This window comes from Nerophis ophidion, linkage group LG14 (assembly GCF_033978795.1).
Source record: "Nerophis ophidion isolate RoL-2023_Sa linkage group LG14, RoL_Noph_v1.0, whole genome shotgun sequence".
Taxonomy (NCBI): domain Eukaryota; kingdom Metazoa; phylum Chordata; class Actinopteri; order Syngnathiformes; family Syngnathidae; genus Nerophis; species Nerophis ophidion.
Window position 1 is genome coordinate 3,238,821 of NC_084624.1, and position 61,416 is coordinate 3,300,236.

A 61,416-nucleotide genomic window follows, 5' to 3' on the forward strand; every position below is an offset into this window, starting at 1 on the left:
CTAACCCATCCATCTGGAGCCAATCTCAGCTGTGTTTCGGGTGGAAGGCAGCGTACCCCCTGGACAAGTTGCCACCACTTCACGGAGCCAACACAGACAGACAACATTCACACTCACATCCACACACTAGGGACAATTTAGTGTTGCCAATCCACCTATCCCCAGGTGCATGTATTTGGAAGCCGGAGTACCCAGACGGGAACTCATGCAGTCACAGGGAGAACATGCAAACTCCGCACAAAAAGATCCCGAAACCGGGATTGAACTCAGGATCTTCGTATTGTGAGGCAGGCGCACCAACCCCTCTTCCATCCTGCTGCCCATATTTTTACTCCAAGTAAGTGAAATTAGATCATCTCCCACGGCACACTACTGCGGTTGAAAAAACACTTCAAGTTATGCAACCGAAATGCTCGACATCATCATCCCGGGGAGGAAGCATGGAGGTGATTTACTGAGTGGTGGGTGCAGCGTTCCCAATCAGGCCTCATTGGCAGCCAAATGCACATGTAATTCAATTCCACCTTGAGTCATTAAACATGTTAGACAATCATACACACAACTCCTCACACACGTACACAACATCTGATGCATCATCCTCTAGCGTTTTAGCTTTTTAGGCAACCATCAGTGCTCTGCATTAAGCAGTAATGTGATTTTAACTGGGAACCAAGTTTAGTAAGTCAAAGTTTCCTGTTGAGCCAACAGAACGGGAGCCACTAATGGACCTTGCCAATAAAAGGCAGCTACGATTGTTCGATTGATTGATTGATTGAAAATTTGTGTAAGTAGATGGTACAGTACATATTCCGTACAATTGACCACTAAATGGTTGTCAGAGTTAGTTTGTGACGAACCCCAAGATGCAGAGAAGGAGGGAGGAATTTTGCAGGAAAACATGATTTAATTTAGACACTAAGACAAAAACAAACAAAAAGCGCACACGTAGGCGGATAACAAACAAAAAGAGCTAGCATGGGAACTAGAAAATAAATGGAGCTTAACATGGAAGCTAACAAAAAGGCCTAGCGTGGAAGCTAGCAGGTCTCGAGCTGCAAACAGAGGTCGTACATGAAATATTAAAACAAACTTGGAAGCAGGGAACAAAAGGCAGTAAGCTAAAAACCGCAATCGAATAAAGCTTACAGCAACGCTGCATTGACAAAACACGATAGGTAGCAACGACAAGAGCGACATCGACATAATAATCCAGCACTCGCCTGGAGGACAAAACAGGTTCAAATAGGAAGCGGGCTGATTGACACCAGGTGTGGCCAGGTGCCAATCAGTCGCAGCTGAGGGAAAACAGCACACGGGGGAAAAAACAGGAAACAGACACAATAAGAGCGCTGACAGGAACTAAAAACAGGAACTACTAAACACACAGAGGAAAAACTAAAACACAAACACAATTGTCAGTGGCAAGCCTGACAATGGTAACACCCGAATAAGTTTTTCAACTTGTTTAAGTCGGGGTTCACGTTAAATAATTCTGCTCGAGTATGAAAAATAAATATATTTTACCATAAAAGTATGTTAAAACGCCCAAAAGGTGACTTTTCCCAATTGAAGGGCCGTACAATGTTGTGGTAATGCCCCTTTTGGCCACTTGATGGCGCACGCGGTGATCAAGCGTGCTCACGTCACGTGATTGAGACACTTCCTTGTTATTTCCATGGCGTCCTTTGCGTTACTGCTGCGGTGTTGTTGTTTTTGTGTCTTTTTGCTTCTCTTCTCGCACAGAAGCGCTTCTCAGCTCCTGAATGCACCTTGTTACAAACCCATAAAAGACGACAGGCCGGATTTTGTCAGGTAAGTTGATTAATGGGACACAAACTCTTGATTTGGACCTTTTTTTTGTACCGTGCTATGTATCTGGGATCAGTTTATATTGTTGCTAATCTTCAGTGAGGGACTTCTTACTACACATTTTTCGCGTTTTTCTAAAGCTAAATTGTTGAATAGAACGAACCTTATTGTTTTTATTATGAGGGACAAGCGGTAGGAAATGGATGGAAGTCAAGTAATGGCTTCATTTTTAATGTGAGATACAGTCTGGTGTGCCGTGGGAGATTGTCTAATTTCACCTATTTGGGTTAAAAAATATTTTTTGCAAACCAGTAATTATAGTCTGCAAATGATGTGTTGTTGTTGAGTGTCGGTGCTGTCTAGAGCTCAGCAGAGTAACCGTGTAATACTCTTACATATCAGTAGGTGGCAGCCGGTGCTAATTGCTCTGTAGAGGTCGGAAACAGCGGGAGGCAGTGTGCAGGTAAAATTGTTTCTAATGCTTAAACCAAAAATAAATAAAAGGTGAGTGCCCCTAAGAAAAGGCATTGAAGCTTAGGGAAGGCTATGAAGAACGAAACTAAAACTGAACTGGCTACAAAGTAAACTAAAACAGAATGCTGGACGACAGCAAAGACTTACTGTGGAGCAAAGATGGCGTCCACAATGTACATCCCAACATGACATGACAATCAACAATATCCCCACAAAGAAGGATTAAAAACAACTGAAATATTCTTGATTGCTCAAACAAAGTACATGCGGGAAATATCGCTCAAAGGAAGGGTTCAACCTTTTGATTTGGACCTTTTTATGTCTCCTTTAAACTTGTCCGAGCACAGTAGAGTACCGTGCTATGTATCTGGGATCAGCTTATACTGTTGCTAATCTTCAGTGAGGGAGTTCTGACTACACATTTTTCTAAAGCTAAATTGTTGAATAGAACAAACCTTATTGTTTTTCTGAGGGACAAGCGGTAGGAAATGGATAGAAGTCAAGTAATGGCTTCATTTTTAATGTGAGATACAGTCTGGTGTGCCGTGGGAGATTGTCTAATTTCACCTATTTGGGTTAAAAAATATTTTTTGCAAACCAGTAATTATAGTCTGCAAATGATGTGTTGTTGTTGAGTGTCGGTGCTGTCTAGAGCTCGGCAGAGTAACCGTGTAGTACTCTTACATGTCAGTAGGTGGCAACCGGTGCTAATTGCGCTGTAGATGTTGGAAACAACGGGAGGCAGTGGGCAGGTAAAATTGTTTCTAATGCTTAAACCAAAAATAAACAAAAGGTGAGTGCCCCTAAGAAAAGGCATTGAAGGTTAGGGAAGGCTATGAAGAATGAAACTAAAACTGAACCGGCTACAAAGTAAACAAAAACAGAATGCTGGACGACAGCAAAGACTTACTATGGAGCAAAGATGGCGTCCACAATGTACATCCCAACATAACATGACAATCAACAATGTCCCCACAAAGAAGGATAAAAACAACAGAAATATTCTTGATTGCTAAAACAAAGTAGATGCGGGAAATATCTCTCAAAGGAAGACATGAAACTGCGACAGAGAAATACCAAAATAAGAGAAAAAGCCACTAAAATAGGAGCGCAAGATAAGAACTTAAACACTACACACAGGAAAACAGCAAAAAACTCCAAATTAAGTCAAGGCGTGATGTGACAGGTGGTGACAGTACACCTACTTTGAGACAAGAGCTATATTGATGCATGCTTGGTTATGCTTTAAAGTCATATCCAAAAATTGCGTCAACTTTTTACTGTCAACTGAGTTTTGTTTTTTTAATGATTTCTGCTGGAGGTGTGCCTCCGCATTTTTTTCCAAAAATGCGCCTTGGCTCAAAAAAGTTTGAAAAACTTTGGTGTAATTCCCCTACTTCCGCCTTTAAAAGTATGGTACCAAACAATAATGTAAAACATTATTGTTTGGTACCATAAAAGTTGATCAGCAAAGGTTCAATTGCTAAAAATCCAAAATGATGAGCTTGTGTTCCGTCAGAGCACAGGTGTATAAAAAAAAGGCCTATTTGAAAATCAAACTGTGGTTTTACTGTAGGACTCACCCTCGGCCCCACGAGTACACAAATGTGTCCGATCTCCCTCAGTCGTGGGACTGGAGGAACATTGACGGGAAGAATTACGTGAGCGCCACCAGGAACCAGCACATCCCCCAGTACTGCGGCTCCTGCTGGGCCATGGGGGCCACCAGCGCCCTGGCTGGTAACCATGGCGACACCAAGGCGATCAATCAAAAGACAACACTAACTTGTCGCTGTCCTGTCCTAGACCGTATCAACATCATTCGCAAGGGAGCGTGGCCCTTGGCGTACCTGTCGGTGCAGAACGTCATCGATTGTGGGGGCGCGGGCTCTTGCTACGGCGGGGACCACATGGGAGTCTACGCCTACGCGCACCACCACGGCGTCCCGGACGAGACCTGCAACAACTACCAAGCCACGAACCAAAGTAAGACATTTACAAACTTTAACAGTACTTAACTTCTTTTTACACTTGCATGACAATTCATAATGGTAAAAATGGTTGCCGTTACGTCTACGATTTGGGGCGGGCGATACCGCACATTTCTGTATCATTCCAAAACCAGGTAAATACTTTGATTTCTCTGTTTTGTGTGAATGTTATTGTTGTTTGATTGTATGTACACACCAACCTGTGTTGGGGACTACAGGTAAATTAGACTTTGGCTGAAACCTGACATATTTACATATTGCATATATGTTCATTGATATGTGCTGGCCCTATTTTGAATAAAGAATTTAATTTCATTTAATTATGCTGATATGGGGCAGCACGGTGCAACAGGGGTTAATGCACGTGCCTCACAATACAAAGGTCAATCCCGGGCTCGGGATCTTTCTGTGGGGAGTTTGCATGTTCTCCCCGCAACTGCGTGGGTTCCGTCCGGGTACTCCAGCTTCCTCCCACCTCCAAAGACATGCACCTGGGGATAGGCCCCTCCCACCTCCAAAGACATGCACCTGGAGATAGGCCCCTCCCACCTCCAAAGACATGCACCTGGGGATAGGCCCCTCCCACCTCCAAAGACATGCACCTGGGGATATGTTGATTGGCAACACTAAATGGGCCCTAGTGTGTGAATGTTGTCTATTTGTGTTGGTCTTCTGATGAGGTGGCGACTTGTCCAGGGTGTACTCCGCCTTCCGCCCAAATGCAGCTCAGATAGGCGCCAGCGACCCCCGCCGCCCCAAAAAGAGACAAGCGTTAGAAATGGATGGATGGGTATGCTGATATGGATATTGATACCGATATTTTACTGACATTTTTTCAAGATTCTTGAAGGATTTTGTTATTGTAATTTCTTGATGGCAATTTTAATTAAAGTACCTTAAGAAACTTATTAACAGTTTAACAACATATACATACCCTGTGATGAGGTGGCGACTTGTCCAGGGTGTACGCGGCCTTCCGCCCGAATGCAGCTGAGAGAGGCTCCAGCACCCCCCGTGACCCCAAAAGGGACAAGCGGTAGGAAATGGATGGATGGAAAATAATACAACAACGTAAGACAATGTAACAATAACTACAAAAAATGCAATCATTCTCTTATTGAAATAATATAACAAATAAATATTACAAGAACAATATGTGTAACCATTAACAAAAAACTGATATTTTGTCAAAATAAATATAAAACAGAACTGAAAAATATATGTCAGCTGTTTTTAACGTATATTTACCCATGAAAGTCCTATTGAGAATATGAATCTCTTTTTCAAGGGAGTCCTGCTCATTTCATACAGCATTGTAGGCGGCACTGGGAGCAAGGTGGGTAAAGGGTCGCCCGAGACACAACGGCCGTGTTTAGGATGGCGGAAGCTAGCATCGAACGTGCGACCTGCAGGTTGCTGGCACGGATGGTAGAGCAGCCGACCCAGCATGTCGATCCCAAATATAATTTTATACTGATACGACTCCTGATATAGATATTGTTATTTGGATTGTTGAGATTTTTTTCAAGCGTCTAGAAACTTTTAATGACTTTTTAATCAAACACCCGCACCGTAACACAACATAAACACACAAGAACTAATACCCAGAACCCTTTGCAGCACTAACTCACGGGACACTATAATATGTTTTGAGGCATGTTTAAAAAAAATCATGCACTTTGTGACTTCAATAATAAATATGGCAGTGCCATGTTGGCATTTTTTCCATAACTTGAGTTAAATTTATTTAGAAAACCTTGTTACATTGTTTAATGCATCCAGCGGGGCATCACAACAAAAATAGGCATAATAATGTGTTAATTCCACCACTGTATAAATCGGTATCGGTTGCTATCGGTATCGGTAATTAAGAGTTGGACAATATCGGAATATTGGATATCAACATAAAAGCCATTATCGGACATCTCTGGTAATAAGTAGGGGTGTAACAGTGTATTTGTATTGAACTGTTTCGGTACGGGGGTGTACCGAACAAGTTTCCAAGCTAAAGTCTTAACAAGCTGCTCTGCTTCTGCCTCTGTCTCAGCACCCAGCATTGTCCCACCCACACAACCATCTGATTGGTTACATATATTGCGGTTACAGCCAATCAGCAGTGCGTATTCAGAGCGCATGTAGTAAATGCTTCAGCGTCGAGCAGATATGTATTTAGCAGGTGAGCATAAGGCAGCGTACTCTCCCCAAATGATAATAAACACATCCCAGTCAACTACTACTAACATCACTATGAGCTCTTTGAACTTCTAGAAACTTAAACTGCAGCTCAGCTCACTCACAGTTCTGGCTTGAGGTGAAGGCTAATTAGCTTTTAGCGTAACGTTAGCTCATTTTGCGGTGTGTGTGTGTGTGTGTGTGTGTGTGTGTGTGTTTTACGGACAGAAAAACTTTGAATGGCAGGGTCCCTGCTATCACATGTTGATAAAAATATATTCCATCCATCCATCCATTTTCTACTGCTTATTCCCTTTTGGGGTTGGGGGGGCGCTGGCGCCTATCTCAGCTACAATTGGGCGGAAGGCGGGGTACACCCTGGACAAGCCGCCAACTCATCACAGGGCCAACACAGATAGGCAGACAACATTCACACACTAGGGACCATTTAGTGTTGCCAATCAACCTATCCCCAGGTGCATGTCTTTGGAGGTGGGAGGGGCCTATCCCCAGGTGCATGTCTTTGGAGGTGGGAGGGGCCTATCCCTAGGTGCATGTCTTTGGAGGTGAGAGGGGCCTATCCCCAGGTGCATGTCTTTGGAGGTGAGAGGGGCCTATCCCCAGGTGCATGTCTTTGGAGGTGGGAGGGGCCTATCCCTAGGTGCATGTCTTTGGAGGTGGGAGGGGCCTATCCCTAGGTGCATGTCTTTGGAGGTGGGAGGAAGCTGAAAGTACCCGGAGGGAACCCACGCATTCACGGGGAGAACATGCAAACTCCACACAGAAAGATCCCGAGCCTGGGATTAAACCCAGGACTGCAGGACCTTCGTATTGTGAGGCAGACGCACTAACCCCTCTACCGCCGTGAAGCCCGATAAAAATATAACATTTACATAATAAAAATCAACTACAGGCTTCCCAAATGCTGTAATAAATTAAGCATGATGAGTTGACTTGAAACTGTTTAATGTTGAACTTTTTATATGTAGAAGAAAAGTTGTCATTTTATTTCATCTAAGCAACAACTTGAGGCAGTTTAATATTGATTAACGTGGGCAGAATTATTATTATAGTGTTCCCAATGTTAAAAGGATAAAGCCATTGTTTACAAACTTGGTAAAAAAATAACCAAAAATGTATATTTAGTTGTTTTCTTACTGTACCGAAAATTAACCAAACCGTGATCTCTAAACCAAGGTACGTACCGAACCGAAATTTTTGTGTACCGTTACACCCCTAGTAATAAGAGTTAAAAATAGCGTCAGACTTTATGTGATGTCTTCTGGGGCCACAATATTACTTTAATTTGTTTTCAAGAACAAAATAAAACTTTTATGTTCAAGATCTGGCTGTAATAAAAGATGCTTTAGTGGCGCACTACATTCAATTACATGAAGGAGAAACCCCGTGTGTGTTACATGACAGACACACTTCAACAGTAGTGTGTTCTGTGTTTTCATTGTTTCCACCAGAATGCAAGCTGTTCAACCAGTGCGGCACTTGCGCCTCTTTTGAGTCGTGCGGCGTGGTCAGGAACTACACCGTGTGGAAAGTCGGGGACTACGGCAAAGTGTCCGGGAGAGACCGCATGAAGGCTGAGATATACTCCAAAGGACCCATCAGGTAAAAGTCACGGAGACACGAGCGGAGCAGCTGCATTAGTTTGTAAATACTGTAGTGTCTAATTGCAGTACTTATAGTTGATATATATATGGACTATATATATATATATTATATAGTTCCATTTGAGGCAGTGGAAACACATATGCTTGCATACTAAACGGAACCACAGTAAACTGCATTGGTGAAACTTGGCTCAAGAAAAATTGGTACTTTTTATTTTCATACTTTTGATTTTTAATTGAATGTTGTTTTTCTGGTTTTTATCCTCAAGGACATTTCAGAGAAATGCTCACGTCACTTGTTCTTGTCATTACCACTAACTGCCAGAAGGGGGAAACATCCATCCATCCATTTCCTACCGCTTGTCCCTCTAGGGCAGGGGTCCCCAAACTTTTTGGCTCGGGGGCCGCATTGGGTTGGCTGGGGGCAGAGCTGTATGTATGTATGTATGTATGTGTATATATATATATATATATATATATATATATATATATACACACATACTAGTGATTTCGGGCTATATAAGTAAACATTGATCTGTCTATCTGTGTTGGCCCTGTGATGAGGTGGCGACTTGTCCAGGGTGTACCCCGCCTTCCGCCCGATTGTAGCTGAGATAGGCGCCAGCGCCCCCCGCGACCCCGAAAGGGAATAAGCGGTAGAAAATGGATGGATGGATGGATGATATGTACACACATTTTCTACCGCTTGTCCCTTTTGGGGTCGCAGGGAGTCACTATATATATATATATATATATATATATATATATATATATATATATATATATATATATATATATATATATATATATATATATATATATATATATACATATATATATCTCCTAATGATTGAGGGAACCCCTCATGAAACAGTTCTGTAGAGATGAAGTAGTCTTGTGATTTTTTCCCACACCTACCTATATATATATATATATATATATATATATATATATATATATATATATATATGTATATATATATTAGGGCTGCGAATCTTTGGGTGTCCCACGATTCAATCCAATATCAATTCTTGGGGTCGCGATTCGATTATAAATCGATTTGTTTCGATTCAACGCGATTCTCGATTCAAAAACGATATTTTTCCGATTCAAAAGGATTCTGTATTCATTCAATACATAGATTTCAGCAGGATCTACCCCAGTCTGCTGACATGCTAGCAGATTAGTAGTTTAAAAATTAACATAAAAAAGCTTTTATAATTGTAAAGGACAATGTTTTATCAACTGATTGCAATAATGTAAATTTGTTTTAACTATTAAACGAACCAATATTATGACTTATTTTATCTTTGTGAAAACATTGGACACAGTGTGTTGTCCAGCTTATGAGATGCCATGCAAGTGTAAGCCACTGTGACACTATTGTTCTTTTTTATTATTTTTATAAATGTCTAATGATAATGTCAATGAGGGATTTTTAATCACTGCTATGCTGAAATGATAACTAATATTGATACTGTTGTTGATAATATTCACTACTTTTGGTTTGTTCTGTGTGGTGTTTGTGTCTCCTCTCAATTGCTGTTTATTTCAGTTCTGAGTGTTGCTGGCTCAGCTTTGCTTTTGGAATTGGATTGCATTGTTATGGTATTGTTGTGTATTGTTTTGTTGGATTGATTTAAAAAAAAAATATATATACTGTATATATTTTTTTTTAAATAGATTTAAAAAAAAAAAAAAATGAGAATCAATTCTGAATCGCACAACGTGAGAATCGCGATTCGTATTCAAATTGATTTTTTCCCACACCCCAAATATATATATATATATTTATTTATTTATCTATTAACATGCACACGCATACACACGTCTTCAAAACGTTAACCACCATGTTGCTACAATAAAAGACAAACGAAGGAAAATATAAAAAGTGGTGCTGTTTTTACAATATATATATATATATATATATATATATATATATATATATATATATATATATATATATATATATATATATATATGTATACATATATATATATATATATATTCCTCGCACACTAATTGAGCACGCACCTGCCGCTGATGATGTCAAGTTATCGATGGGAAAATGCATTTTTTGACAATATGATTTGCCTGAGTGGCTAGAAGAGTAAAATGGATTAGAAAGCACAGATTTCAAAGAAATTCAAATTAGAAATAGAATATAATTATTTAATTTTTTTAACTTGGGACTTCCCGCGGGCCGGATTTTGTACGCTGGCAGGCAGTATTCAGCCCGCAGTTGAAGGTATTGTACTGTATTGCACAGCATATTATCATAATCATGGAACAGGTTGCAACATATTTATATTTTTAGCAGTTGTGTTTAAGAACTGTGTACAGTATTTCTTACTTAGGTTTTATATGTACGCCAGTATAATGTCTGACATTTAATTATTATATCTACTACATTGGGTGGAATGAGTGTTACTGTAACAGTATGGGTGTTATTTCATGTTCAGAAGGGTCTAGTAATGTTTTAAAAAAAAATGTATTTAGAAGGTCATGGACAGGTTTTCTATGCTTTAATTATGAAAATATTCAATTATAAAAAGGAATTTCTATTTTGCGGAAAAGTACTTTCTGCCAATTAATCGCAAAAATCATGGGGCAACTTATTGGGGGCTTTATTTATATTAAAAATACTTAAAACAATATTGTTCAATATAATCCACTCCACACATTTTTTTGTATATTAAAACAAATGAGACAAGATTCTCCAAACACTTTACACGTCAGTTATTCGGAGTGTGTGTAGTTGTGACAGATATGTTCACCTTCTTCAGTTGCGGCCTGATGGCCACCCGGGGACTGGAGGACTACGCAGGGGGCGTCTTCTCAGAGTTTCACCCCCTCTCGCTGCCCAATCACATAATATCAGTGGCCGGCTGGGGCCTGGCGGACGACGGCACAGAGTTTTGGGTGGTCAGGAACTCCTGGGGAGAGTTTTGGGTAGGCTTCACACACAAACACTGCGGTCATCATCAGACTTTTGAATAGTGTCAGGTTTTAAGTAACATTTTAGCATTGTTAAAAGTGTAAATGTGAATAGTGCCATCAAAGATAGAGAGAAACTTCATTTTTTTACTTGTCATTAGCATCACTTGACATTAGAGATGTCCGATAATGGCTTTTTTGCCGATATTCCGATATTGTGCAACTCTTAAATACCCACATTTTTTTCTTACCTAACAGTACTTGCTGTTGTTGCATTTTGGGTCTGCATAAGACCCAGATATTTATAAAACAATCTTGCTTTCCTTCATACTTCCTCCCAACGAGCCATTTGGAATTTGTCCTATTGCTTGGATTTTACTTACGTCACGTCTGGCTCGTGTCTCGTTCATTAAATATGTGTGGTGGTCAAGCTAGATGTGTTCTCAAAGGGTACTTGGCGCTAGAGATGTCATATAATGGCTTTTTTGCCGATATCCGATATTCAGATATTGTCCAACTCTTAATTACCGATTCCGATATCGATATATACAGTCGTGGAATTAACAAAATTATTATGCGTAATTTTGTTATGATGCCCCGCTGGATGCATTAAACAATGTAACAACGTTTTCCAAAATAAATCAACTGCCATATTTATTATTGAAGTCACAAAGTGCATTATTTTTTTTAACATGCCTCAAAACTGCAACTTGGAATTTGGGACATGCTCTCCCGGAGAGAGCAAGTGGAGGCTGAGGTGGGGGGTGTATATGGGAGCGTCCCAGAAGCGTTAGTGCTGCAATGGATTCTGGGTATTTGTTCTGTTGTGTTTATGTTGTGTTACGGTGCGGATGTTCTCCCGAAATGTGTTTGACATTCTTGTTTGGTGTGGGTTCACAGTGTGGCGCATATTTGTAACAGTGTTAAAGTTGTTTATACAGCCACCCTCAGTGTGACCTGTATGGCTGTTGACCAAGTATGCATGGCATTCACTTGTGTGTGTGAAAAGCCGTAGATATTATGCGATTGGGCCGGAACGCAAAGGCGGTGCCTTTAAGGTACACTACCAATATCGTTTGGGAGAACGGTTGATGGGAAGATGACTGGGAGACGCAAATTTTACTTTTTAAAACAGATACCGATAATTTCCAATATCACATTTTAAAGCATTTATCCACAGATAATACCGACAGTCTGATATTATGGGACATCTCTACTTGACACCATTGTGAAGGCATAGATACTTTTAAAAAGATGAAGAAAAGGCACATGCATACAGATTGAGAGTTCAGTCTTCAGTTGATTTTAGTGTACATCTGTGATAGACTCTTGTCTGTGTTTGTTTCCCAGGGAGAACACGGCTGGGCCAGAATAGTCACCAGTGCTTACAAGGAAGGAAAAGGCAACTGGTTCAACCTGGGTATTGAGAAACATTGTGCGTATGGAGATCCCATTGTTGCATAGATTTGTTTTAATAACAGCTCAATATTGTTCTTTTAACAAGCCGCATTATAGAATCATTTTGCCACACCTAGTGTGTGTGTGTGTGTGTGTGAGACAATCAGTGGTACTTTAACTTTAACAACCATGTATAACTGGCTTTTTGCCTGATTTCTTTACTTTACTACAGAAAACCTATTTTCACCGACACAAATCCACTTTTAGCCTCTTTTAAACACCTGTGTGAACGCTCCTCTGTGCATTTGGTCCCCTTTTTTAAAGTCTACCAAACTGTCTTGTAAATACTGTAAGTTAATGTTGTCACTTCACCATGAACCCAACACAAAGCAGCGTTGTTTTGTATTAGTATACATACTAACACACCACATGACAGTTTGAAACAAACACACTAATGTTGCAGTGAGAAAAACTCTTCGGGACTGTAATCACTGGAAAAATGTCAAACAAGTGTGACTAGTTCCAAGGTTTGGAGAGATCCCTTGACCTGCAGCACACAAAAGTAAAGGAATGTTCTTCAACAGCAGCAAAGACATTTAAGCAGTAGAATTCTTAAAGAACGTTATCTCAAGCAGTGGTCAAACATTGATAGGAGTCAAAAAGATTGTGAGCGTACCAAGATGCTCTTCTCATAGGCTTTCAAACCAAGAGCTGGCAGCCACACAACAGCTAAGCACACTATTGCACACAAGCTAGACATACGTGTAATAAGTGTCCCTAATTGAACAATATTGCAGTCTTAAACAGAACTTTTGTCAATAGTATTGAACAATTATAGTCGCACATTACTTACACTTACAAAGTGACTTTGTATGTGTAAGTAATGTGCGACTAGAATTATAAATGGAATGATGCAGACACTTTGAGACTTTGTCAAAGCATCATTCCATTTTCTGTGTCATGAATTATTGGGGCCACTCAATAAAAACCAATTAGCACTCCATTTTAAAGTACCAGTAGAGTGGAAATACAAGTTGACTTCCATCCATCTTCTTACGCTTATCCGAGGTCGGGTCACGGGGGCAGCAGCCTAAGCAGGGAAACCCAGACTTCCCTCTCCCCAGCCACTTGGTCCAGCTCCTCCCGGGGGGATCCCAAGGCATTCCCAGGCCAGCCGGGAGACAGTCTTCCCAACGTGTCCTGGGTCTTCCCCGTGGTCTCCTACTGGTCGGACGTGCCCTAAACACCTGACCAGATGCCCGAACCATATCTTTGAGTTCCTCCCGGATGACAGAGCTTCTCATCCTATCTCTAAGGGAGAGCCCCGCTACCTGGTGGAGGAAACTAATTTCTGACCCTTGTAGTCGAGATTTTGTCCTTTCGGTCATGACCCAAAGCTCATGACCATAGGTGAGGATGGGAACGTAGATTGACCGGTAAATTGAGAGCCTTGCCTTCCGGCTCAGCTCCTTCTTCACCACAATGGATCGATACAGCGTCCGCATTATTGAAGACGCCGCACCTATCCGCCTGTCGATCTCACCATCCACTCTTCCCCCACTCGTGAACAAGACTCCTAGGTACTTGAACTCCTCCACTTGGGGCAGGGTCTCCTGCCCAATCCGGAAATGGCATTTCACCCTTTTCCGGGCGAGAACCATGGACTCGGACTTGGAGGTGCTGATTCTCATTCCGGTCGCTTCACACTCGGCTGCGAACCGATCCAGCGAGAGCTGAAGATCCCGGCCAGATGAAGCCATCAGGACCACATCATCTGCAAAAAGCAGAGACCTAATCCTGCAGCCACCAAAGCAGATCCCCTCAACGCCCTGACTGTGCCTAGAAATTCTGTCCAAGTGGACTTTATATGCTTCATTGTGTTTCATTGTATCCATTAAATCACATCCAAATTGTATTTATGATCCGCAAACACCGTTTAAACATCACAAACTCAGTCAGCCATTTTGAATATTGGTACTGTCAGCAATATTTGGAGATAAGATGTTATCTTATCAGTCATGCTGGAAACACGCAAGAGTTGGAAAGAGACGTGTTTATCATTCACTTATGTAAGACAAGAACACATATGCTTGCCTTTTTTTTCTTATACATTCACGTCGTTAAAAGAAATAGTTAACAATTAAGTCCAAAGAAAGAGGGTCCTCTGCACCAATAACAAGTGCAATTTTCTTGGTAGAAAATCTCATAGCCATAGCACACATAAGTGTGGAAGAGGGAATCAAACATCAAAGAACACAAAGGACATTAAAGTCATTACAAGAGCAGAACTGATGCAAAAACACTTTTACTCACAGCCTCAAAAGTAAAACAAAAATAAAAAAAAAACTGAGTTTTTGATTGATTGCTTGAGACTTTTATTAGTAGATTGCACAGTACAGTACATATTCCGTACAATTGACCACTAAATGGTAACACCCCAATAAGTTTTTCAGCTTGTTTAAGTCGGGGTCCACGTTAATCAATTCATGTTGAGTTATCAAATGTTGTTAAAGCTCAGTTATAACTCATGTGATTAAATTCTGTGTTTTATGTTGCAAGATTGCACCAAGTAACATTCATAGTTTGTGAAGCCGTTCTCAAACAATGGCAATAAAAACTAATTGCGATTCCGAGGCTGGGCGGTTGAGGGTTCAAACCCCGGCCGAGTCATACCAAAGACTCCAAAAAATGGGACCCATTGTCTCCCCGCTTGGCACTCGGCTTTAAGGGCGGCCACTCTAACCACACAGTAGGAATGTAGACCGAGGGCTTCTCCTTCTGGCTCAGTGTGAAACGTGGAATAGTAAACTTCCACTGAAAGAGGTATTTGAATCTATAGCAACATATCATTTCAGCAAATGTAGCAATCATAGCAAAATGCAACATCAATCAATGTTTACTTAATTAGTCCTAAATCACCAGTGTCTCAAAGGGCTGCACAAACCACGACGACATCCTCGACTCAGATCCCACATCAGAGCGAGAAAAAAACTCAACCCAATGGGATAACAATGAGAAACCTTGGAGAGGACTGTAGATGTGGGGGACCCCACCCACCAGGCAACCGGTGCAATGGACATCAAGTGAATCTAGCATAATATTGTGAGAGTCTAGTCCATAGTGGATCTAACATAATATTGTGAGTCCAGTCCATAGTGGAGCTAACATAATAGTGTGAGAGTCCAGTCCTTAGTGGATCTAACATAATAGTGAGAGTCCAGTCCATGGTGGATCTAACATAATAGTGAGAGTCCAGTCCATGGTGGATCTAACATAATAGTGAGAGTCCAGTCCATAGTGGATCTAACATAATAGTGACAGTCCAGTCCATAGTGGATCTAACATAATAGTGAGAGTCCAGTCCATAATGGATCTAACATAATAGTGAGAGTCCAGTCCATAGTGGATCTAACATAATAGTGAGAGTCCAGTCCATAGTGGATCTAACATAATAGTGAGAGTCTAGTCCATAGTGGATCTAACATAATAGTGTGAAAGTCCAGTCCATAGTGGATCTAACATAATAGTGAGAGTCCAGTCCATAGTGGATCTAACATAATAGTGAAAGTCCAGTCCATAGTGGATCTAACATAGTAGTGAGAGTCCAGTCCATAGTGGATCTAACATAATAGTGTGAGAGTCCAGTCCATAGTGGATCTAACATAATAGTGTGAGAGTCCAGTCCATAGTGGATCTAACATAATAGTGAGAGTCCAGTCCATAGTGGATCTAACATAATAGTGAGATTCCAGTCCATAGTGGATCTAACATAATATTGTGAGAGTCCAGTCCATAGTGGATCTAACATAATAGTGAGAGTCCAGTCCGTAGTGGATCTAACATAATAGTGTGAGTCCAGTCCATAGTGGATCTAACATAATAGTGAGAGTCCAGTCCATAGTGGATCTAACATAATAGTGTGAGTCCAGTCCATAGTGGATCTAACATAATAGTGAGAGTCCAGTCCATAGTGGATCTAACATAATAGTGAGAGTCCAGTCCATAGTGGATCTAACATAATAGTGAGAGTCCAGTCCATAGTGGATCTAACATAATAGTGAGAGTCCAGTCCATAGTGGATCTAACATAATAGTGAGAGTCCAGTCCATAGTGGATCTAACATAATAGTGAGAGTCCAGTCCATAGTGGATCTAACATAATAGTGAGAGTCCAGTCCATAGTGGATCTAACATAATAGTGAGAGTCCAGTCCATAGTGGATCTAACATAATAGTGAGAGTCCAGTCCATAGTGGATCTAACATAATAGTGAGAGTCCAGTCCATAGTGGATCTAACATAATAGTGAGAGTCCAGTCCATAGTGGATCTAACTAAATAGTGAGAGTCCAGTCCATAGTGGATCTAACATAATAGTGAGAGTCCAGTCCATAGTGGATCTAGCATAATAATGAGAGTCCAGTCCATAGTGGATCTAACATAATAGTGAGAGTCCAGTCCATAGTGGATCTAACATAATAGTGAGAGTCCAGTCCATAGTGGATCCAGCATAATAATGAGAGTCCAGTCCATAGTGGATCTAACATAATAGTGAGAGTCCAGTCCATAGTGGATCTAACATAATAGTGAGAGTCCAGTCCATAGTGGATCTAACATAATAGTGAGAGTCCAGTCCATAGTGGATCTAACATAATAGTGAGAGTCCAGTCCATAGTGGATCTAATATAATAGTGTGAGAGTCCAGTCCATAGTGGATCTAACATAATAGTGTGAGAGTCCAGTCCATAGTGGATCTAATATAATAGTGAGAGTCCAGTCCATAGTGGATCCAACATAATAGTGAGAGTCCAGTCCATAGTGGATCTAACATAATAGTGAGAGTCCAGTCCATAGTGGATCCAACATAATAGTGAGAGTCCAGTCCATAGTGGATCTAACATAATAGTGAGAGTCCAGTCCATAGTGGATCCAACATAATAGTGAGAGTCCAGTCCATAGTGGGACCAGCAGGAGACCATCCCGAGCAGAGACAGGTCATCAGTGCAGAGACGTCCCCAACCAACACAGGTGATGTGTTCACCACAACATGAATTAATCTCAGGTGGATAAATGCCAACATTTTAGGTGCTGACTATTAAAATGTGTCAGAGAGTCTTGCTGGAAGACAACAAATATTTGAGTCCAATATACAAAAGCATATTCACATAAGTTGTTGGTGTCTGGACACTCTATGACACCTGGAAACAAGGTGAGTACAGGTGGACGTGAGTTAATAAGCACAGGTAGAGTCGGAGGGTTCCTGAATGTTACACAAGGCCAAAATGCTGAAGGGAACATCAGAAGATCATCCAGACCATGTTTGGAGCCAAGACCAAGAACCGGGTCACAAACAAACATGACACTTGGCACAGTTTGGGCGAGCCAAGACATCAAACACAAAGGTTATCACGAGACGGGAATGACATAAAGACATTGATGATTATTATATAATTGATGTATCCTTTTTAATGATCAATATTTACAGCATGTATTTTCTTAAATGACCACTTTGTTGTTTATTTGGATATATTGAGTATGAATTGGATGTGTGTGGATTTGATTTATTTTTAAAGTTCCAAACTTTGGATAGAAGTTGGAATTAATATAAGTGAGGACTGGTGAATGTGAAATGACAAAATGCCAGATTCCATCCATCCATCAGAAGTCGGGTCACGGGGGCAGCAGCCTAAGCAGGGAAGCCCAGACTTTCCTCTCCCCAACCACTTCGTCCAGTTCTTCCCGGGGGATCCCGAGGCGTTCCCAGTCCAGCTGGGAGACATATTCTTCCCAACGTGTCCTGGGTCTTCCCCGTGACCTTTTATCAGTCGGACGTGCCCTAAACACCTCCCTAGGGAGGCGTTCGGGTGGCATCCTGACCAGATGCTCGAACCACCTCACCCGGATTTCAGGGTACAACACTGTTTTATTTTCATAAATATTGATAGGCTTTTGCCAGCTGCTGGGTCTCTGCTACACCAGAGTCCGTTTGGAGAGACTAGAAGAGATGCGGATGAAGAGACAGGGCTGCAGAGTTGGTGCTGGACAAGCTTCACGGTGTCTTGGCTGAATGAGCGGGTATCGAACACCTCAGTCTTCTTGGACGTATCCTCGCTCATCCAAGCAGACTGGACACTGGCCGAGAGTTAATGGGCTGCCGAGGGTGGAGTCTGCTTTGGGTGCTTTGTTGGGTCTGCTCCTGTCTCTGGCCATGCTCCCCACATCCCAGCAGACTATGGCGTTGAACACCGCAGAGGCCACCACAGTGTATTTGTTTTTTTTGTTTGGGTTTTACTTTTGTAGCTGTATATAGAAATGGCTGGTTCCATCATCTCTGCTCTTTTAATGTCTTTAATGTCCTTTGTGTTCTTTGATGTTTACCTTTTACACACATGCTCATGAGTGCTATGGCTACAAGGTTTTTTTCTTTCTTGGCCTCAGTCTGGACCCCAAGCTTAGGAGCCGTCAGTGATCCTGTTCTGTCTCCCTGTAATGTTTGTCTGCTCTTGAATGGGATTGTGCTGAAAATCAAAATTTCCCCTCAAGGATTAATAAAGTATTTCTGATTCTGTTAAGTAATACTCAAGTCTAGCAAGCTACTGTATTTTAATGTAAGTCATCATGGTTGTACTTTGAGAGCCAAGTTTTTTCCGAGGTGGTACTTGGTGAAAAAAGTTTGAGAACCACTGATCTAGTAAATAATAATAAAAACAGATTCAGGGCTTTTCAGAAAATATCTGTGGCTTCAGTCCAAGTAGTGACTTCCTAACTCCGCCTCTAGTTTAGATCGAGACCTTTGGCTTTGATTAAGAAGATGGTTCCATTACAGAAAAGCCTGACAGCTGAAGACTCGGTCTCCCGTTCTACTTTTGAAAAATATTGTGCAAGCTTTGAGTACGTGGCGTTCTACGAGGTGGATCCATCTGGAGAGGAATGTGGTCTACGCCCACTTTTTGTTTTCTTGGCCCGAGCCAAAGCACAGCTGTTATAAAGTAGGAACATGAAGCAGGATTATTCATCCATCTTCCGCTTATCCGAGGCCGGGTCGCGGGGGCAGCAGCATAAGCAGGGAAGATCAGACTTCCCTCTCCGCAACCACTTGTCTAGCTGCTCCTGGGGGACCCCAAGGCGTTCTCAGGCCAGCTGGGAGACATAGGAGGCTACGGGGAAGACCCAGGACACATTGGGAAGACTATTGGTCGGACGTGCCCTAAACACCTCCCTAGGGAGGCGTTCGGGTGGCATCCTGACCAGATGCCTGAACCACCTCATCTGGCTCCTCTCCATGTGGAGGAGCAGCGGCTTTACTTTGAGTTCCTCCCGGATGGCAGAGCTTCTCACCCTATCTCTAAGGGAGAGACCCAAACTCATTTGGGCCGCTTGTACCCGTGATCTTGTCCTTTAAGTCATGACCCAAAGCTCATGACCATAGGTGAGGATGGGAACGTAGATCGATCAGTAAATTGAGAGCTTTGCCTTCCGGCTCAGCTCCTTCTTCACCACAACGGATCGATACAGTGTCCGCATTACTGAAGACGCCGCACCTCACGATCCACTCTTCCCCCACTCGTGAACAAGACTCCCAGGTACTTGAAGTCCTCCACTTGGGGCAAGTTCGATGACACAACTAGAAAGTTGATCATGGAACTGCGACCTAGGGTGTCCTGGTGCCAAGTGCACATATGGACACCCTTATGTTTGAACATGGTCTTTGTTATGGACAATCTGTGACGAGCACAAAAATCCAATAACAAAACAGCACTCGGGTTCAGATCTGGGCAGAAATTCTTCCAAATCACGCCGTCGTTGCCAATTTGAGCATTGAAGTCCCCGAGTAGAACGAGGGAATCACTCTCCGGTACTCCCTCGCGTGAATCCAAAAAGGACGCGTAAGCACAAACAGTCAGGACCTGCCCCCCCACCCGAAGGCGAAGGGAAGCTACTTTCTCATCAACTGGGTTGAAGTCCAACTGTTAGAACAATCATGTACATATATGATCTCACAACTTTAGTATGCTTAAAGTCCGTTGCTATAGTTATTAGCTATAGTGCTCAAGCTGCACTGTTATACAATTTCATAAATCAGAAACTGATGACATAGTGCTGTATTTTACTTCTTTATCTCTGCTTTGCTCTGATTAGGGGGTACTTGAATTTAAAAAAATGTTCACAGGGAGTACATCACTGAAAAAAGGTTGAGAACCACTGCTTTAGAGCATAGGGCGAGACTGTGACTAAGTGTGCAGCGCCATGCGTTCTCCTCATGAGCTAAATTAAACTGTCTCCGCATGATTCCTTGCTTCTTGTCTGCTTAATAAATGCCATCAGTGTTTGAAGCAGACACCAACGTGCAGGCTTTGAGCCGGCAGCCCGTGGTCTCCAGCTGCTGGCAACGCCAGAGTGGAAGAGAGTTAAAGAGGACTTGTCACACATTTCAATGTTCATCATTCAAACATGAGAAGCAGGAAGATATGGTGACACTAACCACGTGACTGGTAGAGCAGGTAGAGGACCTCGTTAAACCAGTTGGGTGTTTGTATAGTTCGCCAAATAGCTTCATCTGCTGCAGAATGTGTGTGACTCATAAGTAGACTCGTTTGTTTCATGTACTTTGTATTACCTGCTTAGCTTCCTTTCTGTCTGTCAGTCACACAGTCAAGTGTTTGAATGAAATGTATTTATTTCGGTCATATTATCAACCTTTTTGCTTGATCAATTCTACGATTATACATATTTAACAATCATTCACGTTCACACACAAAAAGAGAAGAAAAAGAATGACCGAAAAAGGAATAGGATGAATCCAAGGCTTATACTTGCCTATCTTATACTTTCACTGAAAATTATACTGCCTGGAACATTAAAAAAAAAAAAAAAATCAATTTACTTATTTACTTATATAGCCCAAAATCAGGAGTGTCTCAAAGGGCTGCACAAGCCACAGCAACATCCTCGGCTCAGATCCCACATCAGGGCAAGGAAAAACTCAACCCAATGGGACAATGAGAAGAAACCTTGGAGGGGACCGCAGAGGATGAAAGTAATTGTTAGTATTTTTTATCATTTAATTATTTCACCTTTCAAGGCTTTCTTAAACCTTAAAAACTACATGTCTTCAACTCATCACTAAGCTTGTTCCAATATTTAACTCAAAAAATCTATGTCCCTCGTAAATAATAGTTTTCTCTAACAAACCCTGTTTCCATATGAGTTGAGAAATTGTGTTAGATGTAAATATAAACAGAATACAATGATTTGCAAATCCTTTTCAAGCCATATTCAGTTGAATATGCTACAAAGACAACATATTTGATGTTCAAACTCATAAAAAATGTTTTTTTGCAAATAATCACTAACTTTAGAATTTGATGCCAGCAACACGTGACAAAGAAGTTGGGAAAGGTGGCAATAAATACTGATAAAGTTGAGGAATGCTCATCAAACACTTATTTGGAACATCCCACAGGTGTGCAGGCTAATTGGGAACAGGTGGGTGCCATGATTGGCTATAAAAACAGCTTCCCAAAAAATGCTCAGTCTTTCACAAGAAAGGATGGGGCGAGGTACACCCCTTTGTCCACAACTGCGTGAGCAAATAGTCAAACAGTTTAAGAACAACCTTTCTCAAAGTGCAATTGCAAGAAATTTAGGGATTTCAACATCTACGCTCCATAATATCATCAAAAGGTTCAGAGAATCTGGAGAAATCACTCCACGTAAGCGGCATGGCCGGAAACCAACATTGAATGACCGTGACCTTCCATCCCTCAGACGGCACTGTATAAAAAAACGACATCAATCTCTAAAGGATATCACCACATGGGCTCAGGAAAACTTCAGAAAACCACTGTCAGTAAATACAGTTTGTCGCTACATCTGTAAGTGCAAGTTAACGTTCTACTATGCAAAGCGAAAACAATTTATCAACAACATCCAGAAACGTCCATCTAAGATGGACTGATGCAAAGTGGAAAAGTGTTCTGTGGTCTGACGAGTCCACATGTCAAATTGTTTTTGGAAATACTCGACATCGTGCCATCCGGAGCAAAGGGGGAGCGAACCATCCAGACTGTTATCGACGCAAAGTGTAAAAGCCAGCATGTGTGATGGTATGGGGGTGCATTAGTGCCCAAGGCATGGGTAACTTACACATCTGTGAAGGCACCATTAATGCTGAAAGGTACATACAGGTTTTGGAACAACATATGCTGCCATCTAAGCACCGTACTTTTCATGGACGCCCCTGCTTATTTCAGCAAGACAAGTGTTACAACAGCGTGACTTCATAGTAAAAGAGTGCGGGTACTAGACTGGCCTCCAGACCTGTCTCCCATTGAACATTTTGAAGCCTAAAATACGACAGTGGAGACCCCGGACTGTTGAAGGACTGAAGCTCTACATAAAACAAGAATGGGAAAGAATTCCACTTTCAAAGCTTCAACAATTAGTTTCCTCAGTTCACAAACATTTTTTGAGTGTTGTTAAAAGAAAAGGTGATGTAACACAGTGGTGAACATGCCCTTTCCTAACTACTTTGGCATGTGTTGCAGCCATGAAATTCTAAGTTAATTATTTGGAAAAAAAAAATAAAGTTTATGAGTTTGAACATCAAATATGTTGTCTTTGTAGCATATTCAACTGAATATGGCTTGAAAAGGATTTGCAAATCATTGTATTCTGTTTATATTTACATCTAACACAATTTCCCAACTCATATGGAAGCAGGGTTTGTAATTTAAATAAATATTACAAACTGGAAGGCTGTTCTTTACTCGAAACATAATTTCCATTGTTTTTCAAAACACAATATCTGAACATTTTTAACACATTCAAACTTATAAATATTGGATTAGTAGGTTCATAGTGGCACACTTTGTGTATTATTCTAATTACCCTTTTTTTTAAGTTTAATTATTGGGTTTATGTTTGTTTTAATAGGCACCATCGCCCCCCCCCCCCCCGAAACTCCAAAAGGAAATAAGCGGTAGAAATGGATGGATGTTTGTTTTATAAACATATCCCCAAACTTCAACACAAAATGTTAAATATGTAAAAATAAAATGATAATATAACATATGCAGACATTTCTTATTCAGCATGTGTCTTACTTTATAAAGAATTGCAATGATTTGGATATTTTTCCCTTAATATATTCAATAAGCGGTTTACAACATCATTTATGATCAATTATTCCCAAGAATTTAGTTTCATATACTTTATCAATTTCCACTTGATTTAATTTTAATTAGTCAAATTTTTATTAAGCTGTAAACCATAATCATGGAAAATTCTCCAATACATTTTTGCAATTAGTGTTGTAAATTTTTCACTTCTTTATTTTAACTATTAAAAAAATGAACTTTTCAAAGGCATGTAATTTGGTCCACAAATATTTGATCCAAATACAAAATTTGTCTTTTCAAACTTCAACACAAAATGTTAAATATGGAAAAATAAAAGAATAATATAACATACGCAGACATTTCTTACTCAGCATGTGTCTTACTTTATAAAGAATAGCAATGGATTTGGAATATTTTTCCCTTTATATATTCAATAAGCGGTTTACAACATAATTTATTATCAATTATTCCCAATAATTTAGATTCATATATTCTATCAATTTCCACTTGATTTAATTTTAGAGGTTGTCAGATTTTTATTAAGCTGTAAACTACTATAATCATTAAAAATGCTTAATACATTTTTGCAATGTTGTAAATCTTTCACTTCTCTAAATTAACTATTAAAATAAATACATTTTTCAAAGACATGTAATTTGATCCACAAATATTTGATCCAATTACAAAAGTTTGTCTTTTCAATCTTCAACATATGTTAAATATGGAAAAATAAAAGAATAATATAACATATGAAGACATTTCTTACTCAGCATGTGTCTTACTTTAGAAAGAATAGCAATGGATTTGGACTAGTGACCATCAAAAAGGCTCAGCAAAGACTTTACTTTCTAAGACTCCTCCAAAAGAACAACCTGTCTCAAAAACTGCTTGTGTCCTTCTATCGCTGCTCAATAGAGAGTGTGCTGACATACTGCATGTGTGTGGTACGCCAGCTGCACGGTGGCAGAGAGAAATGCACTTCAGAGGGTCATAAAAGCTGCCATGAAGATCACTGGCTGCTCTCTCCCCTCTTTCCATCAACTGTACACTGCCAGGTGCCTCAAAAAGGCCCAAAACATCATAAAGGACCCATCTCACCCTGGACATAAACTTTTTGAAGTGATGCCCTCATGCAGGAAATACAGGACAATAAAATGTCGGACAAACCGATTTAAGAACACTTTTTACCCGAGAGCTGGACACAAGATGACAATAATGACTGTGCATGTGAGCTGTATGCTTAGTATTTTTATCTATTTTTATCTATTTATCTATGTTCTTATGTTTTTTATGTGCTATGAATTTGCACAAAATTAGTTTTGCATACAATTCTGTTGTACAATGACAATAAAGATATATTCTATTCTGGGCAAATGAAGGCCCGGGGGCCACATGCGGCCCGTTAAGCTTTTCAATCTGGCCCGCCGGTCATTCCCAAATATATATTTTTTTAGATCTTTAAGATGGAAAGTGTAGCTGCCATTATTATTTCTAATGACTGTAAGTCTTCAACCATACAACATATTTCAAATGGTTGGAATCTGCACTTATGGATTATATTTTAGTGACTGGTGTTGTCCTGATACCAATATTATTTTGATAATTTATGGTACTTTGATACTTTTCTAAATAAAGAAGACTAGAAAAAATGGCATTATTGGCTTAATTTTAAGAAAAAAATCTTAGGGTGTGGTGGACTGGTACTTTTCAGAGGCGGTATAGTACCGAATATGATTCATTAGTATGGCGGTACTGTACTAATACCTGTACAGCATACAACACTACTAGTTACTATGGCAAGGGTAGGTAACCTAGGGCCCGCGAGCCAGATGTGGCTCTTTTGATGACTGCATCTGGCTCTCAGATAAATCTGAGCTGACATTGCTTAACACGATAAATAATGAATAATTCCACTTGTAATCACAGTGTTAAAAATAACGTTCAAAATATAAAACATTCTCATGCTTTTTATGTTCAAGAAGTTGCGTTAATGGTAGGAAGTAATTTATTTATTATTGGTGAGTGTGGGGCTTGCCCTCCTGGGGGTTCTTCAGACCACCAAGCACCGACATGAGAGTCTGTTTCAGGGTTACAATATTGTTTTATTTTTCAATAAGTCTCTCAATTGCTTTCCAGCAATTGTCATTTCCTTTTTCGTCCTCACTCGCGCTCTGGCTCCAGCCCCAACCCCGTCTCTCCTCCTGGCTGCTGCTTATAACAGAGCGACAGGTGATTAGATAACAAGGCCCGGGTGGGCCATCTACGCACCTGTCGCTGATTTGGAGGCCGGTCCTGGCAACACCCTGCTTTGCTGCAGGCCCGCAGGCCACGCCCCCTCCACATTTTGCTTCAGAATAACAATGTTATTACAAAGAATAAGAGACCTATTATACTCTAGAAATATTGCTCTTACTTAAAAATGCACGCGTTTAGTTGTGTTCAGTGTTCAAAAAAATATATGGCTCTTACAGAAATACATTTGAAAATATGGTTCTTGACCCTTATGGTAATCTACGTCACAGTTGGTCAGACGAGGCACCAAGCAGTGTGGGTGGGGAGTGTTTCCACAGAGTGTTTCCAGAGCAGTCAGCCTGAAATGTGGGTGTCAGGGACAGACGTGGAAGGAGATTTTTACAAGAAAGTTCTAAAGCTTAATGATGTATCACATATATCAGATTGTAGATGTTTTTTTTACCCCTCATGTTCATATTTCGCTGTGTTTGTTGCATTTGGCTTGATGGTAAAATATGTCGATTGAGAGGGGGTGTGATGTTCATATGTTCTCAATATTCAGGGTTTTATCGTTCACAGAAAAAAATAAAATTCCACTCCGTTTTTAAGGCGTTCTGTCATCAATCAATCAATCAATCCACTTTATTTATATAGCACATTTAAACAACAATAACGTTTCCAAAGTGCTGCACAGCCATGTTAATAATAATAATAATAATAATGGATTAGATTTATATCGCGCTTTTCTATTGTTAGATACTCAAAGCGCTCACAGAGAAGTGGGAAGCCATCATTCATTCACACGATGGTGGTGGTAAGCTACATCAGTAGCCACAGCTGCCCTGGGGTAGACTGACAGAAGCGTGGCTGCCAGTTTGCACCTACGGCCCCTCCGACCACCACCAATCATTCACTCATCATTCATTCACCAGTGTGAGCGGCACCGGGGGCAAAGGGTGAAGTGTCCTGCCCAAGGACACAACGGCAGCGCTTTTTTGGATGTCAATAGGTGGGAAGCGAACCTGCAACCCTCAGGTTTCTGGTACGTCCGCTCTACCCACTACGCCATGTTAAAAACAATTGTAAAAAAAATAAATAAATAAATAAAATAAAATAAAAAAATATATATACATATGTCATAACATGTTTAGCATTCAATGAGACTTTATTGTGAGGTTTTGTATTAGTTTTCGTAAAGATAGATAAACCCGCCCCCCAGACACTTTTTTTTCTCTAAATCTTTCACAGCTTTGATTTAAATATTAAAATAAATACACTTTTCAAAGACATGTACTACAAAACTTTGTGTTTTGATGGCATCATTCTTTAAACCGCTGACGTGTTTTAACAGCGGTCCACTTCCGGTCTTCTGAGCGCGACTTTTATTTTGTAGTCCAACCGGAACCGCGTCGGTAACTTGACGATTGGAATTTGGAGCCGCGAAGAGCCCGCCTCGACTGGATCTCCATCGACGGCCGTTTTTTATTTTCGCTCTCAACTTTGGACGTGAGGCTTTTTTATTTATTTTTTAATCCATCCGCCACGAGCAGGTAGCGCGAGTAGGGAGAAAGACTGGAAGCAATGAGAAGGGGAAGATGCCGGATGGGTCGCTCCATCACCGCCAGTGCGCCAGTCAGCAGCACAACAACAACAAAGCCATGCCGAGCTTCAGCCTCAAATGGATGCTGGCGTCGGTGTTGATGTTGCTGCTGCTGTTCGGCGCCTTCTTCTTCTGCGAGTATCTCATTTACTTCCCCACCATCGTCCAGTGCGCCTGGCCCCGCATTGAGCATGCGCGCGGCGGGGAGGACTCGCCGCCGGTCCGCGCCATGGTTCTGTCGGACACGCACCTCCTGGGCGCCGTGGGGGGTCACTGGTTCGACAAGCTGAGGAGGTCAAGTCCAGCAAGTCACACAAGATCCAAAAAGGAATCTTTGTTCACGGTTCTGGCTGCTTTTGTGTGCAGGGAATGGCAGATGGAGAGAGCCTTCCAGACCGCCTTGTGGCTCCTCAGGCCCGAGCTGGTCTTCATTCTGGGGGACATCTTTGACGAGGGCAAGTGGAGCTCCCAGAAGGTAAACATTGCACCTTCAATCAAACACCCAGCAAGAACACCCTGGGCAGGATTTTCTTCGTGTAAAACCAGTTTTACACATTTTTAACCAAACTTGAATTTAATGTAAAACAGTGGTTCTCCACCTTTTTTCAGTGATCAATCAAATGTTTTGATTAAATCAAAAACATTCGATTTAAAACTACCAGATCTCATCCAACTCAAGACTGCCCAAAGGATTTATAAAGCAAGTAAAGATTCACGTCCAACAGAGAAGATTCTTACAGAGAGAAGGGAATTATAATTTAAGAGGAGAACTACTTTTTAAGATCCAATATTGTAGAACAACGCAGAAACGAATGAGTATAACAATAGCAGGGGTTAAAATATGGAACTGTTTAAACTTGCAGGGGTGCCCACACTTTTTCTGCAGGCGAGCTACTTTTCAATTGACCAACTCGAGGGGATCTACCTGATTTATATATATCATTTATATTTATTTATTTATGAAAGAGACATTTTTGTAAACAAGTTAAATGTGTTTAATGATAATACAAGCATGTGTAACACATATAGATGTCTTTCCTTCACGAAGACAAGAATAGAAGTTGGTGTATTACCTGATTCTGATGACTTGCATTGATTGGAATCAGACAGTAATGATGATAACGCCCACATTTTCAAATGGAGGAGAAAAAAAGTTGTCCTTTCTGTACAATACCACATGAAAGTGGTTGGTTTTTGGCATCTAATTCATCCAGCTTCCATACACTTTACAAGAAAAACATTGGCGGCAAATTCCGTAGCTTGCTTGATTGACATTCACGGCACCCGAGGGTCTTGTGAGATGACGCTGGCTGCTGCCAGTTCATTATTATGAACAAATGACAGAGAGGAAGGCGAGAAACACTTTTTATTTCAACAGACTCTCGCGCCGTACCTTCCGTCAAAACTCTAAACGCCGACTGCACATTTCCTATCTTCACAATAAAAGCCCTGGTTCATGCTGCCTGCGCTAACAAAATAAGAGTCTCAGAAAGCTGGCGTGCACAAGTGATGTGCACGCCAGCTTTCTGAGGGATCGCTTGTGCACGCCAGCTTTCTGAGGGATCGCTTGTGCACGCCAGCTTTCTGAGGGATCGCTTGTGCATGCCAGTTTTCCGAGACTCTTATTTTGTTAGCGCAGGCAGCATGAAGCAGGGCTTTTATTGTGAAGATAGGAAATGTGCAGTCGGCCTTTAGAGTTTTGACAGAAGGTACGGCGCGAGAGTCTGTTGAAATAAAAAGTGTTTCTCGCCTTCCTCTCGGTCATATTTTCATAATAATGAACTGGCAGCAGCCAGCGTCATCTCACAAGACCCTCCGGTACCGTGAATGTCATTTAAGTGACGTCTTGGTGAAGATTGATGATCACTCATTTTTAGGTCTATTTTTTTTAAAAGCCTGACTGGAGATCAACTGACACCCCCCCCCCCGCGGTCGACTGGTAGCTCGCGATCGACGTAATGGGCACCCCTGGTTTAAAGGATGAAATAAAACACAGCACCAACATAAACCAGTTTAAAAAGCTTTTTAAATCATTTATCATTAGTAAATATAAGAAAGAAGAGCAAACATTGTTTTAGAAAGACAATAATTTATAATATGTATATAAATACAATTTATGATTTTATAATTATACATATAGGTTATATTAAAATGTATATATTACCACTTTATATGGAATTTAAATAAATTGTGTATATATATATATATATATATATATATATATATATATATATATATATATATATATATATATATATATATATACATACATATATATATATATAAGTGTACAAATGTATATGTTTGATTTAAATGTTAAACTGTGTATATGAGACGTGTGCTACATATATGTTGCTTATATATTGTTTAAAAAAAAAAAGTAATATAAGTGAAGCATGTTTTAGATTTTATATATTTTGAACTTTGTTCTTGTTGTGATGGGGTAGGTTTATATAAGCGTTGCTTCAACCTACACCCTTTCAGCTCAATCATTGCTCAAATGAGTGTTTTTTTCTTTCTTTTTTTGTTGTTGTTCTTTGTTTTATGTGAATATTGCCGAAATAAATAAATAAATAAATAAAAATGCACCCCCTGTGAACATTTTTTTAAATCAAGTACCCCCTAATCCAAGGGCCTCCAAAGTGCGGCCCGCAACTAATTGTTTACTGGCCCCCACATACCGTATTTCCTTGAATTGCCGCCGGGGCGCTAATTAATTTAAAACCTCTTCTCACTCCGGCGCTTACCAAAGGCATGCAGTAAAAAAAAAAAGCACGCGCTAATTATTTTAAAACCTCTTCTCACTCCGGCACTTACCAAAGGCATGCAGTAAAAATTTGAGTTTATTTGGAACATGCAAGCATATCACAATTTCCAGTTTGTCTTTTCAACAATTTGGAAAAGGAGTAGGAAGAAGCAGAGCGTATTTAATCCCACCCCTTTTCTTTTACATAACAGTTGCTAAAACGTTTGTTCACTTCCTGTTCTCAATGTATTCACAATATACTCCATAAGTAATTAAATAAAAATCGTATTCCATACGATGAGATAAGTCAGATTATTTTGAGAATGAATGAATTCAGAATGTTTATCATGAGTCTTCTTTTTTGTAATTTGTAAAAACTTGAAGTTTAAAGAGTTTCTTGAAGTGGATCATATTAGTACATTGTTTGATTGCTTTGTTTAATCCATTCCATCATTTAATTCCACATACTGATATACTGAAGGTCTTAAGTGTTGTACGTGCATACAAATGTTTTAAGTTACATTTTTCTCTAAGATTATATTTTTCTCGTTGAGAAGAATTGTTGTATATTCTTGGGAAGCAGGTTATAGTTTGCTTTGTGTATAATTTTAACTGTATGCAAATCCACTATGTCGTGGAATTTCAATATCTTTGATTCAATAAATAACAGGTTTGTATGTTCTCTATATCCAACATGATCTTTTTTGTAACACTGTTAGTGAATGAAGTGTACTTTTGTAATTATTTCCCCATATTTCTACACAGCAACTCAGATATGGTAACACTAGTGAGAAGTGGAGAATAAGAAGTGATTTTTGATCTAGAACATACTTGGCTTTATTCATTATTGACGTATTTCTTGCTACTTTATGTTGTATATTTTTTACATGAGATTTCCAGTTAAAATTTTCATCAATTATACCTAGAAATTTGGTTTCATTTACTCTAGTGTGATGTAAGCTTGGACCTTAAATCCTACTTAATAGCTCTTAATCTTCTTCCCTTTATGCGATTTCAAATGATTGAAATCAGCCTCCTCCATTTTGAAAATGATGAGAGGGGAAGTGTCACTCTTGACATAACAAGTTTGACCAGGCGGTAATACGAAGCATGAGCTAATTATTTTGCGAAGAGAGTTTGACCGGGCAGCAACGTTCCCTCTAAAAAGGTACACGCCTGTGCAATTGCATACTTCTCACGGCGAATCTAGGCCGCGCACAAAATCGAATAAAAAGATTAGCGCATAACAGTGTGCACGTCTGCCGTTGTGCACCACTGAATGCTCAAGGAGTTTTGGCGTTTGCTCACACGTGAAAAATTGGAGGGAAAATTGCCCGGCCGTAATTGAAGGCAGGTGCATACTATATTATATAACCTGTGGCAATTCAAGGAAATACAGTATTCTGGAAATGCTATTGCTAGGGGTGTAACGGTACGTGAATTTGTATTGAACCGTTTTGGTTGGGTTCGGAGGTGTACTGAACGACACGGACATAAAAATAGCGGGCCGCACGTTGTGTAAACACACCGAGGCACCATGAATTAATTAACGTGGACCCCGACTTAAACAAGTTGACAAACTTATAGGGGTGTTACCATTTAGTGGTCAATTGTACGGAATATGTACTGTACTGTGCAATCTACTAATAAAAGTTTCAATCAATTAAAAAAAACAACACACGGCATGCTAGCAACGACTGGGCTATGATAGACTGACCATACCTCCTCTTTTCACCGGATATGTCCTCTTTTGCGGGACTGTCCGGGTGGAGTTTCTTAAATGCCTCAAATGTCCAGCATTTTAAGTTAGGGTTGCATGTATTTTCAATGTACATTCAGGGTTAAGAAAGGGTTAAAAATAAAAACAAAAGTGCATCACGCAGCAACTTTCGTGAGGGCGGGGCAGAGACAGAGAGAGCGAGAGAGTTATGATAAACACGCATGTGTCACCAGGCTCTGATTTTTATCCATAGATTGATCAGATATAATTTTTTATTATCCATAGCAGGGGTGTCAAAATTGTGCCCCACGGCACATTCTAAAAATACTATTAAAATAAACAAAACAAAAAATGAAATAAAAAAAGCTTAGAGGCTAAATGTAATTTAGAAAAAGTTGCAACGTTGACCAATAAAACAAAGCTTTTTTTTTTCTTTCAAACTGTCATTGCTCAAAACATAATATTGAATCAAAATCAATGTTGTTGTGAATTATTGACCTATCCAAGTTTCAGATTACTTTACATCAAATATTCCACTAAGAAAACAATTTTTGGTGGAAGATTTAGCAAATTTGTTAAATAATCAAAAAAATTTATATTTTGTTGTTTTCTCACTGTACTGAAAATGAACCGAACCGGGACCTCTGAACCGAGGTACATACCGAACCGAAACTTATGAGTGTACCGTTACACCTCTAGTTATTGCAAATATAAAAAAAAGAACACTTAAAAAAAGGGAAATGAGGTGAAATCTAACTAGAAAAAGTTGCCACATGTGACCCCCGGACCTTCATTTGCCCAGGTCTACACTAACCCTGAACCACCATTGTAGGAGCCAAATGCTGTTTAAGTTATATTATAATAATTACCCTTAAGCATTCAATATATACATTTTCTTATTATGCAAATAACCTAAATAGTCCCCTTTTGGCTGAATAAACATAAAGCACCTTCCATAAAATGTAAATTTAGTTTTCTACAACCATGCTGGCTGAAGTTTCCCATTGACCCGGGTAAACAAAGTCCACCAAAAGGTAGGAAGGCTTTCTGTTTGACCGCAACCAAACTCTGGAACACTCTCCCCGACCATCTTGAAGGACCACAGTCGGTCAACTGTTTTAAGAAGGGACTAAAGACCCAGCTTTTATCTCATTTCTCTGCCTTCTTCTTTTTAAATGCACTGCTTGCCTGTCTGTCTCATCCAGTGCTTTTATTTCTGTTTTATCTAATGTTCTTCATGGTATTATTTCCTTTTTAATTTTCTATTATATATTCTAACTTTGTGGGCGATATCGCTTGGTTGGTAGAGTGGCCGTGCCAGCAACTTGAGGGTTCCAGGTTTGATCCCCGCTGCCGCCAGCCCAGTCACTGCCGTTGTGTCCTTGGGCAAGACACTCTACCCACCTGCTACCAGTGCCACCCACACTGCTTTAAATGTAACTTAGATATTGGGTGTCACTATGTAAAAGCGCTTTGAGTCATTAGAGAAAAGCGCTATATAAATATAATTCACTTCACTACATTGTATAAAAGACCTAATCAGCAGAGTGGGCGGATGGTTGCATAGAAGTTCAACAACAACGTTTACAAAGTTGGAAGTGTCATGTCTGTGTGATCATGTTTCCTTTTTTGGACACTCAGTACCTGTTTTTGCACTTCCTTGTTTGTTTTGTTACTATAGCAACTCAGTTTTCACCTTGTCCTCATGTCTCGCACCTCTCTCACGTTTTACACTCGCACACCTGTTTTCACTGATCATGTCACTGCTATTTAAGCCTGTCTGTTTCTGTTCTCTGTCCTGGCAACATCAACGTCTACCACCATCTATCACCCTCTATACCTCTACTCACGTCATGCCATGTTTCACAGTTCCATGCCAAGTAAGTTTTGTTTATAGGTCATAGTTTCTGCCCTTGTGCATGTCTTATTTTTCTTTAGTCAAGTTTGTTCTCCGCCTTTGTGCACGCCTTTTGTTTGTTCCTGTTTTTTGTAGTTAGTGTTAAAATATCAATCAATCAATGATTATTTATGTAGCCCTCAATCACTAGTGTCTCAAAGGGCTGCACAAACCACTACAACATCCTCGGTAAGCCCACATAAGGGCAAGGAAAACTCACACCCAGTGGGACGTTGGTGACAATGATGACTATGAGAACCTTGGAGAAGACCCCCCCCCGCCGAGCGGGTCTAACATGATACTGTGAAAGTTCAAACCATAGTGGATCCAACACAGCCGTGAGAGTCCAGTCCAAAGTGGATCCAATATAGTAGCGAGAGTCCTGTCCACAGTGGAGCCAGCAGGAAACCATCCCAAGCGGAGGCAGATCAGCAGTGCAGTGATGTCCCAGCCGATACACAGGCGAGCGGTCCATCCCGGGTCCCGACTCTGGACAGTCCGATGGCCATCGGACCGGACCCCCTCCACAAGTGAGAGTGGAACAGAGGAGAAAAAGAAAAGAAACGGCAGATCAACTGGTCTAAAAGGGGAGTCCATCAATCTGGAAAAACAAACCCCAAAGTCCACTCCAATCGCTTTGCACCTCAAAAAAAACAATCCACGTCCAAGTCCTAGTCCTGACCGTAAGAAGGATGCAGCAAAGATGGGCCCCAATTGCCTTGGTCTCCATGCCATTGGACCCTGGCCTTCTCTTTGCCAAGGACTGTGTGGTGGCTGTCTGTGCACCAGTCTCCTCACTTTAAAGGATTTCACACACAGGCGTTCTCCTGAAGGCAATCCCACCAACAGGAGGACAATCATACTCATTTCGAGTGATCGCCGATGATTACCTTGTATTGACTATTTCACATCTGACATGTCTGAAAAGAAGGAAGAACCAGACTTTATTTAATCCTGAAGAGTTGACACAGGAAAACTGTTCTTTAATGGCCTGAAATTAAATTGTCATCCTGACTAAAAGGTGTTAAGGGACGGTCTTTAACGATAGGGTTATGTACCGCATTTTTTAATAATGCACGTTCTTTCTTTGTCATCAAGCATTTCCTCACAAAAGGCCTCTCAGGCTCCTAGCCACAATTAGTCAGGAGGTGCACTCAAAGACACCTCACCACATAGATCAGAATCAGAAATACTTTGAATAATCCTTGGGGGGAAATTAAGATTTTCAGCACAATCCCATTCAAGAGCAGACAAACATTGCTGACGGTTCTGCCAACTTCAGGCGGCCCTTACAATAAAAGTGAGAAACAGGTCAACGCTGGGTTGAGGAAAAAAATAAATCCATCTAAGCTTTGGCCAAAGAAAAAAAAAAACCTCATAGCCATAGTAGACAAACGTGTGCTTTGGAAGAGGGAAACATCAAAGAACACAAAGGACATTAAAGCCATTAAAGTCCTACTGAAAGCCACTACTAGCGACCACGCAGTCTGATAGTTTATATATCAATGATGAAATATTAACATTGCAACACATGCCAATACGGCCGCTTTAGTTTACTAAATTGCAATTTTACATTTCCCGCGGAGTTTCTTGTTGAAAAGGTCGCGAAATGACGACGCATGTTTGTGACGTCTCGGGTTGTAGTGGACATATTAGCCCAGCACCACACACGGCTAAAAGTAGTCTCTTTTCATCACATAATTACACAATAATTTGGACATCTGTGTAGCTGAATCTTTTGCTATTTGTTCAATTAAAAATGGAGACTATAAAGAAGAATGCTGTTGGTGGAAAGCAGCTGCCTTTAGCACCGAGACACAGACAGTGTTTCTTTGTTTGTTGTGAAGCTTTAACACCGAGCGGTCAAGCGAACATGTTTCTCTACGTCAACCAGCAAGTTTTTGGATGGGAAAATTGTGATATTTAGTCAGCTCTTACCGGAGACTTCAGTGGATTATGGGACCTCCTCCTGTAGCTGTCAAAAAGGCATCTGTGATCTTGGCTCCTCCATTAGCTTCTCTCTGAGACACTGGCGTTCACCGCAGCCATCCGACTTTCAGGTATGACTTTAGAACTTCACTAAAACACTATTAAAACAATAAGCAGATAAGGGGTTTTCCAGAATTATCCTACTAAATGTGTCTAATTACATCTGAAACGCTACCACTGTCACTGCCCGGAGCAGTCGCTTTTTCTTTTCTTTTTTAGTGCCTCACTCTAACTTTCCTCATCCACAAATCTTTCATCCTCGCTCAAATTATACAATATAATGCCCTAATACCCTACTGTGCAATACTACCCTTCAAGTGCAATACGTCCGTCACTGATTGTTATTTATTACTTCGGTACTCCTGTCTTGCTCTGTATATTGTACAGTATTTGTAATTTTGTACTTCTATAGTGTTTTGTATATTGTACAGAATTGCTTATTATTTTTAATGGATAGTAGTCTGTTTATTTCAATTGTTAGTTTTTCCTTCATTACCTCTTATGTCATTTATTTCACCCCATATTTGTTCCCACTACCGCACCTTAAATTGGAGTCTTTAATCTCGTTATATGCAAATGTAATGACAATAAAGTTCATTCTATTCTATTCTCTAAATTAATGGGGAAATTGTCGCTTTCTCGGTCCGAATCGCTCTTGCTGCTGGTGGCTATGATTGTAAACAATGTTCAGATGTGAGGAGCCCTACAACCTGTGAGGTCACGCGCACATCGTCTGCTACTTCCGGTACAGGCAAGGCTTTTTTATTAGCGACCAAAAGTTGCAAACTTTATCGTGGATGTTCTCTACTAAATCCTTTCAGCAAAAATATGGCAATATCGCAAAATGATGAAGTATGACACATAGAATGGACCTGCTATCCCTGTTTAAAGAAGAACATCTCATCTCAGCAGGACTTTAAAAGAGCAGAGATCTGCTGGGGTGCAGGGGAGCATGGCCAGAGACAGGAGCAGACCCAACAAAGCAACCACCCTCGGCCGCCCACTAACTCTCGGCCAGTGTCCAGTCCGCATGGATGAGCGAGGATACGTTGTCCGATACCCGCTCATTCAGCCAAGACACTGAAGTTTGTCCGCCCCGGTGCTCAGCGCCAGCTCCCATCTCCTCAAGTCTTTCCAAATGGACTCTGGTGTGGCAGAGATCAAGGCGCTGGTCTCAATGGCCAAAAGGCTCCAGTGAGGCAGAACCAGAAGTTCACAAAAAACGCACCGCAGAAGTCACGAAAAATATTTCTACAAAGTTATGATTAAAATTCAAAATTATTCTAGCAAATCTAAAAAAAAAGTCTTTGGAATCAAATTTAAATCTTATTTCAAAGTCTTTTGAATTTCTTCAAACATTTTTGTACTGGAAAATCTAGAAGAAATAATGATTTGTCTTTGTTAGAAATATAGCTTGGTCCAATTTGTTATATATTCTAACAAAGTGCAGATTGGATTTTAACCTATTTAAAACATGTCATCAAAATTCTAAAACTAATTTTAATCAGGAAAAATTACTAATGTTCCATAAATTATTTTTTTCAAAAAGATTCGAATTAGCTAGTTTTTCTATTCATTTTTTCGGTTGAATTTTGAATTTTAAAGAGTCGAAATTGAAGATAAACTGTTTCAAAATTGTATTTTCATTTTTTTTCGTGTCTTTTCCTCATTTAAACCGTTCAATTAAGTGTTTTTTTCATCATTTATTCTCTACAAAAAAACCTTCCATAAAAAGGAAAAAAAAAATTACTACGGAATGACAGACAGAAATACCCATTTTTATATATATATAGATTTATTTATTAAAGATAAAGTGAGCAAATTGGCTATTTCTGGCAAATTATTTAAGTGTGTATCAAACTGGTAGCCCTTGGCATTAATCAGTACCCAAGAAGTAGCTCTTTGTTTCAAAAAGGTTGGTGACCCCTGGTCCAGAATAATAGCAACCTTCCTCTGGAAGTCTTTTCTTTTGTATTTAAAGCTGCTTCCATCGATCCACAGAGCCTTTTGAAGGAACTTTGAGACATTCAATAGTTTTGTTTTCATGATGTTTGTCCGAAAATTCCTTTGGGGAAAAATCCGACCCTATACAACCTTGGTACTAGCATCATGTCCATAGCACAATCTGAGATCATTTATTGACGCTGTCTGCTATTTAACATCAGCATAGTCATTAGAGACGTAATATTTGTAGTCTGTGCTAATACTACAGCAGACATCAGTTAAAAAAAAATTGTAGGGATTCACCAATCCTAGTGGTGCACCGGAAAAGTAATTCAGTTATTCCTGCTAAAATTAAATAAGCGCCCGCCAGTGTACGGAGGTAGATGGCATATGACCAATGGTCAATCTTATTTGAGAGTGTGCATGGACACTTGGACTTCACACGTGTGAAAATACAAAAAAAACGAACTATTTGCGAAATCAGACTAATTTAGTGCATGGAAACAGTGATTGATATACATGGCACATGGTTGTGTGTGTAAAACTATTATTCTGTATAAAACGTGTTTTGTCTTAACATTTATAGGTGTCTGGAAACATTCAATGGAAAAATTATGGTTTTTGTACAATTCAGTTTTCAACTAACCTTTTGGCACCACTCATCTTCTTCCCTAGTGTTGAACTTTTTCCCATCTTTTACTGAGTTCTTGTGGCGACCCATCAGCCTTCCTGTTCTGTAACCCTGTATACTGTTTGTCTAATCTTCAATGGGTTTGTGCTGAAAACATAGTTCTGTTGTACTTGTTGCAATGACAACAACAACCTGTCCTGTATCAATAACAAAAACCAAGTTACCACTGTATGCATCTCAGTAATCTCCAAGACACACCTGTAGTAATTGGTGATTGTCTACCAGGGACAGATAGGACAACTGAGGTCCTGTATGTTAATGTGAAGAAGGCATACAGAATCTCCCAGTAGGGAAGTCTGATCACAACCAGGTTCAGTGGGAAGAACGAACAAACTCAAGAAGTGTTCCTCAACCGGTTTGACCAGCTTGTGTCCCCTTAGCCTCCACTCCAGCCATCTCCCTCCCTTCTATTAAACACAACCCCTTCCCCCTGCTTTATTGTTGATCAGGTCAGGGGGAACTGAAGCAACTTTGTCTCAGGAAAGTGGTTGCTAGCCAATACGACATGTTATCATTTCGAGTCAACATCTTGGTAGAGTACCAACCCTCGGGAGGATATCCTGCATTGTTTTGGTTCCAAATTTAAAAAAACATCCCAAAGGATTTCCAACCAGTGATCTGAAGAGGACACTTAAGTGGCTCCTCACTTTCTGCAACATGCCCATGGAGGAAGCTATCCTTTACTTTGTGCACTGTGCCCACCTACACTTGGACCAGAGAACCACATTCTGGACCCGCACTTTCCGCAACATGACCATGAGCGAAAATGTCGGTATGGAGGAAGCTATCCTTTACTTTGTGCACTGTGCCCACCTACACTTGGACCAGAGAACCACATTCTGGACCCGCACTTTCCGCAACATGCCCATGAGCGCAAAAGTCGGTATGGAGGAAGCTATCCTTTACTTCATACACTGTGCCCACCTACACTTGGACCAGAGAACCCCATTCTGGACCCGGTTTTACGACTCCTCAGGTACCTTCAAAACTGCACAGCTCGTGATGCTCCACAACAGTGAAGTGGACCTGCCTGGTGTCCCGGATCTGGATCTCCTGCTACCCGGCAGTTTGTCCTGTACGGTTGAAAGATGTCACGTCTAACACGGTGGCACACTTTAAAAGACTGCACTGGCTTCAGTCCTGTTTTGCTGATAACAAGGACTAGAAACTATGGAGCAGGAGTGTCCATACTTTTTGACTTAAGGGCCGCATCGGGCTAAAAGAATTTGTCTAGGGTCTGAAAGCAGGAATGAACACGCTGATGTGCCACACTTGGCCAGCGGGCCATAGTTTTGGTTTAAAGCCAGATCAACCTGTAGGGGAACGCTGTAAAAACAAAATGAGCTGCTTGTACATTTTGGGAAGTCTAGAACAAGTTTACCTGGCTACCCTCCATCAGAAGTGGTTGCAGAGGCAGTAGGGTATATAAAGAGTATGGTCAACTAAACGAGAGAAGCCAGGACTGCTACCAAGGACGTGTGCCTGGATGTATGCAATTGCTGTTTCGACGTTAGTTTTACTGATGAAACAAACAAAATAATATGTCTCTATATAGTTCTAAACATACTCCAGCTTAGAAACTTACAATAAAACATACTTTTATTTTGGTAAAGTATAATTGTATGTCCGTATTTGACACACTCTGCTGCATGGGGACCAGCAGGCTATCACGTACCAGACAGCGCAATAAAATGTACAAAATTAGAAAGACCAAAAAAAAAATAACTTACCACCCTCATTTTGCCCAAATCTTGATTATCTTTGGACAATCCATCCATCCTCAACCGCTTATCCGGAATCGGGTCGCAGGGACAACATCTCCAGCAGAGACCCCCAGACTTCCTTCCCAGAGCAACATTAGCAACTTCCTCCTGGGGGATCCCGAAGCATTCCCAGGCCAAAGAAGAGATGTAATACCCCCATCTGTCCCTTGGCCTGCCACCAGGCCTGCTCCGAGGACCTCCCTAGGGAGACGCTCGTGAGGCATCCGCACGAGATGCCCGAACCACCTAAGCTGTTTCCTTTCCAAGCGAAGGAGCAGAGGCTCTACTCAGAGTCTCTCTCGGGTGACTGAACTTCTCATCCTCTCTCGAAGGGAGATGCCAGCCACCCTTCTGAGGAAACTCATTTCGGCCGCTTGTATCTGCGATCTTACTCTTCGGTCATGACCATAGGTGAGAGTAGTAATGTCGATAGAACGGTAGACCAAGAGCTTTGCCTTCTGGCTCAGCTCTCCATCTTTGGACCATCAATCAGAGAAGTCGGGGTTCACATTAATCAGTTCATAGTACAAATATATACTATCAGCATAGTACAGTTATCACACAAGTTAAACAGATAATATACAGTGGGGCAAAAAAGTATTTAGTCAGCCAGCGATTGTGCAAGTTCTCCCACTTCAAATGATGACAGAGGTCTGTCATTTTCATCATAGGTACACTTCAACTGGGAGAGACAGAATGGGAAAACAAAATTATAGGAATTTTAAAGAATTTATTTGTAAATGATGGTGTAAAATAAGTATTTGGTCAAGCATTCAAAGCTCTCACTGATGGAAGGAGGTTTTGGCTCAAAATCTCACGATACATGGCCCCATTCATTCTTTCCTGCGGTGAAATTTGTCCTAATTTGTCTCTGCATTTGACCCATCACCCTTGATCACCCCCAGGGAGGTGAGGGGAGCAGTGAGCAGCAGCAGTGCCACACCCGGGAATGATTTGTGGTGATTTAACCCCCAATTCCAACCCTTAATGCTGAGTGCAAAGCAGGGAGGTAATGGCTCCCATTTTTATAGTCTTTGGTATGACTCGGCCGGGGTTTGAACTCACGACCTACCGATCTCAGGGCAGACACTCTAACCACTAAGCCACTAAGCAGGTATCTCAGGCTGGTCAAACAAGACCGACAGGAGAGACCGTAGCAAACTACTTCCTGAGGACATCTGGCAATCTGCTGTTGCCGACGTGCTCTTCTACAAGAATAACTTTCAGGCTGGACAAAAAAATGAGGATGTATGTTTGTTATTAGCATGAAACTTTTGTGATGGTTGTAGAGAGAAGATCTCTGGATCAGGAGTTCTCAAACTTTTTTGTAAGCCTAAGTATTAAAGACAGGATTTTTTGTTTGTTGTTTTTTTAAAACAAGTATATTTAATATTCTTGGCCAGTGTAACATTGCACACAATTTGAACAGTAACATTGTGTTTAAATTTTCGAAAAATTTATTATTTTATGAAGTGATTCTTTGTCATACTTGTTACTCCCTCCGAGGTCTTAATCAAGGCTCAAGTTGTTCCATCCATCCATTTTCTACCGCTTATTCCCTTTTGGGGTCACGGGGGGCGCTGGCGCCTATCTCAGCTACAATCGGGCGGAAGGCGGGGTACACCCTGGACAAGTCGCCACCTCATCGCAGGGCTCAAGTTGTTCGTTTTTTCTCAAACAGACATTTATTTCAGCCACGCCTTCTTCTCCTCCCAAATGATGCCAAAAAATGCCGAACAAATGCCGTCAGAACTAATGAATAAGAAAAACAGAACTTACAATTAGTCCGACATCAAATAAAAGAAAACACATAGATTTCACATGCATTATGACAAAGAATCACACCTCATTGGCCTCACAAACTCAGAGGGAATAAAGTTTCTTTTCCAGCCGAGACTCCTTTAACCTCTTCCATCAAATGTTTGCTGTGTCCCTTATTCCGTCACATATTAATCGTCCCCCCAACAATGTGACCAAACCGGAAACAAAATATGTTCCTCTCCAATTTACATGGGTTTTGTAACAAAAATAAAGTTAACAAATACCTGCATGAAATTACCAAATAAAATACATTTTTAATCACATTATATGTAAATAAGAACTGAATACATTGTATTTATTTATTATAACCAACTAGGAAATTATATAACATTTATACAATGTGCTTCAGTCAGCAGCTAAAATACTACTAAATGGATGTTCCACAGCTTGAGAATCACTGCTCCATTTCATAAACACTCTGTGGGTGTTTCAGATCACAACCACTAGAGCAGTATTTAACCTTTTTTGAGGCAAGGCACATTTTTTTCAGAAAGAAAATCCGGAGAGACACCACCAGCAGGAAAGGTTAAAAGATTTAACTCCACCAGGTCGTTGTGCCTTATTCTAAGTTTGTTGACGTTTTCTTGTGTGTAGTGCTTTAGTTCTTGTCTTGTGCTGTTATTTTGGTGGCCCTTTCGGTTTAGTTGGTGTTTTCCTGTAGCAGTTTCACTTCTTTCTTTGAGCACTATTCCGAGCACCTGCATTGTGTTAGCAAGCAAGGCTATTTACGTTGTTGCTATCCTTTGTGTGGACATTGTTGATTGTCATGTACGGATCTACATTGTGGACGCCGTAAGTTTTTGCTGTCGTCCAGCATTATGTTTACTTTGTAGCCAGTTCAGTTTTACATAATCCTTTCCCTGTCCCTTTTGTTCATTTCTGGTTTAAGCATTGCATACCTTGTTCCCTGCACCACTGCCTCCCGCTGTGGTCTGCATATTGGGATCACAAACCATCCTAGTCTCACCCGACACATTTCGACTTTTACAAAGCAATTAACTATCTGCTGCCACCTACTGACATGGAGTATTACATAGTTACTAGGGCTGCGACTCTTTGGGTGTCCCACGATTCGATTCAATATCTATTCTTGGGGTCGCGATTTGATATTGATTTTTTTGATTCAACGCGATTCTCAATTCAAAAACGATATTTTTCCGATTCAAACGATTCTGTATTCATTCAATACATAGATTTCAGCAGGATCTACCCCAGTCTGCTGACATGCTAGCAGATTAGTAGTTTAAAAAATAAAATAAAAAAGCTTTTATAATTGTAAAGGACAATGTTTTATCAACTGATTGCAATAATGTAAATTTGTTTTAACTATTAAAAGAACCAATATTATGACTTATTTTATCTTTGTGAAAACATTGGACGCAGTGTGTTGTCCAGCTTATGAGATGCCATGCAAGTGTAAGCCACTGTGACACTATTGTTCTTTTTGATTATTTTTATAAATGTCTAATGATAATGTCAATGAGGGATTTTTTAATCACTGCTATGCTGAAATGATAACTAATATTGATACTGTTGTTGATAATATTCATTTTTGTTTCACTACTTTTGTTTTGTTCTGTGTCGTGTTTGTGTCTCCTCTCAATTGCTCTGTTTATTGCAGTTCTGAGTGTTGCTGGGTCAGCTTTGCTTTTGGGATTGGATTGCATTGTTATGGTATTGTTGTGTATTGTTATGTTAGATTGATAAACAAATAAAAAAAATATATATCTAAAAAAAAAAATGTTAAAAAAATAGTTTTTTAAAAAAATGAGAATCGATTCTGAATCGCACAACGTATTCGATTCGTTTTGTATTCGAATTGATTTTTCCCACACCCCTAATGGTTACCCTGCTGAGCGCTACACAGCACAGACACTGAGCAACGGCACATCATTTGCAGATTATAATTATTGATTTGCAAAAAATATATACTTTTGGACCAGTTAGGTGATCATTTTCCACGGCACAGTGGTTGAAAAACCCTGCACTAGAGCAGTGGTTCTCAACCTTGTTTCAGTGATGTACCCCCTGTCAACATCTTTTTAAAAGTCGTCTCTTTTCATCGCACAATTACACAGTATTCTGGACATCTGTGTTGATGAATCTTTTGCAATTTGTTCAATTAATAATGGAGACGTCAAAGCAGAAAGATGGAGGTCGGAAGCTTTAACCTTTAGCCACACAAACACACGGTGATTCCTTGTTTAAAATTCCCAGAGGTAAAGCTTTACTATGGATCAGAGCGGTCAAACGAACATGGATCACGACTACATGTCAACCGGCAGTTTTCGGTGAGAAAATTGTGTTAAAAAGTCGCCCCTTACCCGAGATCTGTGGAGTTTGCGCCATCCTTGTATCTGCCGTCAACTTCCCTCAGACACTGGCCTCAAGACACACGTGGACACACCCCTCCGACTATCAGGTACTATTTATCTCACTAAAACACTAGCAACACAATAGAAAGATAAGGGATTTCCCAGAATTATCCTAGTAAATGTGTCTAAAAACATCTGAATCCGCCTTTTTTTTAAAACAATTTTTTCCCCTAGTCTTTCGCTATCAATATCATCCACAAATCTTTCATCCTTGCTCAAATTAGTGGGGAAATTGTCTTTTTCTCTGTCCGAATAGCTCTTGCTGCTGGAGGCTCCCATTATAAAGAATGTGAGGACATGAGAAGCCCTCACACTTGTGACATCATCGTCTGCTACTTCTGGTACAGGCAAGGCTTTTTTATCAGCACCAAAAGTTGCGAACTTCATCATCGATGTTCTCTACTAAATCCTCAGCAAAAATATGACAATATGGCGAAATGATGAAGTATGGCACATAGAATGGAGCTGCTATCCCCGTTTAAATAAGAACATCTTATTTCAGTAGGCCTTTAAACTAGTCAGTATCGCTGCTGTTGATGTTAAATTCTCGCTGCTGCTCTATTCCCGTCTTCTACTGTGTGACTGATCGCCTTGAGTTTAAACTCTGCGACGTAAGTGTCTCTTAAAAAAGGAGCCATTTTAGGGTCTTTACATAAACAGCACACCTCCCGCAGTCATATATCCCAGCATGCACCGCGCGCTTTTTCTACGAGGAAAAATGAAGTCGGTGGCTGCTTATCGTAGTTGTGGCTCAAAATTGGTCCATATATAAGGTGCACCGGAACATAAGGCCCACTGTCAGCTTTTGAGAAAATTTGAGGTTTTTAGGTGCGCCTTATAGTGCGGAAAATGCGGTAACTCCTCACTAAGAGGCAGGTGGTGCTTTTGTTGTCCTGCATGTGGCAAACAATTAATTGAGCGTTGTTTCTTTGCAGCACTGGGAGGATGACGTGCGGCGCTTCCACAGGATATTCAGACACTCCAGCGACACAGAGCTGGTTGTACTGGTTGGTAACCACGACATCGGCTTCCATTATGAGTGAGGACACACACACACACACACACACACACACACACACACCTTGCTTTTATCTTATGGACTCACTCCCTGATAAGACGTGGAATCCGGTCAAAGTTTTCCTGCCTTATTATATTGTCCTACTTTCACACAAATAGTCAGAAAAGACTTGCTCTCTGTGGGTCTCAGCTATAAAAAAAAAACTGTCAAAATCTCTTACAAAACAAAGGAACCTCCATTGTGGGGTTTATTTGGAAAATAAAGTACGTAACTTTTCAGCCCAGTTATGTGCGCACACAAGCTTTACAGATGTTCTCATGAACCTCATTCACTTCGATTCCTTTTCATGAGCTATTTCTCAAATAAGACTCCTCAAAACAGACAGCCTGCTTGTCAAATATCTGAATTGGAACCACAATCTGGTCCAAAGGTTGAACAAAAGTCCAGAAAACCGAACAGAACAAAGAGGCTCTGCATTATCATATAAATCATTGATTACATAAATATTAATTCATCTAATTCAGGGGTCTCTGTGTGACGTTATTTTGCCTATTAATATTAAATTGATGACAATTTAATATTAGTGTGGACCGCGAGTTTTATATAAATGCCGCTTGACAGAGTCATATTTGCCACAACTGCCAACATTCCCTATTATTCCAGGAGACTCCCTAAATTCAGGACAATCTTTCTCGCAAACATCTGTCGGTTTTCTCCCAATCAACAATATTCAATTGGTGCTGTTTTGACACTTTGACATTTTCTACAACCTGTACTATCAACATTCGAATACTGTCATACATTAAACTTGGCTTTTAGACACTTCAGTGCGTGAGCCTTTTTATCAACCATACAGTGCACCTGCTCAGTCACAGGATGTGTAAGGATTTTGTATACACACGTCTAGGACTGCAAGGCATACTTGATCAACAGCCATACAGGTCACTCTGAGGGTGGCCGTTTAACATTGTTACAAATATGTGCCACAGTGTGAACCCACACCAAACAAGAATGACAAACACATTTCGTGAGAACATCCGCACCTTAACAACATAACCACAACAGAAGAAATACCCAGAGTCCCATGCAGCCCTAACTCTTCCGGGCTACAATATACACCCCCACTACCACCAACTAGGGCTGTACAATATACCGCTATTAGTACACCACCGCGATACTAATGAAACTTATTCAGTACTATACCGCCTCTGAAAAGTACTGGTCCACGACTTGGTATCGCATTGATACCCAAATGTGTTATCATCCAAAACTATTGTAAAGTATCAAACAGAAGAATAAGTGATTATTGCATTTTAACAGAAATGTAGATAGAACATATTAAAAGAGAAAGTAAGCAGATATTGATTGATTTTTATTTCAAATATGCAAAAAAACAAGAGCAAGCCTGATCCAATACAAAATATTGGGACAACAGTAGTTAGTACTATACGCTACTTTATATTAGAAATGTCAACAGTGGAAGATGCATGTTCATGTATGAGCCAGTCTGCCCCACAAGATAGAGGAAAAAGAAGAAACGTATACATTGTCAGACATTTCGTCAAACTACACAAAGTATACGCATGTCTCAACGTTGACATCGTTCCTCCACCCTTGCAAGAGTTATACTTTTATATCGCCTTTCTACCTTCAAAGTACGCTAAGCACTTTGACACCATTTCCACGTTCTCACTGAAGGCGGGAGCTGCCAGGCAAGGCCCTGACCACAACCCCCAAGGAACAAGGGTGACGTCTCTTGCTCAAGGACACAACAAATGTGACGGCCTCCAACAACCAAGCCGGGTTAATAAAGGATACATTTGGATATAGTTTAGAGTAGTCAGTGTACAGCACTGTAGAAAATGAAACGTGGAAATTGGAAAGTGAGTCAACACAAACTTTTTCAGAAAGCCTGAAAACAATCATGTCTACATTCAAGCATGGTATGGCGGTCTGGGGCTGCATGAAAGCTAGCAGGGGATATTTTGTAAAAGTACAATCCCAACATGTGCTGTGATAGTGAATGCAGAACATTGTTTCAAAGTAGGGCTGGACGATATGTTCGATACATCGCGGGTTAGTCTCGGTGCGATATAGAAAAGGATTTTATCGCAGTATTCGAGTATATGTTCTCACGCAGTTGCTTTTAGCTGCAGGCATTACACTCCAGGTGTTTCCCACTCTCGTCTCCTTCTCACAGAGACGTAAAACAAGCGCACCTTCTTACATACGTCATGTGTGCAACGTCACACGCTCCCGCAGACGTGGCAACGTTAACTGTGATGCTAATGGTGCATTGTGAGTGGCAATACGAGAAAGAGAATGTGTGAATCTGGTAAAAAAAAAAATGGAGGAAGAATTAATTACCAAGAAAACCGCACGAGATCCATCGTCTGGCGGTGGTTTGGCTTCAAGCAGGTATGTGTTCAACATTTATGCGGCAAAAGTGTTGCTACAAAAAGTAGCAGCACTGTTAACGTAGCAGTCTTGAAACTCTGCATGTCAACATCTCCGGCCGGTGCCACACCAACAAAATGCCGAAGCAACTATTTCCACATCAACAAAGTATGAAAAAAAAAAAAAAAAAAAGTCAACAGGAGATAATGTCCGCAGGAAACTATTATGCAGCTCATTTTTATTTGACAGTTACTGAAATATCTTGTGTGACATCATGCACAAAAGTGCACTTTATTTGTATTTCACTATTGTAAATGATAAATAAATGATAAATGGGTTGTACTTGTATAGCGCTTTTCTACCTTCAAGGTACTCAAAGCGCTTTGACACTACTTCCACATTTACCCATTCACCCACACATTCACACACTGATGGAGGGAGCTGCCATGCAAGGCGCCAACCAGCACCCATCAGGAGCAAGGGTGAAGTGTCTTGCTCAGGACACAACGGACGTGACGAGGTTGGTACTAGGTGGGAATTGAACCAGGGACGCTCGGGTTGCGCACGGCCACTCTACCACTGCGCCACGCCGTCCCTTATTGTAGTGGCGTTCTGTACAAAAAGTGCACTTTAATTTAGTGTTGTTGTTTTTTTATATGTACTCTTAGTGACATCATGCACAAAAGTGCACTAATAGCTTGTTTTAAAATGTCTCTGACAATCTTGCACTTTCTGTTTTGGAAATGACATGAATGTTTGTGCCACTGCTTAATAACTGTTTAATAAATACACTTTTGGTCAATTGACTTAGTTGTGATTTCCTTCTCTGCATGAAAGTTTAAAAGTAGCATATATTAATGCAGTATGAAGAAGAATGTTTGAATGTAGACACATAGAATCATCATACTGCTGTCATTATATGCATCAAGTGTTCATTCAAGGCTAAGGCAAAATATCGTAATATATACCGTGTATCGTGACACGGCCTAAAAATAGAGATAATAATAAAAGGCCATATCGCCCAGCTCTACTTGAAAGAAACGCTTACAGAAGGTTTATTGTTGACTTGTGAGCGTCTGTATGTTTGCAATCAGACAAAATGGTCCAGTCCAGCAAGTCAGTTGTCATCAGATGGAAGAAAAGAAGCTGGACTGACACAGTCTTTGTTTTCTATGAGTGACACTAATGTCACAAGCAAATAAAGACTTTGGCTTTTTTACTATTAGACTTGTGAAAATAGCAGGAAGTGAAGGAACTCAAAATGGAGTGAGCATTTCTTTTGGTGTGATTTCTAACTATGTCTCCCCCTGCAGGATGGACTGGTTCAAGCTGCAGCGCTTCGAGAAAGTCTTTAACGCCTCCTCCACTCGGATTGTTACTAAAAATGGAATCAAGTGAGTGACTAACAGAAATATTAATGCTCACATAGGATTGCTTACACACACACTAATCATTTGTTTACCGCCGCTAATTTTCAGGCCTCACCGTGGTATATTCAGTTCCACAAAGTATGAATGATTTATTAATCATATTTATAGCTAGAGCCTTAAAACATTATGACCTAAACCTTTTAAAATGATGAAATAACTTAAACAGCACATTATGATTGGTTTTGTTTCTATAGTATTGATGTTTTCAGTTTATAGTCATTTTGTGCCAAACATGTCAAGTTTGTGTTTATTTTAAACAGACTTAGACTTCCTTTTATTGTCTTTCAAATTAGAACTTTACAGTACAGATAAGAACAGACTTTGGTGGCATTAGCTCATTGTACTGCAAGTTGAGAACAATAAGGTGCAGATATGAATAAATAGATTACTGTACAGATAAATATTGCACTTTTGCATATGCATCCACATTTATGGATGTATGTTGTATTGTCTTTATATTCCAGCGAGTTAATCCATTTTTGAGGGGGAATTGAGGGAATTAGTATGATGCGTTCAAGAGTCTTACGGCCTGAAGGAAGAAGCTGTTACAGAACCTGGAGGTTCTGCTACGGAACTTCTTTCTAGAGTAAAAACAGTCCTTGGTTTGGGTTGGGAGGAGTCCATGCAGATTTTGTAAACCCTGGTCTGGCAGCTGCTTTTTGCGATCTCCTGGATGAGGAAGAAGAGGAGTCCTGATGATATTTTCGGCCGTCCTCAGCACTCTCTGCAGAGACTTCCAGTCTGAGGCAATGCAGGCTCCAGTCCAGACAGAGATGTAGTTGTTCAGGAGGTTCTCTATAGTGCTTCTGTAGAACGTGCTGAGAACGGGGGGGAGGTAGCTGTGCTCTTTTCATCTGACGCAAAAAGTGCATGCGCTGCTGAGCTCTTTTCACAAGAGCTCCAGTGTGTACGGACCAGGTTATATTGTCATTGTTACACATATACCAATGGACCCAAAAGGGTCCATTACTATTAACTGTCATTTAGCTAGGGACACTCTACAACTACCTCTAGGGGTCCCCGCACACCACTTATTTTTAGTTTGCCTTTTCCTAATCTTATTCATTTTCTCTGCCTACAGTAAAATAAAATAAATAAATTAAACAATAAAAAAACATCTAAATCTGGACACAAGAAAGACAAAAAAACAATGACCTGCATACTGCGGAACCTCTTCTTAGAGTCCAGCAGTGACAACAGTCCTTGGTGGGGGCGGCAGGAGTCTCTGCAGATTTTCTGAGACCTGGACAGGCAGAGGCTTTCTCGGATAGGAGGTCAAATGAATGCTGACATACAATATGATGAAGTTCTCCAGGTTCTGCAACAGCTTCTTCCCTCAGGCCATCAGACTCTTGAACGCATCAAAATATTGCCCCCCCTCCCACGAACAGATTAACGCGCTGGAATATAAAGACAATCTAACATAAATCCAGAAACGTGGATGCATATGCAAAAGTGCAATATTTATCTGTTAAGCAATCTATTTATTTATATCTGCACCTTATTGATTTTTTTATCCTGCACAACAACGAGCTAATGCAACAAAATGTTCTTATCTGTACTGTAAAGTTCAAATTTGAATGACAATAAAAAGGAAGTGTAAAAGATCAAAATTTCTAATTCCTCTATTCAGCATGTTTGAAAAGGGGTTGGAAAAAGCAGATCTTATTGAAGGTGAAGTAAAAGTTCCAATGATAGTCTCCCACACACACACACAATTAAAATTTGTTCTCTGCATTTGATCCATCCTCTTGTTCACCTCTGCATAATAATGTGGTCATTCCACAACTGTGTGAATATATAATTTATATATAATTAACAGTTGGACAATATCGGATTTCAGCATAAAAGCCATTATCGGAAGTGAGGGGAGCAGTGAGCAGCAGCGGTGGCCGCGCTCGGGAATAATTTTGGGTAATTAAACCCCCAATTCCAACCCTCGATGCTGAGTGCCAGGATAAAATAAGGTGTTTATTAGAGATTTACGATAATATCGGACTGCCGATAAATGCTTTAAAATGTAATATGGAAAATAATTAGTTTCAAAAAGTAAAATTTGACTTTAAAAACGCTGCTGTGTACACGGACGTAGGGAGAAGTAAAGAGCACCAATAAATCTTAAAAAGGCACTGCCTTTGCGAGCTGACCCAGTCACATAATATTTACGGCTTTTCAAACACACAAGTGAATGCAAGGCATACTTGGTCAACAGCCATACAGGTCACACTGAGGGTGGCTGTATAAACAACTTTAAAACTGTTACAAATATGTGCCACACTGTGAACCCACACCAAACGAACATTTCTGGAGAACATCCACACCGTAACAATATAAACGAAACAGAACAAATACCCAGAAACCCTTGCAGCACTAACTCTTCTGGGAGGCTACAATATACAACCCCCCCAACAACCCTGTCTACCTCAACCTCCTCATGCTCTCTCAGGGAGAGCATGTCCCAAATTCCAAGCTGCTGTTTTGAAGCATGTTAAAAAGAAAAAATGCACTTTGTGACTTCAATAATAAATATGGCAGTGCCATGTTGGCATTTTTTTCCATAACTTGAGTTGATTTATTTTGTAAAACCTTGTTACATTGTTTAATGCATCCAGCGGGGCATCACAACTAAATGAGGCATAATAATGTGTTCATTCCACCACTGTATATATCAGTAATTAAGAGTTGGACAATATCAGTATATCGCCAAAAAAGCCATTATCGGACAGCCCTAGTTTTTACCATTTTATAGTCTTTGGGCCGGGGTTTGAACTCACAACCTACTGTTCTCAGGGCAGACATTCTAACCACGAAGCCCCTTTTCCTTTACATAGCAGTTGCTAAAACTTGAGTTCACTTCCTGTTCTTGTAGAATACGTTTTGGGGGAAAAAAATGCCAACAAAATTGAGTGAACCCCCAAAGTTAGAAGGGCTTTGAGGGGGCGAGGGACAACTGCACTGGTAATTCTATCATCATTTGTGTGTCAGCTTCCTGCTGGTGAACAGCGTGGCCCTGCATGGCGACGGCTGCCCCATCTGCCAGGCGGTAGAGAAGGAGCTCATTAAACTGTCCAAAGACCTCAACTGCTCTCTTCAGGTGTGCTTTGAGAAGCTCCATCTTGCCTGAAACACGCTGGTGTGGTCAAGCCAGTCAAATAATCTTCCCTTCCTGCAGAGTTCACAGTCTGCTGGCACCGTGGCAGTGGATGGATGTGAGGGTGCACAGGTGTACCCCCCCACACCCCCCATCATGTTACAGGTAGGCTTGGTAAACTCAGCTGTTCTACAGTCCTTCATACAACATTTTTTATGTTACATTTTAGCAGCACAAGAAGTTGGACCTTATGATTAGGATGTGGACACAATACTTCACTTTAACCACGACAATGACACACAAGAAAGTAACAATTCTTATCGGCCATGCAAGTGCATAAAAATAAAAAGAAATTACCTTGGGTTCAGCTTCTTTGATGTGAAGATCCAGTAATCACGAGTTTGAGTCGGCAAACATTGTAGTCCCCTTGCATCTGTTAGGAGTTAGGAGTGTTCTTCTTAGTGGATGTCAGTTTCATGGACAAAAATACAAGACACAGTTCAGAGATATGCACAAAACTATGGAGCCCTTAAAAAGGGACATAGAGATGTTGCAATACTTTTTTTCCTATGTCAGTAAACCGGAAGTAAAACAGTCACAGCGATTGAGGAGCACGGGCCCACCCACTCTGCAAAAACTGAAATCTAAGGAAGATGGAAATATCTCAAATAAGGATAATATTTGAGGTTAGTGCGTCTGCCTCACAATACGAAGGTCCTGCAGTCCTGGGTTCAATCCCAGGCTCGGGATCTTTCTGTGTGGAGTTTGCATGTTCTCCCCGTGACTGCGTGGGTTCCCTCCGGGTACTCCGGCTTCCTCCCACCTCCAAAGACATGCACCTGGGGATAGGCCCCTCCCACCTCCAAAGACAGGCCTCTGGGGATAGGCCCCTCCCACCTCCAAAGACATGCACCTGGGGATAGGCCCCTCCCACCTCCAAAGACATGCACCGGGGATAGGCCCCTCCCACCTCCGAAGACATGCACCTGGGGATAGGCCCCTCCCACCTCCAAAGACATGCACCTGGGGATAGGCCCCTCCCACTTCCAAAGACATGTACCTGGGGATAGGCCCCTCCCACTTCCAAAGACATGCACCTGGGGATAGGCCCCTCCCACCTCCAAAGACATGCACCTGGGGATAGGCCCCTCCCACTTCCAAAGACATGCACCTGGGGATAGGCCCCTCCCACCTCCAAAGACATGCACCTGGGGATAGGCCCCTCCCACTTCCAAAGACATGCACCTGGGGATAGGTTGATTGGCAACACTAAATGGTCCCTAGTGTGTGAATGTTGTCTGTCTATCTGTGTTGGCCCTGTGATGAGGTGGCGACTTGTCCAGGATGTACTCCGCCTCCCGCCCGATTGTAGCTGAGATAGGCGCCAGCGCCCCCCCACGACCCCAAAAAAGGGAATAAGTGGTAGAAAATGGATGGATTTGCTTATTTTCTGTCTGATAAGAATTATTCCCATCAAGCAGTTTTATGTTCGAGTGTTTTTCATGTTTTAAGGCGGGGGTGTCCTAACTTTATCCACTGAGAGCCGCAGACTGAAAAATCAAAGCAAGCGGGGGCCAGTTTGATATTTTTTATTTTAAAAAAACAATACAATATATAGAAAATATACATTTCGGCCTCCACTCAGGCTTGATCAGAGGGACTCCAAAGGGTTTTGGTCCCAAAAAATATTAAAAATGTGTCATTCAGTATTATTCAAGTTTAAAATCTCTAAATCAACATTAGGTCCATCTGTCAATACAATGATTTTAAAGATTTAAGTTGGATGTTCTTTTTGTCACAAAAAAAACCCTAGTTTTTTTTTATGGCAAAAAACAAAATATGCAATATTTTCACACCAATTTTTTATTTTTTTTTATATATTTGAGATTTAATAATTGGAGCCTTAAAAAAAAAAGTCAGTAACTCACAACACCATAGATTTTAATTAATTTTTTGGGGCAATGACACTTAAAAACAAATCACACTAAAATGATTGGGGATCCAAAAGGGTCCTACTCATTAAAGTCTTAGAAAATAAATTATACATTTTTTTTTCCTGTTTACTTTTAACCTAATCTCAAGATCAACTTCAGATCTATCCTTAAAAAATAAGTTTTATTGTTGATGTTTTTTATTTGTTCATTTTAGGCCCTTTTTTAAAAAAACAGCTCAGTTTTTTATATGGCAAACAAAATATACAACATTTTCCCCAAAAATATCTCAAAGTAATCGGAGCCTTGAATAAGTCAATAATTTATGACAGTGATTTTGATTCATTATTATTTTTTAAAGAAAGAAACAGCCTGCATGGCAGCTTTATTAGAGTAAACATTGCAACATTTTATTTTTACATTTCACCCGTTTGATCTTTTAAATCACTTTTTACATTTTAAAAATGTTTCAATCGTATTTTTCAAATGTGCCTTTTGTATCACTTTTTACGTTTTAAAAATGTTTCAATCGTATTTTTCAAATGTGCCTTGGGGCCGTTAAAAAATGACCTGCGGGCCGCACTTTGGACACCCTGTTTTAAGGTTTTGGTCCTAAATGATGTCAGTAAGATATTACAGCTTGTTGCTGAGATTTGATGAGCTATATTGAGTAAAACATGCTTGAAAGTAGAATATCAACTGTTGCAAAGCTGTGTCATCAACACTCACAATTATAATATAATATTCATTTACCATGAATTGATTAACGTGGACCCCGACTTAAACAAGTTGACAAACTTATTGGGGTGTTACCATTTAGTGGTCAATTGTACGGAATATGTACTGTACTGTGCAATCTACTAATAAAAGTTGCAATTAATCAATCAATCAATAAAAACTACTTTAAGTAATTTCTTTTATCAAGCATGTATCACGTATGCCTCACATACGTACTCATATTGTAGTACAGTTATTAGTGAGAATATACTTATTTGAAGGTATTTTTGGGGTTTATTGAGGTTCACTAATTTTACTTGTTTTAGAAAATCTTGACGAGCCAAATTTTCTTGTTCTATTGGCAGATAATTTTGCTTTGTTCAAAAAAATACCCCTCATTTTTGTATTTTTTTTTTAACACTGACTTTTTGCAGTGTGTCATCTGTGCTAGGACAAGAAAGTCCCCTCGCCCTGAGTATTATTTTGAGATGTCTCACTTATGTCAAAGCCATGTCTACATGCAAGAAGGGATTTGATGTCTTTATATGTTAGGCCAATACTAAAATAGAAATCAATAAACTTCTCCCACGGGGGAAGCTCCATTGCTTTGTCTGTTTCACTGATATAGGAAATATATAGGGCGGTTTAGCTCGGTTGGTAGAGTGGCCGTGCCAGCAACTTGAGGGTTGCAGGTTCGATTCCCGCTTCCGCCATCCTAGTCACTGCCGTTGTGTCCTTGGGCAAGACACTTTACCCACCTGCTCCCAGTGCCACCCACACTGGTTTGAATGTAACTTAGATATTGGGTTTCACTATGTAAAGCGCTTTGAGTCACTGGAGAAAAAGCGCTATATAAATATAAAATATAAAAAAAAAAAATAATAATAATAATAATAATCTGGCAAAAATTCATTGTCAGATTTCGCACAAAAGCGTTGCCAAATCTGACAAAGTATTGCCAGATCTCGCCAAACATTTTTTACCCTCTTATGTCCCTTTAGAGGAGGGGTCTCAAACTCACTTCACCTGGGGGCCACTGGATGCAGAGTCTGGGTGAGGCTGGGCCGCGAGAAAAGATTTCTTTAAAAAATGTTTGCATACTCCTCAATATGATGCAAATTAAAACAATAAAAAAACAACGGTTTAAATTGGTCCAGATGATTGGGGACTGTTATTACTGACGGACAGGTGTGGCGGTGTGACTGCAGCCAGGCATGTAGGAAAACCCTCGTCACCATGCCAACGTCTCTGTCGCTTTCACTCATTTGCCGCTTTTCCACTAACGCAGGAGTAGGCAACCCAGAATGTTGAAAGAGCCATTTTGGAGCCAAATATCACAACGCTGTCAAGCACCATTCATATAAAACTTGCAGGCCGCACTAACATTAAACTTTCATATTAAGGTGGGGGCCACAAAATAACATCTTGGGGCCTCAATTGGCCTGCTGGCCACATGTCTGAGACCCCTGCTTTAGGGCCTCTGTATGAAACAAGCACAGGGAAACTGTGTGAAAAATAGTCGAGAGTTCACAAGAAAGAACTTCAAAAAACTAGAAGTAAAAAAAACACTACTTACCATTAAAAAGTTCCTCTCAATGAAGACACAAAACTTTTGGAATGATCCCACAACCAAAAAAAAAAAAGGAGGGAGACTGATTAGACCAGGTGAGACAATCAATGCAAACAAGCCTCAGGTGAGGAGGGACCAGAGAGAGAGAGTAAAGCTACTGAAAGCAGAATACAAATCAAACAGGAACTGGGACCAAAACAAGAGCACAAAACAGGAAGTGAAGCCACAAATCACCAGAATGGTGGACCGGATGAAACAGGTGGTAACAGCATCACGCCACTTCCTGTTTGCCACCTTCACTGCAAAGTAGCCATGAAGACAAAACACTTCCTGTTTGCCACCTTCACTGCAAAGTAGCCATGAAGACAAAACACTGCCAGGAAGATTTACTCTCTGAAAATAATAATTGACATTGTAGAAAATGTTTTATTAGCACCAAGACAAGTTTTGGCAACAATTAAATAGAAACAGGGCAGCATGGAGGTAGAGGGGTTAGTGGACGTGCCTCACAATACGAAGGTCCTGGGTTCGATCCCTGGGCTCGGGATCTTTCTGTTTGGAGTTTGCATGTTCTCCCCGTGACTGCGTGGGTTCTACTCCGGCTTCCTCCCACCTCTAAAGACATGCACCTGGGGATAGACCCCTCCCACCTCCCAAGACATGCACCTGGGGATAGGCCCCTCCCACCTCCCAAGACATGCACCTGGGGATAAGCCCCTCCCACCTCCCAAGACATGCACCTGGGGATAGGCCCCTCCCACCTCCATAGACATGCACCTGGGGATAAGCCCCTCCCACCTCCCAAGACATGCACCTGGGGATAGGCCCCTCCCACCTCCCAAGACATGCACCTGGGGATAGGCCCCTCCCACCTCCATAGACATGCACCTGGGGATAGGCCCCTTCCACCTCCAAAGACATGCACCTGGGGATAGGCCCCTCCCACCTCCATAGACATGCACCTGGGGATAGGCCCCTCCCACATCCAAAGACATGCACCTGGGGATAGGTTGATTGGCAACACTAAATGGTCCCTAGTGTGTGAATGTTGTCTGTCTATCTGTGTTGGCCCTGTGATGAGGTGGCGACTTGTCCAGGGTGTACCCCACCTTCTGCCCGATTGTAGCTGAGATAGGCGCCAGCGCCCCTCGCGACCCCAAAAGGGAATGAGCGGTAGGAAATGGATGGATGGATGGATATATATATATACATATGTATATGTATATATATATACATACACACACAAACACATTCTTGTATACACACGTGTGTATACAAGAATGTGTTTGTGTGTGTGTGTATGTATATATATATATATATATATATATATATATATATATATATATATATATATATATATACATGCAATTTAAAAATGCTCCCAAATGTAGTATTGTGAATTATATTTATATAGCGCTTTTCTCTAGCGACTCAAAGTGCTTTACATAGTGAAACCCAATATCTAAGTTACATTTAAAGCAGTGTGGGTGGCACTGGGAGCAGGTGGGTCAAGTGTCTTGCCCAAGGACACAACGGCAGTAACTACGATGGCACAAGCGGGAATCGAACCTGCAACCCTCAAGTTGCCGGCACGGCCACTCTACCAACCGAGCTATGCCGCCCCAGTATTGCTGAGTGCAGAGAAAGCAGAAGTGATGAAGGTTGTGTTCCTACCCTCCAGCACTACCCGCTGTACAGAGTGAGCGACGCAGGCTGCAGAGGAAAAGACGCAGCGCCGCCCGGAGAGCGACACCTTCTGTTCAGAGAGAAGTATGACGTGTTGTCCAAAGAAGCCTCCCAGAAGGTGAGTGACTTGGTTTTCCTGGAGTTTGTCTCTCTCTGAGCACCATGTCTGTTTTTATTTATTTTTTTGTACCTCAGTTGCTGCAGTGGTTTAAGCCCCGCCTCATCCTGAGTGGCCACACCCACAGCGGATGTGAGGTTCTCCATGACAACAAGTACCCAGAAATCAGTGTGCCGTCCTTCAGCTGGAGGAACCGCAACAATCCCAGCCTGATCCTGGTGGGTGTCTCGTCATCGGATGCAAAGTAACACCTTTATGTGTATGGTACCAGCAACTTCAGGGTTCCAGGTTCAATACCCGCCTCCCCCGTCCAAGTCACATTTAAAGCAGTGTGTCACCCTCACTGCTTTAAATGTGACTTAGATGTTGGCTTTCATTATATAAAGCACTTTCAGTCACTTGAGAAAAGTGTAGACCAGGGGTCACCAAGGCGGGCACCAGGTCGCCCGTAAGGACCAGATGAGTCGCCCGCTGGCCTGTTCTAAAAATAGCTCAAATAGCAGCACTTACCAGTGAGCTGCCTCTATTTTTTAAATTGTATTTATTTACTAGCAAGCTGGTCTCGCTTTGCTTGACATTTTTAATTCTAAGAGACACAAAACTCAAATAAAATTTGAAAATCCCAAGAAAATATTTTAAAGACTTGGTCTTCACTTGTTTAAATAAATTCATTTATTTTTTTTAACTTTGCTTCTTATAACTTTCAAAAAGACAATTTTAGAGAATAAATACAACCTTAAAAATGATTTTAGGATTTTTAAACACCTTTTAAATTCCTTCCTCTCCTTTCCTGACAATTTAAATCAATGTTAAGTCATTTCTTTTATTTATTTTTTATTGTAAAGAATAATAAATACATTTTAATTTAATTCTTCATTTTAGCTTCTGTTTTTTCAATGAAGAATATGTGTGTAATATTTCTTCAAACTCATGATTAAAATTCAAAATAATTGTTCTGGCAAATCTAAAAGAAAATCTGTGGAATCAAATTTAAATCTTATTTCAAAGTCTTTTGAATTTAAATGATAAATAAATGGGTTGTACTTGTATAGCGCTTTTCTACCTTCAAGGTACTCAAAGCGCTTTGACACTACTTCCACATTCACACACACATTCACACACTGATGGAGGGAGCTGCCATGCAAGGCGTTAACCAGCACCCATCAGGAGCAAGGGTGAAGTGTTTTGCTCAGGACACAACGAGGTTGGTACTAGGTGGGGATTGAACCAAGGACCCTCGGGTTGCGCACGGCCACTCTCCCACTGCGCCACGCCGTCCCAAATTTCTTTTAAAATGTATGTTCTGGAAAATGTAGAAGAAATAATGATTTGTTTTTGTTAGAAATATAGCTTGGTCCAATTTGTTATATATTGGATTTTAACCTATTTAAAACATGTCATTAAAATTCGAAAATGAATCTAAATCTGGAAAAATTATAAACAATTTCAAATATAATGTAACATTCTGTGTGGGTAAATCCTACTTGTGGCCCTAAAGCTTTTATTGATTGATTGATTGAGACTTTTATTAGTAGATTGCACAGTTTAGTACATATTGTGTACAATTGACCACTAAATGGTAACACCTGAAAGAGTTGTTCAACTAGTTTAAGTATAGATCGATTAACTGCCCGACTTTCCCTCCAAGGCGTCGGTGTCCCCGGGGAGTTACTCGGTGTCCAAGTGTTTCTTACCCGAGGAGAGCACGGTGATCGGCGTGTACTGCTCGGCCGGCGCCTGCTTGCTGTTGCTGCTCCTGGCTCATTGTTTGTGGATGAAAGGCCTGCTGCAGTGTCTCAGTCTCTGTCTGCTGGGGAAGCACAAGTCACTGTGAAACTACACTACTCAGCAGCCCCCTGGAGGCCCACACAAGGAGTCCGGGATTCCTTCCAACGTGCTAAGAAACTCTTGCTTTGTGTGAAAGACGCACATTTATATTTGAGTCCAAAATGGTGTTTTAAAGGACTTGAAAGTTGTGAGATGTTTGTAGCTTGTGTCGCACAAACTGATTTGAACGACTTTGTCTCATCTTCCGCTGCGGCCCTCAAAAGGCGGGGCTTGATTTAATGGTTCAGGTAAAAAAGAAGAAAGCTGGGAGTTCTCGCTGCCAAAAAAGAAGCCAGCACACTTCCGAGCTCTTTGATTGTTTGAGGCATCCTGAGATCAACTTTATTATTATTATTATTATTGATGTGAATCGTTGTTGTTGAGCCATTTGTGTCCACTGTGTGTCCACATTCATCACATTTTGTGAAGGGATTTCTCTTTTATGCCACACATCCAAGGTAGCTGACTTTATGTGCCAAATGTCTGTGCAATATTTTGGGGGCCAAATTGTTGAGATCGAACTGTGCAGATTAAATCACCTTCTTTACACTCACTTGGAGTTTTGTGCCGCTCATCATCAGCAAAATAGTTTGGGCCATTGTTTGATCACAATGTAAATATTCTATTGAATGACAGAAATATCAACATTTGATTCAAACCCAAATAATTGTTATACCTTTCATTTTTCTAAATGTTTACAATAGTTTACTCAGCAGAATATCTGGCAGATGAAACCATTCCAAGATTGTAAAATGCCAAATAGTTTAAAATGTTGTAGTAATACAAGTTTATTATATTCCCTTCAAAAACTGTTTATGTTGTAAATATGTACCAATGGACACAAAGTTAAGCATGTGTCCCAAAACTAGAGCCAGCGTCAAAATCCAGCCCGCAGGAAATCCCAAGTTTGAAAAAAACACACCAAAAAAAACTTTTCCTAGCCGCTCAGGCAAATCTTGTCTAAAAATGCATTTTCCCATTGATTAGAACACACACACACACACATATATATATATATATATCTATGTATATATATACACAAACATATATGAATATATACACACATATATACACGTGTGTATATATATATATATATATATATATATATATATATATATATATATACGTATGTATATACACACACATGTATATATATATACATGTATATATATACTTGTGCATATATTTATATATACATGTGTGTACATATATATATACATTTTTATGTATATGCATACACATGTATATATATATACATATGTATATTTATACATGTATATATACATGCGTGTATACAGTACATATACGTGTGCATATATTTATATATAAAT

General features: G+C 40.5%; 2 protein-coding genes across 2 annotated transcripts; both read left to right on the top strand.

The window, feature by feature from the left end:
* The first annotated feature begins 1,647 nt into the window (after positions 1-1,647).
* On the top strand, positions 1,648-14,768 carry LOC133567967 (cathepsin Z). Its single transcript, XM_061919620.1, has 6 exons — positions 1,648-1,812; positions 3,860-4,023; positions 4,090-4,269; positions 7,919-8,069; positions 10,858-11,023; positions 12,359-14,768. Exons 1-6 carry the CDS (start codon positions 1,676-1,678, stop codon positions 12,470-12,472), a joined length of 912 nt encoding a protein of 303 aa, XP_061775604.1. The 5' UTR covers positions 1,648-1,675; the 3' UTR covers positions 12,473-14,768.
* A 12,394-nt stretch (positions 14,769-27,162) lies between these two features.
* mppe1 (metallophosphoesterase 1) lies at positions 27,163-60,638 on the top strand. The gene is made up of 9 exons (XM_061919621.1): positions 27,163-27,648; positions 27,721-27,829; positions 45,236-45,339; positions 49,029-49,109; positions 52,131-52,239; positions 52,318-52,401; positions 58,136-58,258; positions 58,336-58,476; positions 59,907-60,638. Exons 1-9 carry the CDS (start codon positions 27,350-27,352, stop codon positions 60,090-60,092), a joined length of 1,236 nt encoding a protein of 411 aa, XP_061775605.1. The 5' UTR covers positions 27,163-27,349; the 3' UTR covers positions 60,093-60,638.
* The last annotated feature ends 778 nt before the right edge of the window (positions 60,639-61,416 follow it).

Coding starts and splice junctions, on each gene's coding strand:
- LOC133567967 (XM_061919620.1), top strand. CDS start 1,676: ATGGCGTCCTTTGCGTTACTGCTGCGGTGTTGTTGTTTTTGTGTCTTT. Junction 1,813..3,859: donor GACAGGCCGGATTTTGTCAG/GTAAGTTGATTA, acceptor GTTTTACTGTAG/GACTCACCCTCGGCCCCACG. Junction 11,024..12,358: donor ACTCCTGGGGAGAGTTTTGG/GTAGGCTTCACA, acceptor TTTGTTTCCCAG/GGAGAACACGGCTGGGCCAG.
- mppe1 (XM_061919621.1), top strand. CDS start 27,350: ATGCCGGATGGGTCGCTCCATCACCGCCAGTGCGCCAGTCAGCAGCAC. Junction 45,340..49,028: donor GACATCGGCTTCCATTATGA/GTGAGGACACAC, acceptor CTCCCCCTGCAG/GATGGACTGGTTCAAGCTGC. Junction 49,110..52,130: donor GTTACTAAAAATGGAATCAA/GTGAGTGACTAA, acceptor TTTGTGTGTCAG/CTTCCTGCTGGTGAACAGCG.